The sequence below is a fragment of the Phodopus roborovskii genome, unplaced genomic scaffold (assembly GCF_943737965.1).
Source record: "Phodopus roborovskii unplaced genomic scaffold, PHOROB, whole genome shotgun sequence".
NCBI classification, from domain to species: domain Eukaryota; kingdom Metazoa; phylum Chordata; class Mammalia; order Rodentia; family Cricetidae; genus Phodopus; species Phodopus roborovskii.
In genome coordinates this window covers 20,198,151-20,269,816 of record NW_026126409.1, presented here as the reverse complement: position 1 = coordinate 20,269,816, position 71,666 = coordinate 20,198,151, and the positions used below count along the sequence as shown (strand labels likewise).

Below are 71,666 nucleotides of genomic sequence, written 5' to 3'. Positions count from 1 at the left end.
AGAGAGAGCCACCACAATGCCAAAACTTAAGTAGAAAAGAAAAATAGGCTCTAGCCAGTCTTGTGTGTGTGTGTGTGTGTGTGTGTGTGTGCAATGGGAGTGGGGGAGGGGCTAGGTGGGCAGGGTTTATTGGGAATAGAACTCAGCGCTTTGAGCATATATTTATGACAATATGCATGCCTGTACAAATTATGGAAACAGACCTATTATGGGGTTTCTAGGTCCATGTTCTGGAATTACATTCCAAGTGTGAGCATGACCTTAATTACATATGATCTTTAGACAATGTACTCAATATACCTGACTGTTGGTACCCTCAAATGTGCAGTAGAGAGAGAGCAGGACATGACCTACCACTCTGGCACAATTCTTTTTGAAATGAAAAAGTGTAAAGATGCTGGAAAGTATGTTGCTCTACAAATGTGCCATTGATTTTCCTGAATTGTTTGCCAACCGTGACTGGTTTTCTCAGGAACATGGACATTCTGTTTTCGTTTCCCGGTGGGGACTGCGGTAAAGGCTTCTTCCTTGTCTCTCTATTGGTGGAAATTGCAGCTTCTCCTGCCATCCAAGTATGTCTGCCCTTTCTTAGCTGTTTCCTTCCCATTCACGTAAGCAGAGCAACCACTCAGCAACTCAATTACAATAGCATGGTTGACTTTACCCTGATCATAAAATTAGAGGAAATACATCCTTTACTAAAAAAGAAATATTTAGCTCTTTTCATACATCTCCCTGAAATATAAGATCTAAGGGCCATGCATTTAGAATCAAGTTTGAGATTTCAGCAAGAAATAAAAATCTACAAAAGGATTTGTCATTAATATGCAGTGATGTAAATTCAATCATTCTGGCTGGGAAGAGAAATGCAGAGGACTGGGGAGATGGCTTAGTGGGTAGTGTGCTTGGTGTGTAAGCATGAAACCTGAGTCTGATGTCCTGAATCCCTATGAAAAACCTGGGCATGTTGGGATTCACTTGCAAGTCTGGAGGTGACAGGCAGATCCCTGGGCTCTGTGGCCAGCCAGCCAGCCTAGTTAGTAAGCTCCAGGCCAATAAGAGGTCCTGTATACAAATTCATGTACATTCGTGTACACACAAGACATAGAAATGGAAACTTAAACTTGATTTGCCTATGCCTATGTTTGCTGCTAGATCTTACATAGTATCTCTAATTTTTAAACCTTACTTTTAAGGCAATCCCCACTGTATCCAGCGCAGTGCAGCATCAAGACCAGAAAGTGTTGACAAACGCATTGTGTGATATATCTACTAGTCTGAGGTGTGCCAAGGAATATTTTATGAGGATGCATGGTAAGTATTATTGGCAGTACATATTCTGGGCTCATGGCCATATGTGTCCAGTATCTGAAGCAAAGAGGTGTTTTAAAAAGGAAGTGCAAGGCACCAATTACTGAGCGCCTGTCCATCTCAATGCATCATTACATTTTTGGCGAGCAGATCTCATTATTTCCTTTTTCATGAAAGGAAACCTCAGGTCAAAGAGATAAGGGTACACCACTGGTAGCAAACAAAGAACCCAAAATTCCAAGCAGGGTCTTTTTAACACAGAGGAACTTTTCTTGCCTGCCACTAAAATCCATAAAGAAACCTGTTGAATGCAAAGTTAATTTAAGTGTTGAAAAACCTACACTCTGGTCTGGATTAACTCTGCTTCCTTACAAATTCACTGTGGGGTAACAGAGAAAAGAATTGCTTCAAAACTGAAGTAGAAACAGGAGAAACGTTATAAAGCCCACAAGTGCAGAAGAGTACTTTGGCAAGGAAATCTGCCTTCCTGGCTCAGTTTAACAAGTGAGGTTTTGGTTTTAAGTTTGAAACTGCTGCTGCTGGCCTATTGAAGGAGAAAACCCTTCTAATCAAATGTTAGTAAGCTGTAGGAAGACCCATGTTTGGATCCCATGGGGCTACTGTGTATGTGCATGCGTGCAGGCATGTACATGTGTGTTTGCATACGTGTGTGCATGTATGTGCATGTGCGTGTGCGTGTGCGTGTGCGTGTGCGTGTGTGTGTGTGTGTGTGTGTGTGTGTGCTGCTCATTTGAGCCTAGAGCTCACAGATGCTAAGAAAGCACACTCCGGCTGAGTTACATGTCCAGTCCTGGTTTGTCTTTGTAAGCATTGCACACAGGAAACACACAAAGTGATGTTGTGCAATGCTGACAACTAGTGCCTTATAGGTGAGGCTAGTTGATCCCTTAGCAGACCCAATGCAGGTGAGGTGATGAGTAGGCTACTTCGGGAGAGAAGAGAGGAAAGAGGTGCTTGCCCACAGACACTCTGTGGGTGGTACCTTTATTGTAGCCTGATAGCTATTTACAGTTTGTTTGAATTTGCTGTAGACCTCTGAGTTACTTAGTAAACACCTCCATCTTTTTCTTCACAGAGTTTGTGGATCCAGACCAGTTCTTCAATGTTCTGCGCATTTATTTGTCTGGGTATGTGGTCTGAGGCTTGAGCTTATTTTCTCAGTTCATGTAAAGAACAGACCGGATCCTAATTTCTGGCCTCCACTATTCTTTGGATTGAAATAATAATTTGTATGCTCACATCCACGTCCATAGTGCATAGAAAGCAGTCTGTGTTCTCTGGTGACTATTGGCCAGGGAGTCCCTGGAACATGGGTGGGAAAATGACTCAGAGCAAAGAGAAAGTGTGACAAACTTGCTCAGAACTCTGCTATTTATTATTTTCATGCATGAAAATGAGTGGAAGAATCATCTCTAATGTAAGGTTTTCTATCCAATAATTAATTCCAGATGATTTTCCCTCTCTTTTTGGTCTAGTTGGAAAGGCAACCCCAAGATGTCAGAGGGCTTGCTGTATGAGGGGGTCTGGGACACCCCAAAAAAGTTTTCAGGGGGCAGCGCCGGCCAGAGCAGCATCTTTCAGTGCCTTGATATCCTTCTGGGAATAGAGCACAAGACTGGTAAAGGTAGGTTGAAATGACATTCTGTATTTTCTTTGCTACTAACAGGACTATATCTTAATGCAGGCTAAGGGTTCTCCCCAACAGCCTCTCTCCTGAAAGTATCTGGTACATCAGGGGCTCTCGCCTTATTTCACAGATGATCCCAAGCTCAAACCCAGGTTCATCATTCTCTGTACTGAAGGTTGACACACAACCATAGCCAGTGTCAGACACTCTGAAAATGAGACATGTCTGTGAACAGGAGCTGGGATGCAGTGACTTCAGTGACAGAAAAGAGCTGACACTGCCGTGGTGTGCAACATCATACAGCCTGACTTGCACCCAACCACTGCATGTATCACATGTTTTCTAGGGGCTTCAAGGGAGAGAAAGAAAAATCCTCCCACTTTTGTATTTTCTTAAGCTTAGCAAACAGAGGAACAAACTGTGCTAGGTGAAACTTAAGATACATGTTTTAAAAAGATAGATTAAACCCTGTGGCATTATGATAGACTAAGGGCAGATTATACAGTTCCTTTTTGTACTGTCCGTCTCTCGGAGGCATTCAATATAACACAAAAGCAAGAAGGCAAAAGCCAGGTGTGATGCTTCACATCTGTAATCTCAGCACTCTGAATGTTGAAGCAGAAGTGTTGCAAATTTAAAGGTGTCCTGAGCTACCTAGTGAGATCCTGTCCAGTAGAACCAAATAATACAAGGAGAGGGGAAGTCCTAGAGGGGAGAGGAAAGAAGGGGAGCAAAAGAGAAGGAAGGCAAAGCAAACACAGGGGAAATAGCTTATTAGGAATGTTTTGCTTGTTCTATCTTCATTAATAGCCAGTGCTAGCAGCAAGTAGCAAGCTGTTTGGGGTGGCCTTCCTTTAAATCCTCCACAGTGGATGTAAATAAGGATCACACGGCCTGCCTTTCTCTCCTTTCTCCTCCACCGCCTTACCTGTCTTCATTTTGCTGTAGGATCTCCTGCAGAATTCCTCCTGGAAATGAGAGAGTATATGCCTCCAGCCCACCGCGACTTCCTTCACTCATTAGAGTCCGCTCCCTCAGTCCGTGAATTTGTCATTTCAAGAGGCGATGCAGACCTGCAGAATGCATATAATGAGTGTGTGAGTGGGCTGGTCTCTCTGAGAAAATTCCACCTCAACATAGTGGAGAAATACATTGTGATTCCTTCGAGGAAGCAGCTCAAGGGTGGCTCCGGGTCAGAGAAGCCCTCAAATGTGGAAAACAGAGGGACTGGGGGTACTGATGTAATGAATTTCCTGAAGAGTGTGAAGGATACAACTGAGAAAGCCCTTCTGAGTAGTGCCTAGTGTAGCGAGATTGCATTTGCTAGTGCACAGAGATCTGCATACATCCTGCCATAGCTTGTTAAATCAGACCCACAGAGTAAGACTATGGAATGAGTTACCAGTAAGGCATTATAAATTCCAAAATCATCTGTAGGAGAATAACAAAAGAGAACTATTTAGTAATATTTATAAATGATATAAGAAATATTACAAATTATATTGTTGATTGGACTATGACAATGAAGCTCAGTAAATAAAAATTACTGTAAGGTTGAGTAAATCTTGTGTCCTTTGTAGCTGTAATTCAAGATCCCTCCAAATGACTTTTACTTACAAGGGCTGAGTTTTATACTTTTCAAATGTTACTACTGCACTTTTCCAGCATCGCATTGTCATTAGTCTGTATTCTCATTACACAGGAATCTTAGGATGCCAGAGGACTATTGAATGTGTGGATGCATTTATCAGAGCTAAGGTGAGATCACCTTTTGTGATGGTTTAGATGAGGAATGCTCTCGGCCGCATAGGTTCACACTGAGTGAGCTGGACACTAGCTCCCTGTTTGGTGGCACAGTTTGGGGTGCGTATGGCCTTTAGGAGGTGCAGCCTTGGTGTCTAAAGTGGACTTGGAAGGTTTACAGCCGTGTCCCACTTGCAGTTCGAATTCTCCGCTATCATGTGCTTTAGTATGTGACCAGCTAGCTTCCTGCTCCCATTACCTGCTGCAATGCTTTCACATCTCGTGTGGACACCCTTTCTGGGACCACAGCCCACAATGAACTATTTTTTCCATAAGTGACTTCAGGTCATGGTATTTCATCACAGGAAAGTTGCTAATAAATCTTCATAATACAATTTCTACTGAAAGTCTAGGTCACTGGCTTTTATACTCTGACTTGAATTAATTTAATAATGGGATCTTTGGTGAGTTAAAAGGAATTGAGATGGTGGCACAGTGCCTGTAATCCCAGCATTCAGGTGGCTGACACAGGAAGGCAATGGAAGTTCAAGGGAATGTGACACTACATACTAAGTTCTAGGCCAGCCTGTGTCAGAAAACATAAAAGTAAATAAGTAAATAAATACAAATTAAAAGTCACTTGAGCCAAATGTAATAGCATATACCTGCAATCCCAGCATATTCCTGGAAGGCCAAGGCCAGCTGATTTACACAGTGAGTTTCGGGCCAGCCTGGGCTATACAGTGATACCTTGTTTCAAAAACAAAACTAAAACTACAATGAGCAAAACCTTTAAATTCTGAGTCAAACTTTTCTTTTAAGGATGACAAAGTCAATGCCCAGAGGGATGCCATTACCCACTCAGGGCCACACAATTACAAACGGGTAGACATTTAGTTTCTCAGCTACACTCATTGTTGGTTTTTCTTTACTTGGAATATGTAAGAAGAAAAGTAACTTGGGAAGGGGGAAATGAAGGAATTTCAGTGATCTGAAATCATAGGAGAGGCAAATGGGGAAGCCGAAATTAACAAAGGATGGCAAGCCCAGCAATGGTCCCACTGGCAAAGACTTAGCAACCTGTGTGAATGTATGAAGACTATCTCTGACGAAATAGGACATGACACACAATTACAAATGAGTGCAGAGGGGTAGGTGCCAACAAGGCAATGCAATCATGAACTTCAGTGACATTCCTCTAATATAGCAGGTCATGGTGGCATCAAGTGGAATCTGTCTCACAGCAAAGGTTTACAAGTACAATAACCTGTCCCTATGTGATGGCATGTGCTTTCTTTTTCCTCTTGCTGATCTTTCCACAATAAACACATGTGAATTTATAAAGAGAAGAGTTGGTATGTCTGTAGAACTACATCATAAGCACCTGTGTGTCTCTATGTCTGTATGTAAATTTTAAGATAGAAACAAAAAGATTATCTTTAGACCTTAACATGCTACAGAAATTTCAAAACTAAGGTCCGTGATTGAGTTATAAGTTCCCTCCTAAATACTGAATGGCACTGAGATCCTAAGTGTGTCACTTCATATTTCTGCCATAAGAATACAATTAAGTAGCTTGGAGGTGGTAATGCATGTCTTTAATTCCAGCATTACCACCTCCAAGCTACTTAATATTTTAATTACACATCATTCCTACCCTCAATGAGTCCCAGTCTCTAGACCCATCAAAAAGCTGTGTGGGGCATCAGTACACAATAGGAAGCCTTTTGCTTTGTTTGGAAGTTAGGACAAGTTTCCTGGGGTAGACAACATTGGTAGAATTAATGGTTATAGCTAATCTGCAAGATTTCTATCTTGAAATACATAAGTCCTCACATGACATCAACACAGAAGTACGGTGGTCAGATTGCTTGGCATGTGGAATCTTTCGGTACAACAACTCTTCTACAGAATGTGTTCACAGTGACAGTTCATACTCAGTCCTTCCCTATGCCTGTCCCCGCTAAATGCTTCACCCGCATCAGCCCCCAACTCCCTACAATGAGCTATAAAGGGACTTTCCCAGCTGCCTTTTCCTTTAAGGAAAACAACACTTCAGAGAGTCCAGTACTTCCAAAATCTACATAGCTATGGCAAAGCCAAAGTCAGAATCTAGAATTTTCATACCATTGTGCTGCAAGAGGCTCATAAGGAAACTGATCCTTTGGCTTCTCCAATACTAGGGCTGGTTATGTAGCTCCATAGTTTTGTGCTTGTGTGCCATGTGCAAAGCACTGGGGTAGTCTCCAATATGTCCTAAAGGGTAATCAAGTATGGATCCTTAGTTGTAAGAGACCCCCCCAAGTTTCTAACTCATACGTATATCCTAGTAATAGAATAGTAAATGCTAGGGATTAAGGCCTATTTTTGTCTCCAAGTGAGTAACTATGGCTCAGCAGTTCCAAAATGGGGATTCAGAGGCAAGTTCCTGACCTTTCAAGGTTCCCTGTACTTTCTGCAGCCATACTTTTGTTGTCAGGACTGCACCTAGGGAGCTAAGACTACAGAATGCAGAGATCAGGGCCTGGGAATGTGGTGATGAGCATCACACAAGACATGAAGGATTTCAAAGCTGGAAACATGCTAAATCAGGAATTGTTGCTGGTGTCTACAGAATTTTAAATAATCCTGTCAGTGGGATAGATAGGCAAACTGTAGCAGCACAGACAGTCCAACCTAAGGTGAAGATACATTGTCAATTAGAGCATGCTTCTATCTTAGAATTGTGTAACTATTTAGAAAAAAAACAGTAGCTACCAACCAAATGATGGACAAGGCATTCTCTTGTTAAGGGAACACCCAATGGCCTGCTGCATCAGCAGACACAGGTGTGACAACCAGAAAATTCTCCAGAGGAAATAGGAACATGTTCAGCTTTGGAAGACCTAGCCTCCCCCCCCCCCAATTTACAAAGTACTTGAAATGCAGTTGTTGGAAAAATCAGTTTGGTATTCATTTTGAAATTTTATTTTATGATAGAATAAAAAGAGAAAATTTATTGTAAAGGGTGATGTTTCTCTGATTTCTTTCTCAGCCTCTTTGTCGTCTGAATAAAGTAGGGCTACTGATTTTTTTTGAGTTTATCTTGTATCATGCTAGTTTGCTGAAGGTGTTTATCAGCTGTAGGAGTTCCCTGGTAGAGTTTATTGGGTCGCTTATGTAAACTATCATATCATCTGCAAATAGAGACAGTTTGACTTCTTCCTTTCCAGTTTGGATTCCCTTGATCTCCTTTTGTTCTTATAGCTTTAGCAACTGTTGGAAACAGAAGCAAACACCCATAACTAAACACTAGAAACAAGATGCAGAGAGAGAGGACAAGACCAGGTTGCAGAACACATAGAGACAGCTGATCTGAACCAGGAGGAGCTAATCCCCCCACTCAGACTGATAGCTGGGAATCCAGCATGGGACTGACTCAGGCCCCCTGAATATGGGTCTCAGCTAGAAGGTCTGAGCAGTCTAAGGGACCTCAGACAGTGGTACCAGGATGCATTCCTGGTGCACAAAAGGACCTTGTGGACACATCCCCCATGGAGGGATACTCCCTTAACCTAGAGACAGGAGAGAAGTGCTAGTCCCTACTTCAAATGACTTGACAGATCTACATGACCCCACCTGGATGGCATAGCCCTACATGTGGAATGGGGGTGGGGGTGGGAGGGGAGGGTAGTCAGGGTGCATGTGAGGGGGACCACAGGGTAAGAGGGAGGGAGGGAAAGGGAACTGGGATGGACATGTAAAATAAAAAAAAATAAAGATATATATATATATATATATATATATATATATATATATATATATATGAAAACATGAGTTCAGTCCCCCAGAACTATGTAAAGGTAAAACAAAACAACAACAAAAAAGTAATATAAATAAATAAATAACAAAAAAAGAGAAAATTTATTTTAATCCCAGCACTTGAGAGGCAGAGGCAAGAGGATCTCTGAATTTGAGGCCAGCCTGGTCTACAGACAGAGCTCCGAGACAATCAGGGGTACACAAATAAACCCTGTCTCAAAAAAAAAAAAAAGATTAAAAATAAAATAAGAGAGTGAGAAATCTTTCACCTTAAAATGAGAAAGTCAGAGTATCAGCTAGGGTAAGGAGATGAAGATGTGTGTGGCCAGGCAATTGTTGAGTCACAGACTGTCTGATTTCAGTGACAGAAACAGAAGTCAGTTAGTACATTTGTCTTCCTGACCATTATACGACAGATTGCTCCATTTCCAACAGCATGGAGCAAGAGAAACAAATAGAATGGTCATGAGTGGTCTGCTTTTCCTCAGTGGACCTCCGTTCCTGATCTTTTGTCCTAATGTGGGGGCCTGGCTGCACAGCAGCATTGGGGCACACCCCCTTCAGCCATACAGAAGATTGTCATCCAAAGTCAGCCCAACAACTATTTATGTTAAATAAAAAAAAATTGTGTTTGGGTCTCACATTAAAGAGTAGATCTCAGCTGACGCTGAAGGGGGCATTTTCTTCCATCAGGTATAAATCCCACAAAAGGGTGAAATAACCGGATACAGAGAAAAACAGATCTTCCAAGTTCACACCAAACAAGAGCTACAGTATTTTTCTGTGACCCCTTTGACATTTTCTAATTCATACCTGGCATTCATTGATTTAAAATCTGCATTTAGGTAGTCAGGGCTCAACAGGCAACTTTATGCTGCCTTAAATTTTATCTGACACATCTTTCCTATCTCAGGAAAGTTCCTAAAAGGTAATTTTAACATCCACATTTTAATTTTGGAACAAAGCACAGGAAATCTCAGCCCTTGTAATATTCAGAAAGAAGTGAGAAAAAAAAAAAAAACAAAAAAAAACAAAAAAAAAAAAACCCTTCCCTCTTAAACTTCACTACAAAAGCATCGTGTACACACAGCTGCACAGCTGTGGCAAAAAGCCTTATAGGTGAAAACCAATTATGTGTTACATTTGTGTTTTTATCCTGTCCCTACTTTTCAGTCACATTGAACGTTGGGTAATTTTTCTTGTCATGGTGACCAAAAGGCTCAAAAGAAGCAGTTAAACCGAGGGACTTATTTTTCCCATGAGGATGGCTTGGTGGCAGGAGTGTCTGGTTTTGTCCCTGAGCAGTCAGAGAGCAGAGAGAGTAACACAGATCCAGGAACAGACTATGACCAACCATTCACATCAACTTTCCTAGTGTCCTACTACCTCCATTGAGCCCTGTCATCCAGTCCAAAGCTTCCATAAGGGTATACCTGGGGCCACTGGAGGCTATCTCCTACCTATATTGTAATACTCTGCCTCAGACCTCATAGGCTCATCCTGTCTCATAACCCAAAACCCATTCAGTTACAGTAGTAACATTATTTGAAAGTCCAAATTCTCTTCTGATACTCAAAGAAACCTCTTATCTAGTAGCCCCTGTAACATCAAAAACCAAGGTACACACAATGGCACACGGCAAACCCTGGAGCTCCGTAGCCTGCATCTGCCTGATGTTCTGAAACAGAAAACACACAATTATCTTTATTTCCTTAATCTATATAATAATCTGTTTTGTGCATCAGAAATCATTAGCAATCAGGTGTCTTCCTACTTTGTGATCAAACATACAGCAGATCTTTAATTTGTATTTGTTAAAACAGATAGGTTAGATTCATTATGTTAGAAGTCCTGTCAATAACAAGCTAGTATTTGGTCAAGGGTGGGTGAGTCACCAGCAAAATGGCTTCTGTGTCACAAGTGCTTTTGGGTTTCCATGCTTTAAAAACATGAAGTAATTATACTCCATCCGTTAGTTCTCCAGTCCCTTCCATTTGAGTAGGAGAGGAACTCATTTTGTTTGACTTTACATTGTAGACAGTGCAATCTAAGGAAAGACAGATGCCAGACTGATACGTCTTTTGAAGAAAATACCCTTTGGGGGATACTACATTCTGGACTCCTCAAGGGTGGGTGGTGCCTGGGGTTTGATCATAGCCACATAATCCCCTCCCACCTGCTTAAGGGCCATGTGAGGAAGTCATTTTGAGAAAACAAAGGGGGGGCACAATCTTACCAGCAAAATGTCTTTGTTACAGTAAAGTATCTGAATAAAAGCTAAATGATCAACTTCAAAATATAAGCGATAAGTAATCTAGACTTACGTGATTCTTCAGTAGTTAGAAATAAAGCTTGGAAGGGATGGTTAACAGTAGTCTAATAATACTTCAGAGTGAAGTATTATTAGGGTGAGAGCAGCTCTGTGCAAGGAACCCAAGTAGGAAGACATGGGGAGATGGTACAATTGATTCGAGGCAGAGCCCAGGTGGGCAGAGTTATTAGGTGGCTACTGCAATGTAAGCAATGCCCAGGTAGTAAAGCATGACAGCATGGAAACAGCAGGGTTAGTATTAGTATCAAGACTGATACTCTCTTGCACGTAGCTCTGGTGGTGGCTTTGGGGTCAGCTCCAGGTAATGAGTAGGCGCTGGCACGTGCAGGCTCTCACACTCCACTTTAGGCTGTTTTGTCTTTATGTTCTACTTCAGAGCAAGAGATGCCATCTACCAAGATCTGAAGTATGGAAGGTAACAGTTCTGTTTGTGATACCAAGAAGAAGGGGGTCACTTCAGCTTTGATGTGTCACTAAATGCCAAGCCTTCTGAGCCAGGACTTCAGCTTGTGGCTGAGGGGTTTATGTATTGCCCCTGCTTACTTACTTCCTAGAAAATATCTAGTAAATAGCACATGTGCTGAGATGTTCTTTGTGAAACCTCTAGAGCGGTGGTTTTCAACCTTACTAATGCTGCAACCTTTAATACAGTTCCTCATGCTGTGGTGACCCCCCTCAACCATAAAATTATTTTCATTGCTACTTCATACATAACTGTAGTTTTGCTACAGTTATGAATCATAATGTAAACATCTGATTGCAGGATAGCTGATATGTGACCTCCAATGGGCCTGCAACCCACAGGTTGAGAACTACTACTCTAGAGACTCGAAGGGAAAATGTCCAGTGGATGGGAGGTACGTGGGCCTGCCTGGAGAAAGAGGGACGCAAATGAAGGTCAGCAGGCTACCAGGCTAAGAGGACTGCAGAAGTCTCTGATGAGACCAGGGAGGGGAAGGTCAAAGCTCAACTGTGGAGCTCACAGAAAGTGGCTGGGGATGCCGGTCACGTTTTCTGTTCTGGTTTTATCCCTTACAGAAAACATGACTCTTGTCTTTAGTGGGACACATCTGAGCTCCATGTCCTCATCTGAATTAGAGGACTGACAGCTGTGACTAACTCAGCTGTGGTGAGATTTCAGCAGGTGAGATTTCTCTGTGGGTCATGCTGACCATAGGACTTAGCAAAAGACAAGCCAGTGCTTGTTAAATGTTATTTATCAAGAAGGTTAACAGAAAACCAGAAGGAATAGATAAGAAGTAGAAAGTAGCAACAGTGCCAGATGCCTGAACAGCTAGCTAGTCAAGGGAAGGTCTACAGAGACCCACTGAACATAAGAACAAAGAAGCAATTAATAAGATGGCCGAGAACATTCAGTGCTGTTTGGGCAGTTGGTCTCAGGCCATTTCAATTCAGATGTCATCCAATTAGAAAGTGAAAGTACATGTGTCTGATGTTTTACAAGTAAAGTTAGGGATGACGCCCTACAATATTCTTTATGAATGTGTTTTCTTCCCTTTTTAATTTTTCATTAGCCCATTTCCCAAAGATTCAAATTTGTGCTCTCCATGGCATGAAAGCGGTGTTTATATATAGTACTACTATGATTCATAAGGACACAGGCTACAGAACCTAGGAGGGTTATTTCTACATATAACCGACTAGCTTCTAGGAGGTAAACCAAAAGAGACTGCAGGCAGTGCTTATATACAGTATGGCTCTGGGTTCCCTACTGCTGAGGACGTGTCTGGGGCTGGGTCTAAAGTGTTTTTTTTTTTTTTTTTTTTAACCAAGGCAGGGGGTAGAAATCAATGATAATCATCTGTCTAGCCCACCTGAGGCCTTGGATTTGCTCCACAGCTTTATGTAGTTAACTAAATTTAAAAATAAATGTAAATATGTAAACAAATAAATGAAATGGCTTGTCATGGATGAGCACAATGTTCTTCATTCTAGGTATTCATTATAAAAATGTGACCTCCACGGTGAGGATGAGAAATTGCTCAGCTAGAAAGTGTCTCTTCAGAGCCAAGCACTGGGCTTACTGGTAACTTCAAACGAAAGGCTGGAGTAGGTGTCCTGAAGAGGGCTGAAGGGAAAGACCAGGTGAGCACATTAGTAATACTCAAACCGGGAGGAGCCTGACAGGTGGGAATACAGATAAGCTGGTTATAATATGTTGACAGGAGAGAACAATTCTGCACAGAAAAACATATCATAGAAGCATCTGCTTTGGGATGCTTCTGAGGAGAGAAGTAGAATTTGGGTATGAAGCCAACCAGGAAGTATCTGAGACAGGATCTGCTGTGGAAAAAAAAAAAACAAAAACAAAAACAAACAAACAAAAAAAAGACAGTGGGAAGGAGCCGTGTTCTGGTTGTTTGTGGCCAGTGTATTGCAGTGTATTGTATGTCAATGGCCTTGAGCACAGCTAGAAATGGACACCTTGGACACCACATCCAGTAAGCTTGGGCTTTATTTCACTGAGCGAAATATTCACAGAGCTCTAAACGACATGGATCTGGACCTCAGAGCAACAAAGTCAAGACTGGAGATCAGAAGCTGAGGGTAAAATTGGTGGTTACAGTGAGAGGAAAATGCCTAATGACACCAAGGCAGAGGATGGCCAAAGAGTGCAGCTAGCACAGTGGGAGAGAAACCTGAAGCGGTCAGGAAGAGAGCAAGAGGAAAAGTGGCATCGGCCACTCATGCTGCTGTTCTCTTGTGTGCTCAGCACAACGTCTCTGGCATAAACGTTGCTCCTCCTGGAGATGTGAAAACAGATGTTTGGAATTTTAATTCTCCTGTCAAAAGGCCACACAGGCGACAGAACAGATTCCTGCCTGAGTTTACAGTAGGCAGGTCCCCAGCCAGGAGACTAGGGTGAGCCGTGACACCAGCTCCCCAGACACCATGTGATAAATCATCTCACTCAATAAATCTTGGGTCACTCCTATAATGCTTTTTAATTTGGTCATCTATTCTATATTGTCTCTTTTAGCTCTTGTATTTTATGATTTGATGGCTTTATAATGTTCAAGACAATTCTCAGAGGGCACAGGGAGGACTAGATGAAAATGACATGGCAGGAACTATAAAATGATGGTGAATTAAAACAAAAAAAAGGGGAATTTTAAAAAAAGGCAAGGACATGACTGCTCCTAGGTATGGTGGAGAAGGTTTATTGTAGTTATGAAGAAGCACACAGTCAGAAGCAGGGACATCTGGGAGAGTTCAGAGTGATCAGGACCCTGAGCTGGGTGGGCCATGTGAGGGAGGGGAGAGAGGGGAGAGCCCTGAGAGTAAAGGGTAGACAAAAAAGTCAGGTAACCAAAATGGCTGGATTGAATAGGGAAGGGCAGAGGGCAGAAGGGCAGCCTAGCCTCTGGACTGGAGAAGTTTAGAGTAGGGGTCGGGTATGCCAGCCATCCCCTGTAACGGGTGGGGACTGAGAGATGCTGGGAGAATCTGGCAGCCAGGTTCACTTTTATACAGACAGGCTGTTTGAGGCATATAGCCTCCATGAGAGAAACCTCCAAGGGAACTTCTACATGAGTTAGCCCACCACTGTTTGTTATTTTGTACATGTTTTATAGAAAGGGAGGCAGATAGCTATGCATTGAAAGCTTAGCTTCTAGATGAATTCATTGACAACCTTCCAATTTAAGTTCAGAGTCCGCTGAGCGAAAGGCCATTAGACATTCCCAGGGCAGGTCTAGGATATGGAAATCACTATCCTAGGCTCTAATTCAAAGTGAACTCAGTGCCAATGCTCCTGTGACAGCCAGCCTGGTTCCCTGATCCAGTGAACGGAGCAACCGTTTGCAAGTAGATGCTCCCTAGGCATAGCCATCCCAGATCACCGACAACGTTGTGCAGGCGAGGGGGCCACACATGGCTCAGTTGCTGATCTGTGAAATCAAAGAGGTAGAATTAACTTCAGAAGTAAAGTCACCAATCTTTCTTTTTCTCTTTCCATTTTTCTCTCATATGTAAGGTCTGCCTGTGTGTGTGTGTGTGTGTGTGTGTGTGTGTGTGTGTTTATGCATGCCAGAACATGTGTCCATGCTCACCTGATCATGTGGAGGCCCAAGCTTAATGTTAGGAATGATCCCTTGCTGCTTTTCCATTTTAGTCCCTGACGCGGAGTCTTCCAGTTAAACCCAGAGTTTGCCGATATGGCTAATTTTTCTAAGCAGCTTACACTGGAGGTCCTCTATCTCTGGATTCCAGGCAGGCCGGCACACAGACCCCACATTTATGTGAGTTTCTGGAGATCTGAACTCTGGTCCTCATGTTTACAGCAATGTTATAACCACTTAGAAATCTTCTCAGCCCCCATCATGTTTTTTTTTTGTTGTTGTTGTTTGTTTTTGTCTTTTTTTTTTTTAATTAAGAATTGTATTAGACAGAGCTGTCAAGATGGCTTAGTGGCTGGAAATGCTATCAGACTTGAAGCTTGAGTTCAGTTCCCAGAACCCACACTGTAGAAGTATGCCAACTTTTGCAATTTATCTTCCTGTAACCTGTAACCAACCTGCTGGAAATAAATATTTTGTAAAGAGACATTTGTGTCTGTCACCAAGCTGTAAGGTGACTGAATTTATGAATCTCAGGAAACTAGAAATGCCTCCAACACCCCCAGGAATCTCCTGCTGCAAGAAGAAAAATGCTGAAGCCTGGTGTCCACGGGAGGGGACCTTCTCTCCCAGGAATAGATTTTACACAGTGATGAAACTTTGTCAGACCTCCTTACAGCCAAACTGAAGCCCAGACAATGACGGGTCAAGGGTGGGCAGGACCAGACCTTGACCAGGACTGCTCACATGTGCATATCTCTACCTTTTCATTTGAACTTTGATCTCATTTCAGGACCTTAATAATGGGCTTGAGGGGAGTCACTGAATTTCTTTATCCATCTGCCCAGGGTGGCCACATTGAATGCATCTCCTTCTTTTTGTTTCCTTACTGTTAATTTGTTATATAATTGGCCTCTTCATTTTTAGTGGCTGGACCTGAGGGCAGAGATTGTGGCCACAGTGTGTGAACATGAGGCGTGTGTGCTATGGTGTGCGGGTGTGCATGTGTGCGTCTGTACTCGCACAAACACACATTAAAATTTTAAATTATATCAGAACATATTAGTTATAGAAAATAACAGGTTTCATGACAAGATGTAAAATGCCTGCTCTTAATGGTGTTCTATACTAAATTACAACTCAGCACAATGGTAGGTTCTGGAAAGTTAACTAGCACAATGAAGTTAGGTACAATTACTATGTGCCAGGTGAAAATGAAAATATAGTAAGTACAGGGTGTGCTGGCTGGCCTCATGTCAACTTGATAAACATCCTGGAGTCATCTGAAAGGAGGGACTCTCAATTGAGAAGGTGCCTCCATAACATCCAGCTGTATGGCATTTTCTTAATTAGTGATTCATGGGGGAGGGCCCAGCCCCAGGTAGGTGGTGCTATCCTTGGGCTGGTGGTCCTGAGTTCTGTAAGAAATCAAGCTAAACAAGCCATGAGGAGCAAGCCAATTCACAACACCTCTCCATGGCCTCTGTATCAGCTCCTGGCTCGAAGCAATAGAAACCCAAAGACAAAAGGGCATTAAATCTAGTTATCTGTTTAGGCTATTTCAAATTTTTTGGTATTGTTGGGAATATATGAATCCTAGTTTGTTTTGTCCTTTTGTTGTTGTTGCTTGCTTTTTTGTTTGTGTTTTTTTTTTTTTGTTTGTTTGTTTTTTGCTTTTTTTTTTTTTCTTTTTAACAGAGTTTCTCTGTGTAAGTCCTGGCTGTCCTGGAACTTGCTTTGTAGACCAGGCTGGCCTCAAACTCATTGAGATCCACCTGCCTCTGCCTCCCGAATGCTTGGGTTAAAGGTGTGCGTCACCAGTCTGTTTTGTCCTATTCTTGTGTTAGGGAACATGAAGAGAAAAATTCCCAAAAGGCTTGAGTAAGTTGAATGGAATCTTTATTAATTGTTTCAAGTAGGTTAAGAAGAAGCAGCTTCTGATCACCAGTTTGTTCCAGATTTTAAGAACAAATATTTCTATATAAACAAATAAAAATAAATAATAAAAATGTGACTGTCAGGTCCCAAAGAAACTCAGCACAAATGGCTAATTGTAATGACTATTAGTATATATAAATATGCTAACTGTGGTGCTTATTAGCATATAGGAATTCTCAAGTACCTGAGACACAGCATCCTGGCTCCTCTCAGCTGTCTCATCCAACCCCACCCCTACCCTAAACCTCTCCACTCAGGGCCTTTGCTTCCCTTCCTCCAGCTTCTGATTTCTATAAAAACCTGCCATTTTGGCTATGGCCTTCTTGTCCTCTTGGTCCTAGGCTCCTCTCAGTCTTCTCTCCTCTCTCTCTCTCTCTTTCTCTCTCTCTTTTCTTTCTCTCTTATCTCCTCCCACCCCCCATGGTCTGATTCAGTCTGGATCCTTCCAGATGCTTCTGGCTGTTCTCTCCCTCTTATCTACAATAAACACCTCCTCCTCAGCCTTACCTTGGAGGAGTCATGTTCTCATTTGTGTCCAGTGACACATACAGAAGGCATCTTCAACAAAGTGTTTGCAGAAGTGGAGAGATAACAGTTAAGTAGCAGGCAGTTAACCTTCAGCTCAGAGTCATGCTCTATAGGAGTTTGTGGCTGGTCCAGAGAACAGCTCACCAAAGCCATTTAGGGCTGGGCTAAGAGAACAGAGGCTGGTTTTTACCCAAGATAGCTTTAGTGCTTAAAGTATTCTGAGGCACACTTTCATGAGATGGCATAACTTTAATGCAGTAGCTCCCTACATATTTTTTTGCTTATTCTAGTTATTATTATTATTTTAGATGCCTATTTGTTTTCTAATGAGAAAGAGAGGGTGTGGATTTAGGTGGGTGGAGAAGTGGGGAGGATTTGGGAGGGGTTAGGAGACAGGAAATTGTAATCAGAATATTACTATCTATACATAAAAAACAATTTTCTAGGTTTTTAAAAAAATAAACAGAATTTAAAAAACAAATTTTAAAACACATGAATTGTCCTTTAATAAGATCAAAAATGTTGAGCAGTACTCAGAGCCACCTGTGCAAGGTGGAGCAGGATCCGGGCTGCTCTTCCAAACCAAGGCTTTCCTAAGGTTCCGATCCAATGTTGGACTCTTCCTCCAGCCTCTACCCTCCACCAGTGAAATTTCTACTTTTAAAAGTTTACTCTGGAACAAGAGAAATGGTCTGCCCTGGAACGAGCCTCCTGATTGGTTATCCAATGTTTTCAGGTCCAAAGGAAACTCCAGTCCCCCAAACTCCAAAAGGCAGTCCAAATATCCAAAATTAGTTTAACCTGGACCACAGGAGGATTTCTTGCCGTTCAATAAAAGCCAGCATTCCTCTGGAACTTGTGAAACTGGTTCCCCACTACCAAGAGGGGTCATTTCCCTTTCCTCTGGCAGAAGGAACAAATGGCTACCTGTGAGTGCATATGAAAGCCCATGCAAGCCTCTGGCCCCTGCATATCACAAGGACTTGGTTCATATTGCAATGTCCTTGCTGGCATCTTAGCCCTTCTCATCCTCTCCTCTACCTAAACTCCCTCCCGTTCATGCCCCTCCCCCCAAGCCAGCTGCTCATCCTTCTTATACCTGGGCTATTTTCACTAGTCTCTGCTCCTGCTATCCATACACTGCTCTTCCTACTCTCTATTCCCTGCTCTTCTCTCCTCTTTCCCAGATAGCCCTGGCCATGTCCAGTCTGTTGGCCACTTTCAGTCTACTTCTTTCTCTCTCTGATCTGGATTCTTCCAGATGCCTCTGGATGGTCTCTCTCTCATATCCAAACAAACACTTTCCTTTAACTATACATCTTAGCAATTTCTTTACTATACCTCCCTTTTGTACACACAAGTGGTCAGCCCTGAAATCTTAATTACTGAGCCATCTCTCCAGGCCCAGCCCTGAAATCTTACACATACAAGTAACCCTAAACAGACTGAGAAGGTTGTATTTGTATGTTTATGAATAAATAAGTAATGACAACAAAGAAAAAAGAGGCCATGGATTTGAGAGGGAGCAAGGGAGGGACCTGGAAAGGGTTGGAGGAAGGAAAGGGAAGGGAGAGATGATGTAATTATCTCTTCATTTCAATAAATGAATCAATTTTTAAAAGAAAAATGTAGTGACTGCAAATCAATATAAATAAAGGTAAAAAGCCAATAAAACAGACTCCTTATTTAGTAATTTTGGTAAGTTGTCCCAATTCCTCAGAAACTCTTGGGTGTTGGGTTTGGATCTGAGCAGTCACACTGAGAGTCAAGTTCATCTTTCCCTTTCCGGAGATGTTATTTGTCCCTAGGATTAAACGCAACTTTCGCACATTTTATGAATAAGAAAGGTAAGTGGAGAGGTCCTTAGAGTCAGTTTGTGTGCTTTAATTCCTAATCTTCACTGTTTACTTGGCTTTGTCTCAGAATAGAGCTGTGACCATCCTGGAATTCAACCTCTGGGCAAGGTTCTTCCTGCTGCTACAGCTCTACACGACTGAACTCACTCAAAAGACAGCAGCTGGGAAGCTCCCTAAACCTGGGCATTTCTTCTACACACTCATTTTCTTCAGTGCAGATACCTCAAGCAAACATATGGAGACTCAGAGGCAGAGCTGGAAGCCGGCGACGTGGTTGTCTTTGGGAAGATACCACATTTCTGAGGAGTATGGCTTCCTTCTTCACAGTCCTCTGGTAAGGGTCATTGCATCCCAGCTGGCACGGTGTCTTGATTGCTTGATTTTACTTCGTGGGGGTTATTGTAAGGGTCAGTATAATACAAAATCACTATCGAGAGGAAGATGTTAGAAATGCCATCCTGTGATTCCCAGTAAACAGCATTGGCTGCTGCTGGGGATAGCACAAACAGCAATGTTTCCCCCGACGACTCCTTAAATACATCATAGTGAAGCCTGAAACATCAGAAGCAAAGATGCTGTCAGAGAGGAGTAACTACCAGGACGTGATGTAAGGGCATCATTCTACTGCAGGTGTAACACTGAATAATGGAATTGCCCCACTGTAGATCCACTTGGTTTTGAAACATTTGCCTGGCATCCCAGAGACTCCTAAGCAGTTAATGTGCTGAGCTCTGTGTTGGTACAAATTGTTTATCTTACTTGCAGGCCACACCAGAGACAATGGGAGACCTTCGGTGTTTTCAGAGCTGATAAAAAGATTAGACGGTATCGGGAATTTCTGAGATGAGGAAGGAACATTGGAAAACAAGCAGTCTCAACTTTCAACCCTACTGTGTTTGTTCCTTTTTGTCAGACGGTCTTTATCAGACCTGCTCCCATTAAATGTAGTCTGAGCTTAGAAGATGTGATCAGGCAAAGGGCTAGCGGCAAAGCCAAGCTCTTGGCATCTTTTAAAAATTGTTCATAAGTAACAAAGCCTGCTCAGTTAAAAGTCTAGGAATCCGAGGTAGCAACCTTTGTAACTGCTTATCAGCACCAACATCCTGCCTCCACCTAGTTCCTCTCTTACTCTTGTATAAAAAATATCAGGAACTCAAATACTTATTGCAAGGAGACTTCGTTTGCTCTGATTTGGACAGTGTATCGCTATGCAGCCTGGGCTGGCAACTTTCCTCAGCTTCCTTGGTTCTGGGATCTTTGCTGAGCTTTCACGCTCGATCTTTTACTGTTTCCAGAGGGATCAAACTGACAGGAGAACTAAGTTCTCTACAGAAAGCTGTCAGCTGTGACATCAGTCCCACCTCTGCAGTTTGGGATGGGGGTGGGGGGTGGGTGTGGGGTGTGGGGGGGTGGGGAGGTGAGGTATTTATTTGAACAGGGGTCTGTACTTTCAGGGCAAATCTCACAGCCTCCCTGCAGCTCTTTTTGGACAAAAAGCTAAAAAGAAGTCTGTACTCTGACAGGACAGCCTTCAACTTAGGGCTCCTGGCTCCTCCAAGCTCCATGTCACATAGGCCGTGCTAAACTAAAGCACCTGACAAGGCTTCCACATGCCCCACCAAGGTATTAAAAGTCAGATTTCTTTTTTGTTCTGGGAATTGATTTGAGAGTCCTTAGGGGATTTCCTGAGGGAGGGGCTCTGAAGGTTGTTTCACTAAAAGACTTCTCTTTGTGTCTGTGCTCTCTCTCTCTCTCTCTCTCTCTCTCTCTCTCTCCTTGGAAGGCAGGAGGATCACAAGCTCCAGGCCAGCCTGAGCTATGTAGCTAGACCCTGTGACCCTGTCTCAAAACAGAGACAACACCAAAAGTTCAACCAACCAAAGTGCCACAAAGCACTCTCCATTGTGTGTGCAAGGCTTCATTCCAGAACATCCCCATCCTTCCAAGCTCACAGGAGAGGAAGACACAGAGACACGCCCTTGGCATCACTAAGCATGTGGATGGAGTTTGGAAAGATAACACTGCATTCAGGGAAGCATCAGGTCAGGGTTTTCTGTCTCTTTCCTCTTTATAAATATTGGGACCAGAGAAAACACGATAACAACATCAAGTTCTCCTCCCATTGTTAGAAAGGATCTTTGTTGTTGCTTGGGGGATGGATAACTCTTAAAAGGAATCCCCAGTCTTGCTCACACCGAAAAGAAAAATTCCAGGATCCACCCCAGAAATGGCTTATATCCCAGTACTTTCAGTATGATTCTTTGTTTTTGTTTTAATTTTCTTTCATTCATGTGAGGGTTTTCTGGTAAAGGAGGAGGAAGGGACTTTGATTAGAATCAGGCCCTGGCTGACCCAAAGTGCAATACAGACTCAGCTCACCTGCACTGGACAAATAGTGTCACAACACACTGATCACTGGTTGGGCAGGAGTAGTGGGTGTGACCCAGTCCACTGCTCTAGGACCTTTTCTTCTCAGGCGGAGGGCTAATGTGAGGAGGGCTGCCTTTCACCAATATCTTCCAGGTGGTCCTTAGGGTCCTTAAAATAAGTATCTACCAGAAAATCTCACTAAAGAAACCATAGCTGGATAAGGAATGAGAGGGTACTCTGGCTTTGGGGAGGTAGACTGGCTAAGTTTTACATATCCTAACAGGATTTTTCTATAAATCAAAAATTTCCACTTTTCAGTGTCCCTGTGGAGAATCACTCCTCACATCTGTAAAAAAAAATACCACGAGAATTCTTTGATAAGACATCTGTCTTCTCTGTGTGCGCTGTTCTCAGGGAGAAGAGCAAAATCTATCTCTGCAGACAAAGACCATAAGGAAGTCAGTCTGCAGGAGAGGAGTCCCAGAGAGGAGGCAGCAAGTGGCTGGACTGCAGCAGAGCTCAGACCAACAATGCCAGGCTCTGGAAATTGATTTAACAGCCTTTGTAAACACAATGTGACTGCTCTCTGAGACATTTTCTCACACAGCATCGAGGGCTGGGCGAGTTAGAGCAGTGGTTCCTGAGTGAAGCCATTAGGAGAGTTTTAACAAATAACCCAAACGTTGAGTCCCATCCTGTTTATGCAGACTCTAGACTCTGGACTCTACCAGTAGATGGCTGCCTGAGAGGACAGGCTAGCCAAGCCAGCTATGAAGGAGTCCCCACCCAACAGGACCTCCTAGAAGGGCTGGGAAGTAGTTTTAAGTGCTAAAATAAAGGAAAGTAGATAAACTGATATGACTGCTCCATGGCATGGTTCAGGGGGAAGATTTGTATTGCAGATATGAGACAGAGAGCAGCCACAGGCATTGGAAGAGACGTGGCCAGCAAACTGGCATGGCTGGGGCTATCTGGAGAGATGGGAGAACAGCAGGGTATAGAGAGTAGGGAAAGAATAGGGAGAGGAACAGAACAGAACTGGGATTGAGGAGAATACAGCAAGAATAGCAGGGTCACAGGGAGAATGAGTAGTTGTGAGCTGGGGGCTGGAGTTAGGGTAGGGTAGGGGGTAAGAAGAGCTAGGATGCTAGCTAGCATGGACTTTGAAATGTATAAAAGGTACTTGTGATTCTGTAAAAAGAGGCTTTTCTGTCCCATCTGGTCCTATAGCCTCATTTAAAATAATCACTCAGAGGCTTAATGTTAATTACAAACCATTGTCTATTGTTCAGGCTTATTACTAACTAGCTCTTACAACTCAAGTCAACCCATTTCTATTAATCTATATTTTGCCACTTGGCTTCATGAAGTTACCTGTTAGTACATCTCATTGCTTCTGGCCCATGGCATCTGCCAGCAACTCCATCCTTCTCCTTGTATCTCTTGGATTTCCTGCCTGGCTCTATCCTGCCTTGCTAAAGGCCAAAGTGGCTTCTTTATTAACCAATGGTAATAAAACATAATTACAGCATACAGAATGGTTATACCATAGCAGGTACTAAAGGGGCCTGGCACCTCAGGGAGCCATTTGTTCCTTCTGCCAGAGGTAAGGGAAAGACTCCATTTGTCCATTTTGTAGAAGGGAACCAGTTTCACAAGTCCCTGAGGAATGCTGGCTTTTATCTAATCACCAGAAATTCTTCTGTAGACTATGTTGAGACCATCTTTGGACATTTGGACTGCCTTTTGGAGTCTGGGGACTTGGAGTTTCCTTTGGACTTGACAGAGAGGAGACATTGTACATGCTCCACTGGGGTAGACAGAAGGACTGACATAATGGCCATGAGGATGCCCTCCAGGAAAACAAATTTGTACCTTCTTCTTCAGAAGGAATTCTAAGCAGTTGGTTGAAGTATTGGGCCACACCTGGTTAGAAGAGAGGGTAGAAAATTAATTGCCACAGAAGGCTATACTTTTCACACAAGACAGAAAGGAAGAATTCTAACATTGCCTTGAAATGCAAGGTTATCATGTCTGGGGCACAGGTGACTAGGCAGACTGGGGATATGAAACACAATGAATATCCAGAGTAGATATAGAGACAAAGGGAGCAGACTGCATACTGGTTAACATTGGCCAAGATTGGAAAATGCACACGGAAATAAAGGAGAATGTAATGACTATGGGGTTTTTGTGCCAGTATTAAGGATCCAAAAAGATTGGAAAGACAGTGTGAAAACAGGCAGTTAACCATGAATGAAAACAAAGGAGAAAGAAAGAGGAAAAAAGGAAGGAAGGAAGAGAAGAAATGAAATAAAAAAGAAAGAACACAACTGGTCCTAGTTTTCAGTACCAGATGAATGGAAAAAAGATATAAAAAGAGAAGGACATGACAGCTTCTAGAGGTGTAGTGGAGGAGAAAGCTTGTTGTAGATAGAAGGGAGCTCACAGGGAGTGGCAGAGACATCTAGGAGAGTCCAGAGTAAGCCATGTGAGGAGAGGAGGAGGGGAAAGGAGGGGAGAGGAGGGGAGAGGAGGGGAGAGGAGGGAAGAGGAGGGGAGAGGAGGGGAGAGGAGGGGAGAGGAGGGGAGAGGAGGGGAGAGGAGGGGAGAGGAGGGGAGAGGAGGGGAGAATAGGGAAGCCAGGTGCAGCAGCCAGGAAACCCAAAAGGGAGTACTGGTAGCCAAAATGCTGGATTATATAGGAAAGGGAATCTAGGGAAAGGGCAGCCCAACTCCTGGGCTGGAGAATTTAGGGTAGGGGTGGGGTGTGCCAACTAGGAGGGCCTTTTAACAGGTAGGGACTGAGGGCTGCCAGGAAAACCTGGCAGCCAGGTCTGCTTTGATGTGTTAAATAGGCACCTCAGCCATTTATCCCAGGTTTGAAACCTAACAGTATTATGCTTTCTTATAGTTTATAAAATATCATGGTAACAAGATCACATGGTCCTAGGCCTGGAACCAACTTTCCTTCCTTTTACAATTGAACTTACTGACACTACATACTGTTAACCCTCTGGAAACAGCCATTGGCAATCATTGCCCTGAACAGTTGGTTGTTCCCAGCCCATTTCATTTTTCCCACCTTTGCCAGCTATAAAACGCTCTGGGTACCATCAGAGTGACTCACTAAGAGGGTGTTCTAGTTCGTTTTCTGGTTTCTGTGATAAAACACTAACTAAAGCAACTTTGGGAGGAATAGGTTTATTTGGGTTACAAGCCCCTATCACAATAGATGACCAAAGGACATCAGGCCAGAAGCTCAAGCAGGGCTCTGGATGCAAGAACTGAAGCAGAACTTGAAAGAGTGTCTCTCATTAGCTACTCTCCTGTTCAGCTATCCTGTTATACCTTCCAGGACCACCTGCCTAGGGGGTGACACTGCCCATTCCAATCACTAACAAAAAATGCCCCAAAGATTTGCTTAGCAGCCACTCTGATAGGAGCAAATCCTCTGTAGGTTTCCCTCTGACTTGTTTCAAATTGGCAAAAACTAATCAGCACAGATGGCATGCATAGTAGCAGATGCATTTAATCCCAGCACTCAGGAGACAAAGGCAGGTAGGTCTTTGTAAGTTTAAGGCCAGCTTGGTCTACAGAGTGAGTTCCAGGCCAGCCAGGGCTACATAGTAAAACCTTGTCTCAAAAAATAGAATAACAATAATAAATAAAATAAAAAAAAGAAATTAAGAAAATATAACATCGTGCCTGTGGATAAAATGCTTTATAAGACATTTGATTGTGTGTTAGCCTGGCAAACACATATGTCAACATCTTTTCTCAAAACAATAACACTCATGGGCTCTTTGAATTAAGTCCACTGTCTTGATTATTCAACACTAATGATTTAAGTATATTCTTGGCACACATTAAATATCATATGCAGCGCTTTGTAAAGGTTTGTGTTTTTTTTAAGTTTAATTTGAAAGATAAATAAACATAAGTCAGGGCATTTACTAAGAAAAGAAATGTGAGACTGTGTGTCATGGTTTGCACCTGAAATCCCAGCATTCCGGGTAAGAGTCTCCCTCTTGACTCTTCCTGCTGCTTATTGATCCAGATGTTGAACTATTGGCTCTTTCTCCAGCAACATGTCTGTGTGTATGTCACCGTGATTTCTGTTGTGATGATAATGGACTAAACCTCGGAATTTGTAAGCCAGCCCCAATTAAATGTTTTCCTTTGTAAGAGTTACTTTGGGCAGGATGTCTCTTCACAGCAATAGAACACTGACTAAGACAGTGTATGTAACTTATACTTTGTTCTAATCACCTTCAGGAAAAATAAAACTGGAAAATATATATATGAGCAGTGCGAGTCTCCAAAACCAAAAATGAAAGAGAAAGAGGCGTGAAGAGAGAGCAAGAAAGGCTAAAGAGTTAATTATCTCTGCTCATGGAATGAAAGATAACTTCCACCCACTCTTTAATTCATACCCCTTCCCTCTCCTGTGTGTTTATTCTGGACAAATACTGGAAAGTTTCCGTGAACTTTGTATTAGAAGAGGTTTGACCTGACCACCAAACACATGTACCACACAGGGAGAGGTAACCTCTCTGAGCCTTAGCCTCCTGTTCAGTTACTTTTCCTGATGCTGTGATAAAATGTCCTGAAAAAAGGAACAGAATGGAGAAAGAGTTCCTTTTGGTTCACAGTTCAAAAGTACAGTTCATTATGAGGGGAAGCCATGGGTGGCTGAGCTTGAGGCATCGGACCTTGTTGGGTCCACGGCAAAGAAGCAGAGAGAGGTAAAGGCTATCCTAGTTGGCTCTCTCTGTGTGGTTAAGTCTAGGATCCCAGCCTGTGGAATGGTGCCACCTACTCTTGAGGCAGGTCTTCACCTCATTTAATCTAGATGACCCTCTCACAACTGTGCCCGAGGCTTGTCTTCCCTGTGATTCCAGACTCTGTCAAACTGACAATCGCTGCTTTACATCCGTGTTTCATTGTGGGAATCATGAAGTAGGAGTCCCATAACACAAACACAGATGGATTAAAGGCAAGCATCAGTAGGAAGATTAGAAATACTTCAAAGAAATGGCTTTGGGAAGAGAGAAACTCACCGAGCCTAACTTTAGACTAGGAAAATAAATGAAATATAGGTAAGTTTGACTATTACATTAGGAATATCTATTTAAAATGCACACAAAATCCACTGACTGACTGGGCATGACAGTGCAGGGCTGTAACCACAGGCTAGGAGGCTAAGGCAGGGAGAATTCCCCTGAGTGTATCCCCTGGCTAGTACACATACAGGGTTTCAGTCTAGCCTGGACTACATGGTGAAGTTTTGTTTCAAAACAAAAGAAAGAAAGAAGAAATTCCATAGACAAAAAGCTTGTGAAAAGAGTTTTGAACTTGCAGATAACTAAAATTTTAAAACTAGAATAGTAACAAATTGATAATGATCTGGGTGTTGCATAGGTCATATAACATACTAGGAAAAACACAAAGCAAACTGGAACCTTCCAAGTGTTGTCATTCCAGATTGGAGAGTAAGAACGGGATTGCTCTTATTGTCCACTTTAGAGAGTAGCAATTTTGACCCAAAAGACCATATCCTTTTTTCCTCTAGCAATTGGGAAGCCACTAGCAAAGCAGAATAGCAGCTGAGTACCAAAAACTTGTGTTCTTGGCAGAGAATGGGAGACGTGGGAGGTAAACCCACAAGTTAACTTCATGATCTGTTATGGTTACAGGCATAGGATCAAAGAGGTTGGGGGGTCATGGATAGGCTAATAACTGGAGGCATATTCAAGTATTTTATGAGACTAGATTGGAGATTTCCCAGGAATTTCACAAACATCTTTTATCTCTTTTTCAATTCTTTTTTTAAAAATTCACTTATTTATTTTAGTGTGTGTGTGTGTGTGTGTGTGTGTGTGTGTGTGTGTGTGAGAGAGAGAGAGAGAGAGAGAGAGAGAGAGAGAGAGAGAGAGAGAGGGAAACCAGCAGGCAGGGAGACAGATGGACACACACACAAACACACCCCCCACAGAATGAATACAGAAGCCACAGTAGACTTCTGAAGGTCCATAAACAACCAGCTCAGTAATTGGTTCTCTCCTGTCACCTTGTGGGATCTGGGATGAACTCAGGTCTTCAATCCTACCTGTGGAGGCCTCTATCTTGCCTTTTTGGTACATTTTATGGCTCTTTCTGGCCATCCCTATAGCAACTGTTAGCTGTGTGATACCAAAGTGTCATGGAACACTCAATGTAGAATTTACTATAATGAAGTTAGAGGTGTTGTTTAGTAGCCACTCTGGCCCTTTATCTGAGACCCAGCTAGTTTTGACCAATCTACCTGAAGAGCCACCTCTGGCTTGCAGCTTTCTTATTATAAAAAAGAAGCCAAGTAAGAGCTGGGCAGAAGTCCTCTAGGTCAGCTAGATAGCACCGATGATTCTCTTCTGTCCTCCGCTCTCAAAGCAGTCTTCTTCTGTTTGTTTGTCTTTTTAATTAATTATTTATTTGTTGCTGTTGTTCTACATGCTAGGCAGGTGCTTTCCAATGAGCTAACTCTTCCCACGATGCCCAGTCTCATATAGATGTTAGGTTTGAGTCAGGGGCTAAGCAGACCACATTCGACGTTATCTTAAAAGGTACTAGTATGCCCCACCACGGGGAATTTGTAGGTCTCTGACAAGCTTCCAGGGCCCCTGTGAACTTCAGAAAATGCCAAGTCCCAGAGGCCCCAAAGCTCTCTATTATCACCTGCCCATAGCCCTCACAGTTGATTCTGGGCTCCCTCATGCTACGTGGAGGAGTAAAACAGTCTGTCTGAGTTTGTAAGACAAATTCCCTAGACAACCAGACTTGAGAGGAGTGACTGGTGTCTAAGAACGGAGAGACCTCAGACCTCAGACATCAAAGAGCCAAGGCACATCCCTCAGGGAGGAAAAAGATTAGTCAATTAACTAAACGAATGCAACTGGTATGGTATGAACGGACATCAAAGAAGAAGCCTGCTGCCTATGAGACTTTCGCCTGCCGCCATTGCCTCCAGCACTGAAGCATGAAATCTCACAATGAAGAGTAACTAACACAATTCTATGCTTTTTTTCAGTCTCTAGTGGAGAGCTGGAGGACAGTGTGCACTTTAAGTGAGTTGTAGCGCTGTACAAGAGCAATCTCCTGGGTAAGGGTTGATGAAACCCAGGAGCCTAGCGATGTAGAAAAATCTTTCAAACCTGTCTTCCCCATCTGGATAACTTGCAAGGCTTGGTCCCTGACAATGGCTGTCAAACTCAGGCTGTGTCAGCATTACCTGGCGGGTAGCTGTCTTCAGGGTTCTACCAGAGTGCTGGCTTCACTATGTCTGGGGTGAGGGCCAAGAGTCTGTGAATTGAACAGTTCCCAAGGAGTACATGTGGACATTGACCACACTTGGATGGCTCTGTGGCTGTGTTTGTTTGTGAGTTTTACAGGAGTCCAAACATGAGGCACTGGAAATCAATAAGGACAATATTCCTCTGGGATCTAATGGGAAAAAATAAACTAAGATTTCTCACATAAACAAGGAAAACAGAATCCAGTCAGTCTTAATTTAACTCAGAGTGGGGGACTCCTTATTTAGGTACCAAAGAAGGAAAGGGACAGATGCCAGTTAGTGACAGCTTTTCTTCAATCCTGCCTACTCTAGGGGCATCTGAGTCCTCATGACCTCACATGTTTGTTTTTCTATTTCAAAGTAAACAGGAGATATGCTAGTCTGTTTTAAAATATACAATCACACAGGTGAGATGAAATAAGTTGCCATTCACAGATACATCAGGATAAATCTGTCTGTCTGTCTATCTATCTATCTATCTATCTATCTATCTATCTATCTATCTATCCATCCATCCATCCATCTCTATACACCATCTATAGCTCATCTATCTCCCTCCCATTGCTCCTCTTACAGCAGCAGACTATGAACTGCTCACTGCACTTACTTTAGACCTCTGTGAAAGCAGGTTCCCTTTCACTAATATTGCTCCTAAAAAGTCCATCCACTGTTCCCACAGTTCCCTAGCACAGGAGCAACTGAGCCCAGCTTCTAAGATCCTAACCTCAACAACAACAGCATCAACAAAAATCAGAGAAACTAGCATGTACTTCCCTGTGTTGCTGTTGGGTAGCCTTACACTTAACTCTATAATGATGACTTTGACCTTCTGATTACCTCCTTTCAAAAAATTCTCTTAAGTTTTGACTTCCACATGTGGTCTTTCTCTATGGCTCACTGAACTTCTAGAACTTTCTTTTTTATCTGTGCCAATGGAGTCAATTACTGTACCTGCCTTGTAAATATTCCCCAGTGTGCTAATCTAGACTTTCTTCTTGTTTCAGTTTGCATAAGCTTCAGAAACTCTAGCCACACAATCTGATTTCCCTTTTTAGTGACTTTCCTTCTGAACCTTACACTTCTTGGCACATAGCTTTAATTTCAGCAGATGTGTATGTGTAGGCTCAACCCATTCCATTGAGAACTAGCCTTTTTTTTTTTTTTTTTGCCTACTCTGCCTTCTACTTGCATTTCTTATTTCTTATTTGTGTTTTCACCCATCATACAATCACTCGAGTCATAACACAGCTGTGGGCTTCATTCCATTTCTTGGTAACCACGCATTGACTTGGATAACCTGTTCACTAAGAAGCCACGGGCTCCATCCAGGTTTGGCAAACATTTTCTGAAAGGCCAAATAAACTTTGTTTGCATCGCATGCAGCTTTTTGCTGCAATCTCCCAGCTCTACTGCTTCCATTCAAAAGCTGCCATAGACAAATGGGAGTGGGTGGATTTCAGTACAAATTCATAGAAATAGGATGCTCAAGCCTGTAATTGCAGCTGTGTTTGCGGCTGAAGCAGGAGGATCACAAGCTCAATGGCAACTCACAGAGACAGTCTCAAAATAAAAGATGAAACTATAGCCTTGGAGACTTATGTCTACAGCCCAGTACCTGGGAGGCAGAGGCAGAGGATTGTGAGTTCAAAGTCAGCCTGTGCTACCTAGCAAAACTCTGTCTCAAAAGACTAAAAATACAAGAAGAAAAATGAAGGAATGAAGAAGTCACTTTTGGACTTCAAAGCCAGGCCCTATTTTTGTGTGTATCTGACTATTCCTTTCTCATTCCCATAGCAGGTGAGAGAATTAACCACTTCCCTTCTCAGAGGAGCCGAAAGTTCATACAACAACACATGAAGCATGTGGTTTTACATCAGGACCTGTTTGCCTGTACTTCCTTCCCCCTTACTATATGATACGAGCACAAGTTCTGTATTCTAGTCATCTGCATGTAGGTGTAGCAAGTCTAGCCTAAGGCCAGGCTTGTAGGGAGCTCTGTTTGCACCCCTGGGCTGACTTGAATTCCCCTGAAGAGTATTCCAAAGCTGCTTTCCAGAGAGATCTAAAATACTGACTCTTTCTATTTGAAATGCAGAAAGAACTTCCTGATCAGTACAGACCTTGGATGGAGATTGCCAACAAACTTGCTCACTTAATTGAGAGCCACCAGCTCCGGGACCATGTGTACAAGGTACATTGTTTTGTTCTCTTTACGCCACTCCCCTTGCCTCCCTCCATCCATCTTCATAGCCCTTCCTTCTCAGCTTTGTGGGGGTGGGAAGTTGACCTGGCAAGAGGAACTGATCACTGCCACGGAGACTGTCATCTTTGTCAGAGTGAGCAAATACTGGAGATGATGACTTCTTGGTCCTGGGAAAATTGGAGCCACCTCCAATTTTTAGTAAGGCATACTAGAAAAATATATTTTGATTCAGGAATTTCGTAGTAAGCATGAGGGCGCCTCATAATCTCACTTCCTTCTTTGATGAATGGAGGAAGTTCTCATCTCATAGCTGTGAGCATTAATGGCTTTCACAAGGACCCTTTCACAGTTCCTGCCACATAACAACATCCACTATCTGGGTATGACTTCCCATTTTCATCTCTGTCTGTCAGAAAAAGCTACAGGATTTCAGGGTTACAAGAAGGCCTTTCAGGACTTTCTTTGCTGTTGTTTAATGTCTAATTATGAATTGATTAAAAAATATTCATCGAGTGGCCTTCACAAGATATTCAGAGATCAGGACAGGCAGCTGGCCCCAGTAACACCCTATATAAATAGTCCCCCTTCAAAAACACCCATTGAGGCTGAAGACTGAAACTGACCCATGTAAGAAAGTACAACCCAAAGAGTTATTTTATTTTATTTTTGCACAAAATACATGCACAGCCTGCCAAGGAAGGGCTCACAGAAGTGATTTGTGCCCACTGTTGATACATCACACTAACAAAAACATCAAAGGGAGAAAATAAGATGGAGAACAATCTAAGAAAAGAACTAATGCTGACCAATCACATTCCATTATGCATAAAAACAAATGTCCTGTCTTATGCATATCCATCTTCCTAGACTTTGTATCAGTAAGCTCAAGAAGTGTTACACACAAGTACCCAATGTGTGTCAGAAACACGCAGCACCTCAGTGTTGAAGTCAGCAGGGTAGCAGGGCTGGTTTGAAGAGCCCTAGAATATTTACTGAGTTATGAGAAAAGAATATTGAGGTTAAATTTTCCAGGTTAAATACATAATCAAATAGTGTCCTATAATATTTGGTTAAATACACAATCCAATAATGTCCTTAGGAGTCAGTGTACTCACAAACATCAGTGTTATAATTTCCACTCAATAGAAATAATTGGCAGCTCAAAAGTGTAATTAACACACCATCACAGACAGTGGGCCAGCACACTAAATTGCTGATGTCAGTTCTAATCCATAGGTGGTATGGATGCCAAAGACCATTTCCTGATTTTAAAGTACACACACACACTTGGTATGCACAGATATACATGTGCCTGACATTTTACAGCCAATTTTAATGACTGTAAGTTTAACAGGTGCTTTTGAAAGAGACACCATTATCGAGAATCCAGCTGGACAGTGAGAACTGTAAATAAGGCAACTGAATGGTAGACTTTCTTTAACATCAGCAAACCAATGTGGAACAGCCTTTCCAAGAAACAAATGCTAGGAAAAGGAATAATGAAAATAAACGTGTGTGTGTGTGTGTGTGTGTGTGTGTGTGAAGCAACCTGTGGTTTCTCCCCCCTCAAAACACACACACACACACACACACATACACACACGAAAATGTCACAGTAAAACTCATTTCTTTGTGCTCTAAACAAATCTGAAACAAGAGCAGAGCTGAACTTGAAAAAGAAAACGAACTATGGAAAATTCCAGCATGTGTGGCCACTACATTCATCCCCGGAGGATAAGGAATGTGTGGCATTCTCCCTAACCACCTGAAGCCTTTTGTAAAGCAAAGGGATTAACTACAAAGTCCTTTCCGGTCCTTATGGTGGATTTTTGAGTCATATGTATGTTTAGAAGGTGAGGCTAGCAACCCTGACATGTTCAGAAAACACCCCCCCCCCCCAGTGGACCTTGTTCCTTTTATATCTAGGTGTCCTTCCTGTAGGTGACCTTCCTCAACACCTGAGATGTGGCCAAGGACAAAGTGAGAAGACAAGGAATAGATTTTCAAGAGTCTGAAAGACTTCTATAGTGATTACATGTTAAAATACATTTTATTTATTGACCCAGCAAAGCACATCATCAGAACTAATTTTACTTCTTTGTTGCTTGGAAAAACTATGGCTACTGGGAAATTTCAAACAAAACCTGTGACTCATGATTCAAGTGAGCATAGCTGTGGCCAGCCCTCAGGATCGCTTCATTCCTTCCCGACTCTGTGACCGAAGCAAATGCCCTGCGACAGTTTTGTCCTTTGGCTTCTGCTTGGGTCTTCAGCATCAAATTTCAGACTCTCTATTAAATTAAAGGTCTTGTAGCAAGTACCAGGTAACTACTGTCATCATGGGCTGCGCCATCACAGCCACAGGCAGATCCTGCCCCCTAGCGACACGAGGAGGGAGGAAGGGCTCTGCGCCCCATCTGCTAGTATGCTCCAGCTCACCCCTAGGAAGCCAGTGTCCCCAGGAGCTTCAAATGGCGCCTCCCCTCTGAGACGCCTGTGGAGCAAAGGGAGTGAAGCCCGGAGTGCCAAAGCCATGAACTGACGTCAGCTGGGCAGGACAGGGAAGCTGGTGTGGCTAGGCTGCCTACTGGCGCTGTTTTGCAGGGTGACCTTTCGGTGCCACCAGAAGCTGTGGTTTCCCACAGGACAAGGTGGGGACGGAGCTGGGTGGAAAGCCCCGTGACCTCATTTGTCTGGGCTGTGGGTGATTTACTAGGGCCCCAGGAAGCCTTACACCCAGTTGACCCATGGTTTTGCAGAGAGTTTACATCCCTGAGCCCATGGGATTTTACTCTTTTCATAGCTATTACAAGATTAAATGGTTGGAGAAGCTGGGCTCCAGCAGGTATGATGGGGCCAGTATGGAGGTCCTCTTATCTCAACCTCTATGCTTACTCTGGGACTCTCAATGCAATAGATGGAAACCAGGGCCTGGCCAAAACTGGACACAACCTCGGTGCTGGACCACATGGCATCTCCCACGCTGCTTCACTCTAAGAGCTGGGCTAAGTGGGTATGCATGAAGACACTTAGATGTCTGCTGAAAGCCAAGCAGGGTCCTGGTATCTGCGGGACACCCAAGGCATGGGCCCCCTGTCTTAGTCCCCACCCCCTTTAGATTTTAAACTGCTGATCTTAACTTCTCTTCAGTAGATGCCCCTCCTGGACTGCAGGTTCCTAACAGGTCACCGCGAGCAACGCCTGGCACACCTGGTGCTGGCCGCTATCACCATGGGATTCGTCTGGCAAGAAGGGGAGACCCAACCACAAAAGGTGAAGGGCTAGGAAAGGCCTATCAGATGATCCTGGGGTCCCTGCACCAAGAATCAAGTCACCAGCCACAGGTTCCACTGCCCAGTCTCCAAAAATCAGAAGGCCAGGAAAGGGTTAGGATTTTTTTCCCCTTGCTTGCAGAGCTGATTTTCTTTTAAACTAATGGCCAATTCCAAAGGCTCTCAATACTCCCATTCCAATAATGTGTGACAGCTTCCTTAGATCTGGGAACTCATAAAACATCCCGAAGAATTTTATAATTCTAAATACGTCAGTTACCTTGATTTTCATAATCACTCTGTTGCACAGACACCTGGGGAGCTGTCCCAAGTTCAAGGTCAACAGTGGGAAGGCCAGAGTATCTTGATTGTATGGAAGTATCTGGCTTTCCCCCAGTGACACATAGAGATGTGAACACTGCTTTTTCCCTTAATACAGCTTTCTGCCAAGCCTGCTGTTCATCAACCCTCTATCTAACTCTGTGTGACTTTCACGTTTCACTCTGTACCTGTTCTCAACCCATGAAGGAAACTAATATTGTTGTAAAAAAAAAATAAAAAAGCAGCACTCGAGAGACAGATGCCACAAGCCACAAGATAGGATTCAAGCAGAGGGTTTTTTATTTTTATTCTTTTTTTCAATTAGGGAAAGGGATCATAAAAGGGGAAAGGGGAGAGGAAAGTCCAGCCTTCAGAGATAGGAGGATAGGAGTAGCAGGAGAGAAGAGAGAGGAAAGAGGGGGAGAAAGAGAGAGAGAGAGAGAGAGAGAGAGAGAGAGAGAGAGAGAGAGAGAGAGCAGAACATAGAGAGGGAGAGGAAGAAAGAGAGAAGGATGGGAGGTAAAGGACCCTCTAAAAGGGAACACAGTGAATGTGCACAGGTGGTGCTCCTAGTGGCTGCAGCTGAGGGTGTGTCCTGTCAGAACCCCAAGGACAGGCCAGACAGATGCCTGAATGCTACAAATATCACCTTTCATTTCTTTCTTTTTTTTTAACAATCTTTTAATTTTATTTAATTATTTTCTTTCTTTGAGTCAAGGTCTTACAAAGTGGCCCCAAACAGTCTCCAGTCCAAGGTGTTCTTAAATTAATGATCTTCTTGCCTCTACCTTCCAAGTGCTGGGATTCCGGGCATGGGTTGCCCTGCCAGCCATGAGTTCCTTCTTTTTGTTATGCTTGTTGAGAGTGCTGGGATGGAGTCCAGGACCTGTGCGTGCTAGGTTAATACTCCGTCATTCAACAGGATCTCCAGCTATTTCCTTTTCCCCTTTTCTAAGTTTCTCTTTCCCAGAAAGCAAGGTCTTGCTTATCCCAGAACTACCCAGTTGCATGAGAAACCTGAGCTATGCTTTCCCAGGCTCATTGTCCCATGTGTAAATACCAGAGACGGGGAAGAAAGGACACCACAATGCTCTTTCAGATTCCAACACCATAGCATATTGTATCTCACCTTCAAAACTCAAGTGTCTAATGTTTGATGTTGGAAAGTTTAAATAAAACCTTGGCCAGTGACAACATCTTAACGAGTTCCCTTGCTGTATATACCCTAAACAACTCTCCTGAATTATGAGGAGGGCTAGAGAAGGGTGAGGGAAGCAATGTCCAGCCCCCAAGACCACTCCGAACTCATCACCCCTTTCTCTTGTAAGCCTTCCCTGACCCCCAGCTACCAGTCACCTCCCCATCCTTCTACCTTCCCCAGCCCCTGCCTTTCACAGAGGCTTGCCGCAGAGTCCCATGCTCTGCAGTGGCTCCCTACCTAACACACATGCTATCCCAGCTCCGAGGAAGAGGAATGGCAGATGCATGTCTTTAAAATGTTTTCAGTCCCAGGCTGGGGAGATGCTCAGTGGGCAAATCGCTTCTAAGCAGGCCTGGCACTGGAGCCAAGGTTCCCCAAAACCTACAAGAAAGCTGGTGTAGGCAGCAGTAAACAGGAGGTCACCTTGTCTCAAACAAGGTGGAAGGTAAGGTCAGCACTTGAAGTTATCCACTGACTCCCACACACTCAGCTTGGCAAGAATGTGCCTACATTCCCCTCTCTCTGTCTCTCTGTCTGCCTACCCCCCTCCACACCTCTCTAGTTCTCTATTTCTACATCTCCGTTTCTATAACTATGCCTGCTCTCTCTCTCTCTCTCTCTCTCTCTCTCTCTCTCTCTCTCTCTCTCTCTCTCTGTATGTGTGTGTATACATATATTAGTTATAATCTATAGTCTCTCTAGAGAACAATTTACACTTAGTCCTCAGTTTGCATTAAACGTTTTGGTGACACTCTACTTTGTACAGTTTTCAGAGGTTCTGTGCATTGTGTGTACATTTCCGATTTTTGCACCTCTTGCAAAATGTGTTCTCATAAACAGTATTCCCATTGGGTATCTCTCGGGAAGCGTGTGCAGGGTACAGGTGTGGACCACTCTGGGAACTCAAGCTTGGTCTCTGGGTCACTTATCACAGGCAATCATGGTGATTTTCCTCAGCCAACAGAATATTGTCTGGATTCCTGTCCTAAAGGTGCTGCCCAGAAGTCTTGCCATTCCTTTTGTTGAAGTCTCCAGAAAGTTGGGGCTCCCTCCTATCCTGGTCCACTCTGATCTGGTGCTGACAAACTGGACCAAAAGGAACCCAGAAGGGTAAGGAGAGAAAGGATTCTTCAGATATCAACAGATGAAGAGGCAGGAATGGGAGGACCCAGAACTTCACTTCACCTGTCTCCAAACACACACACACACACACACACACACACACACACACACACACACACACACAGGCTTAGGGCTGTTTTATAATGAGCTGTGTGTTCACATTCACCCTTTGCTTTACAGTGGGAGTGAATACACACATTTAAGCTGACGACATTTCTTCTTTGTGACCTCTAAGCACATTGGCCTCAGACATTTTTCCTTGTTGCTTCCACTTCACATCTGGATTTCTGAGTTTCAGCCTCCTGCGCTGTTTCTTATCAGCATGTGGGGTCCTCCCCTTTTTGCCCTCCATTCAAGTCAGGTTTAGGACTGGGTGTCGGGGAGTGTTCAATATGGTTATGAATGAATGACTCTAGGTATGTGGGATTCTGATGTACGCGCTAATTCCTCCTAGTTGACACCATTTCACAGTTGAGCCAGGCATAGAAGCATTTGTCTACTGACTTAAACAAACAAGGAATCCATGGAAACTTCATTTTCCCAGCCAAACTTGTTTCAGGTTGTAGACACAAGGCAGCATTTGCTTTTGTGATAAATTAAAACCACAAAGGGCAAGCTGAGGCTGCATATAAAGAGACCTTCCTTGGCATGATGGCTGTAGGTAGCAGTGGCTCAATCTTTGACCAGTTATACAGTGATAAAAAGTTGGTATGCATTGAAGGCTATTGAATCCAGCTTAGAGTTGGAATGGGTGAGATAATAAATACGTGTGCATGGATTATTGTGATGACTGCACTGTGATGACTAAGCTGGGTTTATGGTTCAAGGGAAAAGGAGAAAGGAAGTTTAAAAGGGAATGTGTCTGCTCTGGGGTGAGAAAGTGGAAAACAACCACGAGAAGTTAGTGTCCCAGCAAGTGAGGTGCAGGGCCCAGAGATGGAGGTACAGGCCCCAGGGCTCCCCAAGCATTTTTTGGGTGAATGTACTCCTGACATCTTTTAAGATGCCTACACAGAGCTTAGTGCTTTGCAGAAATGAAAGAAATAGAAGCAAAACACTCCCAAAGCAACTCAGTATTGAGACAAATTAGCACATGATGGATGTCAAAGAGCAACAGCATCTTTAGAATTCCAGGACAGCAGCAGGGAAAGTCCTAACAAGTGAGCAGGATTACAGTAACTAAGGTGGGTCTTGGGGTGAATGGCAGATGAAGAGCAGCAAGAATGAGTGTGTTCCTACACACAGACTTTGGGCTGTGAACTGAGACCTGGTTCTCACTGTCACTCAGTGGCTCATTGTCCAATCACAACCCAAGGTGTTCTAGGCCTCTGTGTGTGTGTGTGTGTGTGTGTGTGTGTGTGTGTACTAACATGTATGCATGCTTGGCCATTGTAAATGAGTGTGTGAGCCTGGGTACCAGGGACCCTAGAAATCATTTCTGGTTACCAACTGAGTTGTTCTTTTCTTTTTTATCTTTGTCTTTGCCAATCACTGACATGTGACCAGACCATGGGAAATCAGGTAAGATGTCCTTTTAGAGTCACTGCTACCTTTGTAGGCTTTTGATAGAACAAGAGGGGAAGTGTGTCAAGTTCTGTGGATAGCATAAATTCCCAAAACTCAAAAGTCCCAGCATTAGCAACCTTGTAGGAGTGAGGGAACTGATCTTTCTTAACCACATGCCCCTGTCAGTTTACAATAAAAAGTGCAGCATAAGAAAACAATAAACTGTAACTCTGTCACGGAGCCTAACAGTCTCACGGGGCTTTCTAATCACTGTATAACATCTTCGAAAGGCCAGGGGCAGGCAGGCCACAGTGACAGGAGAGTCACCTTGAAATCCCTTGTCATCTGGCAGACTGGGGCCCTTTTGAGTAGGTCTAGCCTACAGTCAAAGGCTCCGGCTTCCTCGTGGAGCAAAGCTGTCAGGGAAGCCACTTTTGTACCCTGTGCACATCCCCCTCCACCCTGTGAAGGGAGCAGGTGGGAGGGGTAAAGGCATCATTCCCCAGGCTAACACATATCTACTGGGCCAATGGCGCCTCATGACTCCCGTCTGTCCAGCTGTTGTGAAGTTTGAGTCTTGGATTTGCTTATTCTTGTGGAAGATGAAGCAGATGCATGGGTGGGGTTAGCTTTGGGTTTTGTAGATCAGATCAGATTTGAATCAGATGGGACAATGTCAGGTTGATTAGAAATGACCTCTCCTGATAGTCCTCAAGCCCAGCTCTGTGACAACATTTCATGCTAGGTTGGGACTTTAGCCAGTTATGGAGACAAACACTCGTAATCTTTACATTTGACAGGCAGGTGCAGGAGGATTATGAATTTGAGAATGATATGTAATAAATGGTGAGACCCTGCCTGACAAACAAACAAACAAACAAATAAAACCCAAGGGGAAAAATGGGGTGGTGGTTGTGATGGAGAGAAGGGCTAGGTTAAATTCTTAAGGTGTGCTGGGTCAGCTGGCCATGAACAATCATTTATGTGTCCCAGGATAAGAAGATAAGCTGTCTCACTTCTCTGAGCTGCAGTTTCAGTTCCATAAAAGGGAACATGGGATTCACTTGGAACCTTCTAGCTCCAAGACCCCTTAGTTTTAGACAAGAATGATGGGATCCTGAAGGACCAGAAACCTCTTGCTAATAATGTCCCAATATGGCTGCTTCCATTGGGGCAAAGGTTGTGGATCATCAAGACCATGGTAAACATCCAGAGTCCTCGGCTCAGGGGAACTTGGCTCTGACTGACATGGTCATCCTCTTTCCTGGTGGCTTCTTTCTCTCAGGAACCTTGAAACCATCATCTCCTTTCCCGGGGGAGAGAGCCTACGGGCCTTCATACTGGTGACTGTTTTGGTGGAGAAGGCAGCGGCGCCTGGCATAAAGGTATCCCCTTGCTTCATAGCCCCCTCATCTTCAGCCACATGCTCACACTGTCCTCTCCTCGTGGTGGTTTTCTCCCCATGGACAGACACAGGCTTTCTCCTGCTTGGTCCAATATGGAGGAAGAGATCTGAGTCCTTTCCTGTGGTGTCAGCATCCTGTTAGTATGGTGTGAACCATTCCTCCATCTACACATAGGCATCATAGGCAGGGTAGGATGGACACCCACTGTTCATGGTTTTGTAGAAGCTAGAGTCACACGGGTTAAAAAGAAAAAAATTAGGTGTTTTACAAAGAGATGGATAAAAGCAAATCCATGTTTGAAGAATCAGGCAAAGTTCCCCCAGAACTGGCAGCTCAGTTAAGACCCGAGGGATGTGTGTGTGTGTATGTGTATGTGTGTGTGTGTATGTTGTGTGCACATGTGTATGTGTGCTGTGCACATGTGTGTTTGAGTGTGTGCGTGTTTGTGTGTGAGTGCATGTGTGTGTGAGTGTGTATATGTGTGTGTGAGTGTGTGTGTATGGTGTGTATATGTGTGTGAATTTCTTACAAGAGCAATTCTGCACTCTCAGAAATGGGCTCTTTCAGACAGCAGGCATCACCAAGGTCACCCAGGTGACCTAGCCCTGGGGTTGCAAAATTCATCCCCCCCCTCCATTCAAATCCCATGGGTTCTGACAGGGCTGGGTATAAGATAATAGACAATGAAGTGGGAACATTCATATCTCACTTTTATCTCTAGATTTAGCTGGATTTATGGCTTTACTGACCGCCTGCTGTTCAGCAGAGTGTCCAGTCCTGGCATAATTCCTGCAGAACTTATTTGCTCTTAAAAGTGAAAGTAGGACCCCGTGTGTAGCTCCATAGTCAAGCAGGAACATAGCCTGTGTCAGCCCTGGGTTCCAGCCACATGCACACACTGTAGTGAAATCCTGTGGCTACTCGAGTCCTCATCCATTTGTCTTGTCCAATGAAAGATTCAGCATCTGCCAGTAGTAGGGAAAGTAGTGGGACTGAGGAAGTGGATCTCATTCCTAGGCCCTGGTTCAGGGAGTGGAGGCCCTTCTGCAACAAAGTCAGGACACCCTGCTCCAGGCCCTGAAGCAACTGAGACTCTCCATCCAGGACGTCACCAGAGCCTTGGCCCAAATGCATGGTAAGAAGGAACGGAACTGGGCAGGGCCCTACAGGGATGACAGTAGAGCTCTCCACAAGGTGGTGCTAGTGTTCCACCTTAGTTTAGCATAAACCAAATTGCTCAGAGAACAATTTTTCAGGTGATAGAAAGAAAAATTGTTCTGTGTATATTTTCCTGTGATTGTGGTCATTTGCCTTCTTCAGGGTCTAAATACGCTGAGCTTTTGCAGTAGCCTGGCAGATTGGGTGGGTCACAAGGGCGATGTTGCTTGGGTGAACTTCAGTCTCCCTGGTTAGGCTGCTGAGAGCAAGGCTGTTGGGTAGAGGTGTCTGCAAGTCCCTCTCTGTGGGTTCTGAGACACCTGAACCTGGTTTTAGGCTTCTGTGACCTAAACTAGTGCTGGCAGGAGCTACAGAAGGAAGGCGTAACTGGTGCCTCCTGATGGACACAAGGAAATAGAATTGAATTCTTATCTCATAATATATGCAGATAACAATAGATAAAAACTTAAGTATGAAGGATAACGATTTCAGAAGAAAATATGGGAGACCATATTTCCAATCTGCTCTTACTGAATCATTTCTTATGTAAGAGTTCATGAACAGTTCATGGACAGTCCTGTGACAATATTTCAGTTAAGGATTTTTGCTTGCAAAAGGCATTACGCAAATCTTACTTGGACCACATGTAGTTAGCAGCCATCCTACCATATGTAAGGTGTCCACATGTCTCCTGAGATGAGAGGTCACTGTGGAAGGTTGGCCGGCACCTGCTAAGAATCTAAGAAAGGGTTTCAGTCTGACTCGGCTGTCAATCTTTACTTGTGCCACTCTGTGGTCCATGAATCAGAGCAGGTGACACAGGGGAGGGAGAAGGTTTTGGAAGGGATGCTATTGAGGCTCGGGAAAGAGACATGAAGGTGTCAACCAAAGGAGCTGATGTAAACAGTACTCAAGAAAGCAACTCCAGTTAAGTGTGGTGATGAAGTGCTGCCACCCACAGCCACTGGAAAGCAATGCAGGGCTCCTGCTAAAGCAAAGCGAAGTGAAGCAAAACAAACAGACAAAACAACAACAAAAAACCCACAAGAAAATCGTGAAGGAGTCAAGGAACTACCAGGAAAATACAAAGCCAAGCAGGAAAGCAGTTCTGTCGGGAAACACATTTGCTAATCCTGAAGCACTTTGGCTCTGGGTGACTAGGGCAGAGGAAAGGCCTTGAGTAATAGCATCCCTTGTGTAGTGGCATCTTGCCAGTGAATTTGTGTTAGTGGCCACACCTCTTCGGGCGTGGCTTCAGGTGCAGATACGCCCCCTGGAAGGTAGAGAAGGCGGGAAAGGCTCTCTCCTGTTGTGGAGAGCATCGGAAGGGCAGAGATGCATCTTCTGGAGCAGGAATGCTGGGGCTGTTCTTTACTATTATCTGTGTAAGTTGTTCCCCAATAAAACACCCATTTAACATTTATCTTGGTCTAGTGAACTCATTAATACCCCACCTTCAGCCTTGGACTTACTTTAGGGGTAAAATTCACCCCATAGCCTTCTGGCATGAACTCGGCATCTGCCAATGCTGATTTGTCTACCTTCAGTGTGAGGCAGCCCCACCCTGCCCAGCTCACCGCAGGCAACAAAGTGGTCTTGATACATGACAAAGCAAAATTAAAAAATTAAAGTAATCTGTCCCAGAAGTTGGGGTTGTATGATGCCATGATGGCATGCTTCCTTAGGTAGGAGTCCATAAAGAGTGGAATCCACCCTCTCCAAGCATGGCTGCCCATGCTGGTCAACGCAGTTTGCAGCTAACAGCTCTGTTGACAAGTGACAACCCACGGGAAGCCCTAGGTTGACACAGGAACTTCTGGACATTGGTCATTGCTCTTACTTCGCCTGTTGATAGGGGGTGCTCTCTGCTTTTCTTTCCTCTCTCACATTGTGTCTATTAAAATATTACTTTTTAAAAAAGATAGTCTTAATCTCTTAGTGGTGTTGGTGAAGTAAACCAAAGTATTCCAAACAGAGGAGGCAAGCATACGGACTGGATTAACAGCCCCGCGAGGGCCCATGCCCTTGGCAAGGGAACATTCCATCTGTTGCTTCCATTCTGGGCTCTGCATAGTTCAGATAGAGGTGGGGGAGCCTCAGGAAAGCAGCAGGGTCCAGGCACATGTGGCCAATTGCTTTTTGCCCGTGGTAAGGTTCACATTTGATTGTTTTCCAGATTATGTAGACCCAGACATATTTTACACGGTCATCCGGATCTTCCTATCCGGGTAAGTAGGGTTCAGTTGGCTTCCTGCTTGAGACCTCCACACACTTTCCCAAATTTGTATGAGGATAGACAGACAGACAGACACTTCCTACAGTAAGAAATAGAGCAAGGGACCGAAGCTGGCAAAGTCACCACTTGTGTCTGCTCTAGGGGGATGGAGACCTTGGGTCTGGGGTTCTCTAAGGAAAGGTCTCTAAGCCTGGGTACTTATAGGCAAGGGGTTGTCATTAGCTGCCAGCCTGGAGCCATGGATCCTCTTAGGAGCCCAACTTGATGACAGGGGAAAAACAAAGGAGTGGAGAGAGGGGTATGGAGGGGAAAAGAGGAGGAGGAGAAGGAGGAGAATGGAAGGGGATAGAGGGAGAGGAAGGTCAGAAAGCAATAGTCATGGTTTTCCCTTTGCCCTTTGCCCTTATGAGGGCATAGCATCCAGTGACTCATCTGTAAACCAGAGTCCAGGTCTGTACCAGACCAAACCATTGTTTCCTTGCTCTTAGACTGCCTGGCCTTCAAAGTTGTGGGGAATACAGTCTGGTCATTTTGCTATGTGGTAGCAGGAATAATCTCAGGCCCTTGCTAAGCCATTCTTCACTGATTCTGGGTACCTTTGTTTTGTCTCATTGCTATACGATTCCTCCCATATGCCCATGTTTCTCCTTCCCTCCCTCCCTCTCTCCCCACCTCTCTCTCTCTCTCTCTCCTCTCCCCCCCCCCCACACACCATTCTTCTCCCAGTTATCCCTACCTTGATATTCCTTAGTCAGATTGTCATCCAGTTCACCAACTCCCAGAGTCAAGTCAAGTCACTTTGGAATGTCTGTGTCTTGTTGACTTGGAGGTGCATGGGATGCTGTCAAGAGAAAGAATCTAAGCAGTGTCTGGACACAGCAGGAGACAGAACAAATGCTTAATCTATAGTGCCATGCCCCATTGTTGAGAATTTTCAATAGACTTGTCTTTAAAATGTCAGTTTCCTCACTCAGCATCTGCCTTGCTTTTGGTCTGTGATTTCTCATTTGCTTCTTAAAATATACTTTTATTTATAAGATGATTCCATGTGGAAGTGAGATGTGCTCCCTTCAGTTCCCAGACCATCACAGTTCCCAGGAAGGCCAGGAGCTCCTCTGGGGGGAAATGCCACTTCACTTTGTTGTCTCCTTCTACTTCCCCTTTCCTTGGGATTGCTAGAAATAATACCAGAAAGGCTAAAAATAGCCTTATCATAGAGACCAGAAATGAAAACAGCCCCATCCCTTCACAAACAGCAGCCCAGCCTGTGGGTGATGCTCACCTCCTTGGTCTCCTCAGCATCTCTCACACAGATGGTGAGTCTCACACAGCTGCAGCGTGTGGTGTGTGAAAGCACACCCATCCTTTGTCATCTTCCCTCTGCTGGTATTTCCTGCATCACCTCCAACATGGCTGGCTACAGAAAAACCACTCCTGTGTGTGGTCAAAGGGCCATATCCGATAGTTCCCTTAGCCTAGTTGGGCATTTTCAAGCACTTGGTTTGAGTCATGCTTGATGGGGATTCTGGAACAGTGGGGGCTCCCTCCTGGATCCCGGTTAAACACAAACCACACCCAAACACCTGCTTCCAGAGAGACCAACCCTTTATTAAGTAGGGAAGAAAAATGGCTGCTTTTTGACTCAAGCAGAAAATAGCAGCAAATGACCCTGCAGGTGTTATTTTTAAGAGAAGTCTGTGTCAGAATGGGCTTGGATGCGGTGCTAAATAAGATAGAGGAGAAGGAAAGGGGACAGGATATTTGTCCCAGAGTGACAAAGGACTGCCTCTCCATAGAGAGGAGACAGACTGGCTCATAGGAAAATGACAGTTCACAAGGGTAAATGGGGGGAACCCTGTGTTAGGATGAGGTGTTTAATTCTGACTGGATATGTTAATTAGGTGAGCCAAAGGGGGCTTTTGATTGCCAGATTTCAACAATTTGATAGCTAGATCTTGGTAGTCAGTCTCAAGAAGAGAAATTGGTCAAAGAAGAGAATGGACCTTGGGGGCTAGCTTTAGGAATGTAATCTAAAGGTTTTTAAGCAGAGGGAATGGGAGAGAAGGGCAAGGCCTGCCAGAGCCTACTTATCACACCCAAGCTGGCCAGAGTCCCTTCAGTACTGACTTGTGGAATGCTCATATTTCATTCATTCCTTCATTCATCAAATAAATTTATGGTGAGGGCTTACTACATTCCAGACACTGTTGTACTTGCTGGAAACAGCAGGGAAAAGAGCAATCACGTGGCCCTTGTGGAGCTTATGACTTCAAGATGGCGAGAAGATGCTAAGCAAACAGATGTAATCAAAGCAAACATCCTACAGTATATGTTACCACTTGAGGCTGCTTGGGGCAATGCTGGGGGGGGGGATGAAGGATACTAGGGAGGGACAGCTAGGTGTGGTGGCTCAGGTATCTTGTCTATTGGGATCTAGGAATACCACATTCCAGGTGATGTGTGAACAGATGTGCACAGGCAATGGAGCAGGCCATGTGGATTCCTGTCCAAGCAAAGGGAATGATGGTTATGACCTTGAGGAGGGAGAAGGTGTGAGGAGCAGGGTCAGGTGTACAGGAGAATGAGGAGGCCAGCCATTGTGAAAGCCAGACAGCATGGGCCGTCCTGGCTTCCTTTCAGGGTGGCACAGTCAGAGGATAACTAGTAAGCTTCAGGATTGAGTGGGGGTAGAATGGTGGAGGACAAGGTTGGAAAGAAGGTGTTCAGGGTTGGACCAAGGGGAAGCAGCTGAGCTGGAAATGGTTGTCAATCAACTTGAAGGTGAGGGAGGAGTTGGAGGGTATGAATCCTGTGGGTCCTCACGCAGACCACAGAGAAGCGGGAGCATACATGTGCACATGCCTTCTCTTCACAGATCCCAGCACAGGTGCTGGTGTGGACCAGGTCCATTATCCCCACAGCAGTTATGTCTATAACATTCTCCAGTTTCACTAGCCCTGAACTCTGATTCTTTGAGCTGTTCACAGACCACTCAACTCCTGGAATGGGTTCAGGAAGCAGGTTTCCCTACAAACCAGGGAAATGGAGGCTCAGAAAGGCCATTGTGACAGAGATGAGAGCATCAGCAGGCATTCTTACTTCCTGGGGTTGCTAGACAATAAATGGCTGGGGCTTGCTAGATGTTTCGTAGGTTTCAGGCAAATAGTATTTGAGTTAGTTCTTACAGTGACCAGCAAGATAAGTATGAATGTCAATGCAAAACACAGCTCTTAACAGAAAGGAATAAGACTCAGTTTAATTTGTGGCCAAACGTTAGTGCCCAGAAACACAGATTCAAGTTGTTCCAAAATAACATAGTCCAATGTGGAAATGAATGGAAGAGATCTTGTACTTCAAAGACAAAAAGTTACCAACAAAGGGATTGATTGTGTGGGTATACTGATGGGACCTTAAGTAGGCAAGCTATAGGAAAACTCTGTCCATAGGTCACATATAGATGGTGTTTGATGGTACTCTCAGCTTTGGGGTGGTAGAAACTTGTTGATACTAAGTCAATACATTCCCAAGAGTCATAGAGATAGAAGGTTAACAGGAGGGAGTCAAAGCTAGCCCAGTGCCATTTGGCTGTAGGTCTTCACCATTCCAACTCTCCATGACCAGCCAGCCAGTCAATTAGCCTTGTAGATCTTTAACACAGGCATGCCCCCCCCCCAGGATCTTCAGTTCATACTAATAATACTCAGATGAGGGTGCCAAGAGCTTAAATGTGATAGGTTAGGCCTAACAACTAACCCAGCAAATTTGAGCTTAAATTCTGTGTCTTCCTAGAATAGAGGCCTTGTCTTATAGTCTGTGAGAACACCCTTCCTGTGTATCCTTCCTGAATGTGACTGCCAAAGTTGATAACCATGGACATTCATGAGGCAGTTGACCCCAAGCAGCCACCAAATATGGCAACCTGTTTCCTTGCTGACTTTGCAAGAAACGGTCCAAGTCCAGGATGTGGCAGTGGGGGGGCTAGAGGGTGCAAGGGGAGGGGGCTGTGGGTGTTGAATACATGGGGTCCACGTGTCCCTTCTCTGAACACAATGACTTAGAATAACAGAGACACTGGTACAAACCTGATACTTACCCTGTCACCCAGATGCTTTGTTCATCGGAAAACAGAAAAATATGCTTCTTGGTGAAGGTAGAAGTCTATATGGTAAAGTTCTCAAGGAAAGGGACTCCAGACTTGCAACTTTGGAATGCAAGTTGAGTGTGTCAAGTCCTGTTATGCTGACAGTCTGGGAACTTAGTTCAAGTCTTTGTTACTTTAGGAAGGAAGGTAAAGCTTGCCTAGCTTCATCTACTACCAAGTGGCCAGGGTGAGAGAGTGAGTATGTGTTTGTCAATTGTAGGCACCACAGGTGCCAGGGTATTGGGCCAAGAATAGGAAAAGTCATGGGGGTATAAGATAGAGAGAGAGGTGGAAAGAGAGGGACATGGAAAGGACAGAAGGGAAAGGAGGGACATTTGAGGATGGGCCCCAGGCTTTTCCTTGAAGCTATCTGTAGGCTCTGGTGCCCACACCTTGGTTATATTCCTGTTTTTTTGTTAGTCATGCTTGCCACCAATGCCTGCTGTGACAAACCCAACCCGTTTGATAATATTTATTTCTCAAGGAGCAATCAAAGCCAAGCCATCGGTTTAATGCTATGAACATTTCAAAGTGTTTCAGGGGATAACAGTTAAGTGTCTGGGTGTGCTTGTGTGTAATTGAGTTGCTGTATTTGTGGGAGCTGTTTGACACACTGATGTGAGATTTGTCTCTCTGGAAGAATCCTTTAAATGGGGCAGAGTAGGGCTCCAATACCTTGCATGGCATGGTGTGAAGCTGAAGTCAAGCTAACACCTCCTTGGATACTCCCGCAAGATCACTATTCCTTCCTCAAACCACCTTTAATGCCACACTCTCTTCCTCAATGGCCCAGTGTCCACAGCAGAGAAGGCACTGTCCCCTGGGGGCATTCCTCTCATTCTTTTCTTTTCTGGTCTTGCCTAGGTGGAAGGACAACCCAGCCATGCCTGTGGGGCTGGTCTATGAGGGTGTGGCCCCAGAGCCTCTGAGGTACTCCGGAGGAAGCGCAGCCCAGAGCTCTGTGCTTCAGGCCTTTGACGAGTTCCTGGGCATTGAGCATTGCAAGGAGAGTGGTAAGCAGCACTCTGATCTCACCTAGTCCCTCAAGAGAAGAATTAGGCAGAATAGGGAGGTGCTTTTTACTATCTTATAAAACCAGGTGTAATTGAAAGCGTCCTGAAATTTGTATTTGCATAAATCACCAGGCAGCTGTGTGCCTGTTAGTCAATGCAGGGCCTCAGATATCATCAGGATCTTGAGTTTGTTTCCAAGTCTTAAAAGATAGCTAGGATCTCAGCTGTTCACTGCTATGTGGGCTTGGGTTGTTAGTCTGTAAATTCCAAGTCTAGGACCTTGTGTGGCCTAGTCTGCAGCAGCCAGTAATGGGTCTGAACTTGTCTGTTGATGTCCTTCCCATGAAATGGCCCAGCCTCCCACTGAATCCATGTGAGCCAGAAGAGGGAGCCCATCACTTTGAAGCTTTTAAAAATAGTTATCACTTTGCTTGCCAGCATAGAGCTATGCCCTTAACAGCTACAAAAAAGTATTTCATGCTACCAAACTTTAACTTGGACCAGAACCAAATTGAGACTCTTGTCTCATCTGCACTGTTTTCTGGAACGTTCAGGGTTGTTCCTGGATTTCAGTAATCGATGTCAGCCACTGACTCTCTATAGACAAAACAATAAAAAGCAAAAACAAATGAAAGAGAAAACCACATTAATTAAAGTTGTAATCAGTATTTTGGTCTCTCTGGGTTTTTACTAAAATAACCATTTCCCAATATCTTTTCTTTGTTCTTGGTAACCTGTATTACTCTGGCTCCATACCCCCCCCCCCCAGTCTCCCTATAAGAAGCATCTAGCAAACAGAATCACTAGGGCATTCCCCCAGTCAGTGCAAGGGTTTGTGCGCATGCTTGTAGACATTGCTCATAGCCCTTAGCAGAAAACGCTATGTCATTTATGTTTGGTTTGGGATACGTACACCCTGGCTAGTAGATTCCTGCGCAACTTTATTATCTGAGAGATGCTTGCTTCTGTTTCTTGTCTGCATCTCCTGTCAACAAGCAGAAATGTACATCCGAGCATTTGACAGCTATAACAAAAGCCCAACTAGACTGAGTGAGATGACTATCAAACATTTCTGGTACCTGTGTGTCTGGAGCAGCAGGCAAAGGCCCTGTATCATCAGCCTTGAGCTAAGGTGTTATTCTGGGCTATTTCTTTTAGTGGGTTTTCTGCAAAGAATGAGAGACTACATGCCTCCTTCCCACAAGGCCTTCCTGGAGGACCTCCATTCATCTCCTTCGCTGAGGGACTACGTATTGACCTCTGGTGCTGGGTGCTGCCTGATGGCCTATAACCAGTGTGTGGAGGCACTGGTAGAGCTACGCAGTTACCACATCAACATGGTGGCACGCTACATCATCTCTGCCGCTGCCAAGGCCAGGAACAGGGTGCTGAGCCATCTCTCATCCCATGCCTTGGAGGAAAGGGGAACTGGGGGCACTTCAATGATGAGCTTCCTGAAAAGCATCAGGGAGAAGACGGTGGAGGCCATCCTGCATCCTTGTGCTTAGCAGTTTACATCCTGCATCCTTGTGCTCAGCAGCTTACATCCTGCATCCTTGTGCTTAGCAGTTCACATACTGCATCCTTGTGTTTAGAACCAGAGTTCTGCCTGAGCTCAAGCATACTTTTGCTCCAAAGAACACCATGTTCTTTGTTCATAAGCTGTGATTCCCACTCTGACCCCAGCCCCAGCCACTTCGCTTGCTAGAAACTTTTCTGCCTTGCCCAATCCCTCTGCCTCACAGCAGAGAGCTAAAACCATGTCTCCATTCAGTGGGCAAGTCAGATACCCAAGCTCAATTTAAAAAGAATCAGGTTGCCTTTGGGCACGTTACCTCATCTTTTCCCAGGCTGGACCGCTTTCCTGCTCCTCTCCTTGTTCCCTTCTTCTATCACCCCCATTCCCTCCTTTTATTGTCCTCCAGGGTTACTCCCCTTTCACCTTCCTCCCTTGCTCCTCATCCACCTCCCCTTCTTCTCTCCATTTTGGCTTTGAAACAGGATCTAACTATGTGCAGATCCACTCTCAACTAGAACCTGTGATCCTCTGCCTCAGCCTTCTGAGGTTATACATATGTGTCCACTGCTATGGACTTGTTCATTTCTTCCCTTTTGCCTACTGGAGATTACGAGTAAGGTTTTGTATATCCCAGGCAAATGTTTCACTATAGAGCTACAATCCCAGCTCTCTCTGTTTCTGCTTTTGTCTTATGAGTGACTTGGGCTGATGTTGAGCTGTTTAGTCCAGGCGAGCCTTAGTCTTTGTACAGCTGGGTTGTATAGGAATGAGTCACTGAGCTATGCTGCTGCTGCTGACTTTGATGACAGTGATGACAGCAATAACAATGATGGTTGCATTCCCTCTTCCTCTTTGTCTATTTTTGGCTTTTGTTTTGAGACTGGGTCTTACTATGTTTTAACTCAGATTGCCCCCCATCGAAGCCTCCCCAATGCTGGAACTCTAAGCAGGAGCCACCACAGCTGACTGTAGATCTGCTTATTTCTCCAAGTTCCTACTGTGCTCTACTACAGAGAATTTGGAGAGCCCTCTGTGACCTGGGAGAGCCTTCTCCTTCCTGTCCATGCTGAATTCAATGTGGGGGTTTAGGTGGTCCTGTGAAGGTGTGTGGGGTGGGGTCCCTGAGTATTCAAACCTAAAAGTTGCCAGCACTGGGGACTCTCAGCTATGGATTTGGAACTGATGTGTCTTCCCCAAACGGTGTAGTCATTGTGAACTCTATTTTAACTCCCTGCTCTATTTTTAGGACAGTGTTTTTCTTTTTCCTAGTGACACTGGAATTTGTATTTGAAAAATGTTTTAATTGACCCTTTGAAAGCAAGCAAGCCAAATAGGAATAAATAGTAAGTCCACATGTTTCAAATAAAAATAAATGTAGCTTTTATTTTTGAAGTTTCTAGCTCAACATCTTCCTCTACCTGGCTGCAGAAAACTGGGGACCACACAAGTTTGAAGTCAATTCCATTGGTTAGGGTTCCTCCACTTTTCAAGGGTGTCTGTGTGCACACACACCTGCATCTATCAGACTTTTGTTCCATGGTTCTGTGGAGGAAGGGGACATCAGTGAAGACCATCTGATCATCGTCCAGCCTCTTCCAAATTTTGTCCCCTGTATGGATCTGGGTCAGGTGGACTTAGCAATCCAGTTCATCCTATCTGATAAACCTTTCAGCCCCCATAGCTCTGTTGTTACATAATCACTTTGACCATAAGGACCCATGCCTAGGGTCTCTGCTTTCCAGTGCCTAGAGGGAGAGAGAAGGCTAGCTCCAAAAGAGGACTCAAGCCAGGTCCTACATCAAGACATTGGGGCTCTTCCTGCCTCACATCCTCTGGCTCCGTCTGGCAAAGACTGGGAGGTACACATGATTAGGCTAAGGGCTTCTCAGAGACCCAGTGCCATGCTCCTCTGCTACTGCTGTTGCTGCTCCTATTTCTGGTGTAGGGCTTAGCAGTGCCCTCAACTCTTGTGCCCTTCAGAGATTCAGCCCTGACGGCTGAGCTTATGATGGCTCAAAAAACAAACAAACAAACAAAAGCCATTTCTCTCCACCAACACCCTTGTCTCCTGCGGACATCTCTTGCGGTTTCACATAAGGGCCACATGTACCTATTTATCTGGAGTTTTCTCTGGGATGAACCATCTGTGCTGTGGGTCCAGGAAGTACTGGGATAGAAAATAGTTACCTTCACACTCAAGCTCCTTGCTGTTCTCAAAGAGTGGGAACTTCAAGATTGGACCTAACTTGCAAGTCTATGGTTCTCATTTTTGTGGTTTTCAATCAGTCCCAATAAATAAACCAATCCTCCGTTTCTTATTTTTTATGAAACAAAGATATCAAGTCTCAGGGTAGATATAAAGGAATGTACAGAGTCTGGGTCAAAGTGTGTTGTGAAGTGGGGGGGGCTCAGGTGTGTTTCTCAGATGTGTTCTTCATTTGGGAGTGCTGGGGGTAGAAAATAGTAAGGGTGTGGTTTGAAAAAAGCCTGGATTCACTTCAGCCTGTGCTACTTGCTACACTGGTAGACGCACTGCTTGTGCGCATGTCCATGTACCTCCTTGTCTGTATGTGAGCCATACTAGTGCAAGTGACCACAGAAGCCAAGAGAGGACACTAGGTCCGCTGGAACTTGAGTTTCAGGTGATTGAGAGCCACCTGCTGTGGGTGTTGGGAACCAAACTGGGTTTTCTGCAAAAGCAGCAAGTGCTCTTAATTTTGGAGCCATCTCCCCACCTTTGCTTTTATTTGTTATTTTTAAAAAATCTCTTGTAGTTGTGTGGTCAACACTAGGACACTGAGCATGCTAGAAAATGCTGAGCTGGGTCCCAGCCCTGAGTACAGAGTCTCCTAACAAATGTCTAAACTTTTGTTCTGAGGATGTTGTTGAAGGGTGAACCCTCATCTGTGGAGACAGGGCTAGGCCTCAAAGGCCAAAACTGTGTGCATGTAACCCTCATAGCCTATGTACTAGTGCAAAAGACAGGAAGACCCTGGTTCCTTAGAAAGCTGTGTCCCTCACAGCTTTGGTTATCGTTAAGAAGAGGACTAAAGGCTCAATGCAATTTTAAGAGCCAGACAACAAAACCATGAAAGCAATAAAGTTAAGGTATCAAGATGGTGCTTTCAGCTCTAGTCTGCCTTGACTCCTGAGCTAGCTCTGAGTCAGCCTTCAAAAGGGACCCAGCTCTCTTGGCTTTCAAAGTGCAAAGTCAAGACAGCAAGTCCAAGTCCCATGGACTCTGTCTTCTCTGGCTCATTTGAAAGTTGTCATTCATTGTTTCCAAGTAAGTGTTAAAGTAAAGCCCATCCAGACAGAAAAAGGAGAAGAGAAGAGAGAAAAGAATGAAAGCTAACTCCAGCTGTGCATGGGACACAACTTTCTAAGAAACCAGGGTCTTCCTGTCTCCTGCATTGCTCACTGGGGCAATGGGCTAAGAAGGTCTTGTGCACACAGTTTTGACCTTCGAGGACTAGCCCTGTCTCCATAGATGCCTTCACTGGCATCCTCAGGAAGGAGGGGAAGAGTGAGGGAAGGAGAAAGAGAAAAGGAGTTTCAAGATTATATTCCAGATGTGATTTAATTTTTAGATAGGGGATAAACTGTTCTGTACCTGCTAGTCAGTCATTGCTTCCAGAACAATGAACCCGCACCGAATGCAGCCCTGCCCATTCTTGCACACAGATGTTGTGTTTGCTTTGTTAATGGAGAAGATGCTTGTCTTCCTCTGCTCATTTAACAGTAAACTTAATAAAGAAGTCGGATTTCACTGCTTTCTGAGACGCAATTGCTAGTTACTTGCTGCAGTTTAGCATCTGCTTCCTACAAACATTTAAAAACTGATTTCTTGAGTGTAAGCATCATCAAAAAATAAATGAAATTTTCTGCAAAGTCATTTGCTTTATAAACTTACAAATCTTTGGGGGCCTCGTGCCTCTGCAGAGCTGGCATGCCAAGCCCATTGCACCTTTACTTTTAATCGCTCAATGGCTTTGTCCCCTCTTGCAGATAGGTACCTGTGGGAATTTTTCTGCACTCTGTAGGAAAGCATGTGCAGAATCCAGAATCACCATGATTGCCCTTGGGGCAGCAATCCTATTACTGGACTACACTGCTTTATAACTGTGAAGTGTGTATAGAATTTACATGTCAATGTCCCCTTGCACTCTGACCCCAAGCCTAGCCAATATTAGAGATGGGAAGGGCTTTTGATTGCACCAGGAGTATTGGGCCAGAGACTTTCCCTTAGAACTGGTGACATTTTAGAGCCAAACGGGCACACAGCTTTTCTAGCCAAAATATTCAGATTATTTATTAAGTATGCGATACCTGTTACTTTATCATCTATTAATATTATTTCTAAAACACAAATACTTTTATTTTAATCTCACCTGTCAATTAACAGTAGTAATTAATAGTGTGACTAATCAAATATACAAATAAAATACATATGTACACACTTGTTGGCATTGTAGTTATCTAAACATATAGGAAGAATTTAGAAAATGTAACCAGGCCAATCACAATGTGAATGATGAAACTTACTGTGTCTCAGATTGAAACTCATTCTTAGAGTGAAAGGCTGAGCATGCTGGGTCACCACTCACAGAGGTGGCAAGCTTTAATCACTTCCCTCAGAGAACAAGGCATGGTCCACTGCATGGACCCACCTGTGATGGTCATTGCTGCCAACACCAATGCTCAGGTGGGGAAGGTGACAAGGACCATGCAGGTGGATAATGTATGCCAGATCCACTGGTCACTTTTAGCCCTCAATTTGGGGTCATAGACTCTTTAATTCTTTGCTGCAAAAAATTTAGGACTTTAGTATGCTGACAAATTGAAACCTCTGTTGCTCAAACCGAGACAGGCGCAACCAACCAGCTTAGACACCTTAATCGTCTGAAGAGCCCATGTTACCCCACATCTAGCAGCCTCTAGATTGTGCTCCAGAGCATCTAAGATCACAATTCTTAGAATGCTCTCAAGACAGCTCCTGGAGTTGACAGTCTACTTCCTGGCTTTGTTCCTGATTGTGCAATTAGTATTGATCCAGCGAGTGTGGCAGGAGATGCTCTTTTCAAGAGTGAGGATGGAGCTTAGCCAATGATGGAAGATGGCCACATAGTCAATGAGGCAGTCCCTGTATGTATGCCGCAGAACAGAGCTGTGTGGTGAAGGATGCTGAGCCAGAGAAGGACTGAATCTGCATCTCCTGCTCTGCACCAAATCCTAGGAAGTTGGAGAAATATAATACAGTGCAGAGGTGAGTGTTCTGCCACAGGGCCACACAGTCTTGCCCAGAGATCGTCTTTTATCTTATATCTTATTCCAGTAGCACCTTTCCTGACAGTTTGTGTTGATGAAGATCAAGAAACCAGAGAAAGATGACTTGGTGGATAAGAGTGCTTGCCCTGCAAGCATGAGGACCTGGGTTCAAGTCAAAAGCACTCAAAGAAATGCTGGCTATGGATGGGACGTGCATGTGTGTGTGAGTGTGTGTGTGTGTGTGTGTGTGTGTGTGTGAGAGAGAGAGAGAGAGAGAGAGAGAGAGAGAGAGAGAGAGAGAGAGAGAGAGAGAGAGATCCAGAATGGCAGGGTGGAGATATGAAGGTCCCCTGAGCTCACTGGCCATTGACAATCTGGTCACTAGCATCAGGGCAGAAAGTGACAAAGGAGGGTACCCATGGTCTTCCCATGTTCTTTTCATGGGTACATGAACATATGCACCCATCTGTCTCACATAAGACTTAATAAAGACAAACTCAGAACCTCAAGCATCTAGGCAGCAATTTCATGACTGAGTTCAACTCCCAGTATATGGTCTCAAAATTTTAATTCGATTGTGAACTTTTGGGTCACGGTGAAAGTAATTTGACTTACTGAATAATTTGCCACATTGCTTTGTAACTGTGACGTGTGTGTACAACATATATTCCAACATCCCTTTGCACCCTGATCCCAAGCCTAACCAACTTAGAGACAGGAATGGCTGTTGAGTGTTTACTGTTTGATTACAGATCTGGCTGTTTTCCACAAGAGGGCAGTAGCAACCTGTAAATCTTTATGGCACTCTCAAGGGCACTAAATCCTGTGCAAAATACTCATATTTTTAGAAGTCTTTTCTTCCCTCCACAGGAGCACTGGGAAGACCTTGAGAAGTTATTTCACCCCAGGTGCTGCCTTCAGCCAGAGCCACATTAAATCAGCACAGATGGCTCTCTCTGGGCCCCAAAACGAACGATAGTCTATTTGTAAAAGCTAAACTTAATAATGATAATGACATACAATAGATATGATAAAGGAAAACAACAACAGATTTATTTTAACTGGAAAGAAGTCTCGCATCTCCATGATCAGTATTATATGGATGTCCAAGAAGCTTTAATGAAGACAAATTGGGAAGAGATCAGTAACAGGACGAAGTGTTGGAGAAAAGATCCATCACACAGGAAAAGCCATGTGGTTGCCTGGCTTAGGGAGCAATTAGTTGGGGTTTTGTCTACAAAATAAATAAATAAATAAATAAATAAATAAATAGGCAGCTAGAATCATGGAAATAAAGGCTTTGTCCTTGTTCTCCTTCACGCCAACTGTGTTTCCCTTAGTGGGATATGCGATCCACATGGGCTACCTACTGTGTAAAGGCCAGGTATGCCAAGCCTTTCCCCCAAACATGTCCTGAACCCCTCTCCAGCTCAGGATGGGCCCAAGACACTGATAGGCAAACAGTGAGTTGTTATCCTGATTGTTCATGAGCACAAGGCCCGTGATTCTTCTAAAATAGCAAGTAAGCATAAAAGAATACAGACCGTGTGTGTGTGTGTGTGTGTGTGTGTGTGTGTGTGTGTGTGTGGTGAGCCCATGCTACTTCCTTTGTCTATTCATACCCAGTGATTAATGAGGACAGTGGCCAGGAATTTCAAAATTCTTCTATAAAATAGTACATGTAGACTATGCCTGGCCGGAGTCATGTGGCCACAGTATAGCAAGCCAATTTGAGATTCATGTCGGCAGGTGACGGTATAAAGCCCACGTGAATACACTAACGCCAGCTTTCCTATAGATGTCACTGTGATGAGAGTCCCAGTTCCTCCACTGGACACAGTTGGAGCACTCTGAGGGTCACCCTCAGGGTAAGAACCATGGTGACACATGACACAGCAGGATACGCCATCTGTGAATGATACCTGCCATTAACTCATATCAGACTATGTGTGAGAAATCTGTGTAACCAGTTGCTGTTTTGGGGTGGTTGCTAGGGGTTCTTATACTCGCTGTTGAGGGCTTGTTGGGGCAGCTCATATTTTACACTTAATGTGTGAAGTGGAGGTGTCCCCCTGCGTTTCCACCCTCTGAGGCTTGTTGGCAAGAAAGTCTGTGAAGTCTGCAGTCTAGGAGAGCTGCAGTCTAGGAAAGGATAGCTGCTTTCCCTTCTGCTACCTCGCTTGTAGGGAGGTGTCTTTCGGACACTGATTACTGTCCTGCCACCAAGGAAGGCTGTTCACCCCATGTCAAATTTCAGATTACATGAATTACATGCGTGTGGGGGGTGCACAGTGTTCATGGAGGTCAGAGGACAACCTCAGGCATCCTTCCTGAGGGTCACCCGCTTTCTGCCTTTAGACAGGGGCTCATCTGGGGCTCACCAATTAGACTACACTGGCTGGCCAGTGATTTCCACCTCTCCAGCACCAGTGAATGCCACCACGCCCAGCTGTTGGATCATTTTTCACAGGTGTTTTGTGGTGTGTGTAGTACATGGATATGTTCGTGTGAGTGTATGCACATTCATATGTGTGGAGACTAGGTGGTCATGGGGTGTTTCCTTCAACGACTCCCACCATGATTTTTGAGACAAGGTCTCTCACCAAACATTGTTCTGCTAGGTTAGCCGGCCAATGGACTCTGGGGCTACACATCTATGCTCTCGCTTCCTACCTCCTTCCCTTTCTCCTCACCTTGGATGGGGGTGATAGCCAGGTGTGTAGTTACACGTGGCTTTTCATGTGGGTGTTGGACTCTGAACTCCGGTTCTCATACTGTAAGTCAGGCACATTTAGGACTGAGCCATTTCTCTATCCCAAACTCTCTACTTCTAAAATCTAACCCAAATCATCTATTTTGGAGAAGTATTATTTGAAAGAACTGTAGCTATTGGGGTGTGGCTCAGCCCTGGCTGCCTATGAGTGGACCCTGATCTACTCTCCCAATGGCAAAATGCACAACAAAACAACAGTAACAGTTCTGGTACCACAGAGCCTGACAACCAGAACTGGGGTTCCAGAGATAGGCTCCCAAGGCCACTGACCCAGAGCTACTTTTCTGGGTGAGGACATATAGCACCTTGGTGCCCATCAGGACTGGCTAAACAGTGCAGTAGGAGAAGCCTCACATCTCTCTTCTAACCTCCTGGTCCTGGTGCTTCTCCCTCTCTTCTACAGAACAGCATCTGTTTTTGTAGAATGAAAACAAACCCTGTTTCTCTCTCCTATTCAGAGCCACCCAGGGATGTCATTAGCTACCCATGGTGTCATTAACCCAGTTTAGGAGGACTCCTCTGCTTCATGGCTCAGGGCCCCTCTCCAGGCAGAAAATTAGGGGGAAGGCCATCATCTCTGTTTTGAAGAGACTTCCAAGAAGTCCTCTTCATTATCTTTTTTTTTTTTTTTTTTTTTGCTTTGCTATCTCTTACTCTTGTGGACTTCATGGTCACAAGGGAAACTTCTAAGTGTGATCATTTAAGAGAATAGCCATGCACTAGGCAAAATGGTATGACTTTTTGAAACGTGTGTGCATGTGTTTGTGTATGAATATTGAATGACAAATTCTATTTATTATAACTTATTTAGTTTTTATTTTAAATTATAGATGCTGGGGGGAGGGATGTGCACATGAGTGCAAGTAGCCGCTGCTGCAGGAGGTGTCAAATCCTTCTGCATCTGGGGTCACAGGCAGTTGTGGGCTGCTGGGAACTGAACTCCCATCCTCTGGGAGCAGGACTGATTCTCAAGCCCTGAGCCGTCTCTCCAGCCCTCCATTGAATCCATCTTCCCATCCTCTTTCTCCTCTTCCTCCTTTTCCCTTTGCTTTATAAAACAGGGTCTCAATAGCTTAGCCTAGCCTCAAGCTCACACTTTTGCCTTGGCCTCATGAGAGCACACAGTTGCTATGCTCTACATAGTTCTTATGTGGTCCAGTTTCTTGATACCCTTCACATTCTTCAATGCCTTTCCTCAGACGGGGAGTCTAAAGCACGCTGTGTTACATAAGAGACTGGCAATGGATGAAGGCATTAGCATTAGCCACTGGATTTGCATTTTTATAGGACTGAAAACTAAGGGTAGTTGTTACTCTCTGCTAATGGAATTTCAAGGCTGTACTTGGCCTTGTGAAGTTCATTTCCTCTCTCTGGCTGGCCAGTGAATGTTCAGGGTTGTGAGCCAGTCTCCAACCTGCAGCTGTGCCTGTGTGGAGCCCCATCCTACAGAATGGCTGCTGTCAAAATGGACAGGTGCCTGCCAATCCTCACAGTGTCAATGACTTCTTTAAGGGGTTTTGTTAGTTTTTGTATCACACTGGCAACATTCTGACAGAGACACAGAGAAACTATTTTAGCTCATAGTTTAGGAGGGTCATAGCCTATGGTGGTAAGGAAGGCTTGGCAGAGTTCATGGCAGCTGGTAGCCTTGTCAGAGGCTTGAACACAGAACTAGAGTCAGGCTGGTCCTTCAGAGGCTTACCCTTAGTGACATACTTTAACCAACCAGGCCCCACCTCCTAAAGGTTCCAAAAGCCTCATACCAGCATCCCAGGTGGGGGACATGAAAAACCCAAGCCTGCAGACCACAGGCAAGCAGTCCTCAGACTGACCTCACAGGAAGACACAGGAGACATGGGTACTGTGGCCCCTCCCAGGGTTCCTGATCCAGGGAGCTCAGCCTGAAGAACACTTTTCCACTTAGTTCCCACATAATCCTCACAATCTGGGAATCTGTGGCTGATGGGCCTCTTTTGTTTCACCTGTTTGCCGGACACCTAGGATTCCTCTCAGCGAGCAGGGTTTGGTTTCTGAAGGGGAAGACTCCAGTCATGTTTTATCATGGAAATCCCAGGCATTGGTTGTTTAATGGCTGATTTCTCTCTTTGTCTGAAAATGCATAGAAATGCTTATGCAAATAAAGAGAAGGTCAGAGGTCAACCCTGAGCATCAGTCTTCAAGTATCATCCACTTTGGTTTGGAAACAGGGTCTCTCATTTGACCTGGAAATTGTCATTTAGAAAATGAGGTCTCTCGCTTGGCCTGGAAACTGCCATTTGGACTAGGATGGCTGGTCAGAGAACACTAGGGACCTGCTGGGCTCTACTTACAAGTGAGTGCCTTCCATGCCTGTCTCTTTGCACATGGATTCTAGCATAGAACTCAGGTTCGAGTGTCTGTGTGATAGGCACTTTAGTCACTGAGCTGGCCTCCCTAGCCCTGACTTTGACACTGTAATTAAGATGTAGAAAAACTCATGAACTGGGAATATTGCTCAATGGTAATTTATCAAGCATGAAAAATGTTCCAGGATCTATCTCTAACACTGAAGAAAAAAAAAAAAAAAAAAAAAGACAGCATTTTCAGTTTTAGAATTAAAGGCAATGCTATTGATAAGTGAAGAACATTGTAAAAATTCAAGAAATTAAAGAAAGAACCAGAAGATACAGGAAGTGGTAATTTTCTCAAAATGGGAATGTCTAAAGCAGTGGTTCTCAACCTGTGGGTCATGACTCCCTTTGGGAGTCAAACAATCCTTTCCCAGGGGCTACCTGTGATCATCCTGAATATCAGATTCATACTAGTAACTAAATTACAGTTACAAAGTAGTAGTGAAATAATTTTATGGTCGGAGGCCATCACAGCATTAGGAACTGTATTAAAGAGACACAGCATTAAGAAGGTTGAAGACCACTGCTCTAAACTCAATGCTGACTCTATTGATGAGAGACTTTCTGGAACATCAAAGTAAATTGGTTTGGTGCATCCAACAAGCAATATCTTTCAAATATCAAAAGTTAATGAGAAAAGACAGGCTTGGAGATGTTTCATAAAACGCAGGGTTCTCCTACAAATAAGTAGAAATTGTACAACGGAATTTCCATGTTGCCACTGCCTATCCAGGGGGCGCCCTGTCATGTCTTATCAAGCCTTGGCTTCTTCATCTGTGAGGTGACCCCCATTCCAATTAAGCCCAACCTTAACCCCAGGTATTTGCTGGCTCAATGAATGAGTGCAGCGCCATGGGGCATTCAGAGATTAACATCAACACAGGGTCATTGTAAGCCTGGCCAGTCCTTGACCATGCAGACTTGCCTTTGTCTATTTGTATTAAACATAGGCAATAGCTGTGACAAATAGAATAATAAAGGCTAGAGCAATTAATCATGCCATAACAAGGACAGTTACCACAAAACATGCCCTCTCTCTAGAACCCTAAAAACCTACATCTCCTGAACCAAGCTGTTGCTGAGCCAGCTCACCTCTTCCCAGAGGATTTGGGACAGCCTCCCAGTTCAGGACCCCAATGTGGGGTGAGTCCAGGGCACCCCCAGATCCCTCCCATCTCTTTCTGATGAACTTCCACAGATGAGGGGACTTAACCCCACCTCCACCCCACCCCGCCTGTATCGTCTGCATTGTCTCCCAGCTGCACTGTCCCCTCCTACTGTCCTCATGTCCTAGTTACCTGTTCATTTGTGCCTCCTCCTAAGCTGTGAGAGCCATGATGTCACTGCAGATTGCAGGGGCGGTTTCCTGTTTTTGGAGTGAGTAAGCCTAGAGGTTCTTGGGGATTGGGTCAAACTGACTAAAAGTCTAGTAAGGACTAAATACAACTCAGACTTCTGACATAAATACAGGATGGCAAGGACCACTTACAAAGAAAAATAAAAACAAGAACCTGCTTGTTTACAGTGATCTACAAAGTCTGTAGCAAATTGCCAGGAACAAAGGACTTCCTGAGTCTATGCTGTAACCCTGTTTCCTACCTGGAACATCCTATTTAAATTTAAACCGAGCAAGCTTTGAACACAGAAACCTGAGGCTGAATGAGCATCCTGCCCAGCTGAGAGAGGGACAGGGCAGGGCCAGCAGGTACGTAGAACTGATTAAATGGTTTCGAACATGTTACCTCTACCGTTGCCACCACAAACCTGTTAGGCAAACACCATTCTTAGCTCAGTTTAGCTCAGTAAAAGATCAGAGGAGATGGGTGACCAGCATGTGCCCAGCAGTGCAGAGAGGCTGGAACCCAAATCAGCCTGGAGTATTCTGTCTGATGCAGTGTTCTCTGTTGTTCCGTCAAGACACAATCATCAAAGAAGGAAAATTCCATAGGGCGAGGAGAGAGCAAGGGTGTCACAAGCCAGCTTGAGTTGTTTCTCATCAGTAGGGGTCTACAATCCTGCAGTACCAGCTTACTGGAACTTTCACTGCTGCCCACTGTTCAGCCTCTCAGCCTCTGTGCCATGACGGCAGCAGAAACCCAAGACACAGGAAGCTAAAGCAGGCCTTAATTGGCCACTACAATAAGGACTTAGGTTAGAGATTTCCTTCAGTGAATCACCCTCAGGTGGCCGGTGAGTCAGGCTACTTAACTGTAATCTTTAATTCAGTTCTCACTCATAAACAGTTCCCTTTACTTCAGAAGTCTTTCATTTAAAAGTCATGACAGTAGGAGCAGTCATTTCCGAAGTCCCCTCACGGCAGGAGAGGATCCCGAGAAATTAAAGCCAGTGTCCTCCTCACCAACTCACAAGTGTCCCACCAACACCGAGCACCTGTGAGGTCACCAGCAGGGCTCCCCCATGGTGGGAAAGGAGCAACTGCAAAGGACATTTATGACCCCTGGTCACAGACCCAGAGGTGGGGTTGGAACCTTTCTGCTGCGATGACAGAGGAGTGGAATTTTTTAAAAAAACAATTTAATTCATTTTCCATACCAACCATAGTTCCCCCCTCTTCCCTTCCCCCACCACCTCTTTCCTACTTGACCCATCCACTTCCCAGAGAGGGTAAGACCTCGAATAGGAAGTCAACTAAGCCTGGCTTATCAAGTTGGGCAGGGCCAAGTCCCTCCCCTTTGCATGAGGGTTGAGCAAGGCATCCCACCATAGGGAATGGGCTCCAAAAAGCCATCTCATGCTTTCATTCTTTATTTATGTGTGTATGTCTGTGTGAGTGATTGTCAAGTGTGTGTGGGTTCCTGTGGAGGAGGCTGGGAGGTAGAGTTGGATGCCCTAGAGCACAAGTCACAGGTGATTGTGAGCTCATGGTGTGGGTGTTGGGGACCGAACTCAGGTCCTCTGGACCAGGGGCAAGTGCTCTTAACCAATGTGCCGCCTCTCCAGCCCCAGAGGAGTTGAGTTTAAAGGTTTCTCCTATGCTTTCAGAAGGGTCTCTGTAGCTGAGAAAGCAGTAGGAATTTGGTTTGTGGTTTCTTTAGCACCCACCTCTAAGGACTTAACAAAGTCAGATGCCACTGAGCCACACACCTGCGTTGTCCGTTTGTCCAAAGAGGAAGGAAGGACTTGACTTACTGATTACTCAAGACATAAAGGAGTAGATCCTAAACTGAAATTGTTCATAAGACTGGAAAGGGATGCCTAATATGGGTGCTCCTGGACTTAGTAGCTGTGGGAGCTGCCTGGGTAGCTGAGCAAATGCCAGCATCTAACCCTTTCTATGCACCTGCATAGTGTAAGAATTTAATGGTTTCCACAAAGAGGAGAAAACAATGCAGGCAGAATTCTGTGATTCCTGACCACAGACATTCTTCCAACCCCTAGAGCATTCTTCTGCAGACCCTCAAGTAATCTTTGGAGCAGGCACAGACAAGTGACATGCATATCCATATGCTCATAGCTACACACATGTGCATGTATGTATAACTACACAACAATAGACCATCTTCCCAAATGGGAAGTACATTCACACTCGAATTTGTTGCAAGTTAAAAACTTTCACAACTCTCACAGAAATAAAAATAAATTTTAAAAGTTTCAAAATGTCATTCACTGTCATATAGGCCAGGTTCCTGAACTGTTCCTATTGTACACCAGTCTTGGTTTTAGGGGTAAACACAAGCCATTCCATTGCTGAGAGTCTACACTTGGCTTTATGTACACCAACCACAGCTCACATGTTAAATAATACTGCAATAGTGTTAATAGACATTTATTTTCTAAAGGTTTTATTTATTTAATTTTGTGTATAGAGGTTTATTCTGCATGTCTGTCTGTGTGCCATGTACAGGCCTGGCCCACAGGGTGTATCAGATCCCCTGAGACTTGAGTTGTGAGATGGTTGTGAGTCACCACGTGGGTGCTGGGAACTGAACCTGGGCCCTCTGGAAGAGCAGCCAGTGCTCTTAACCACTGAGCCATCTCTCTCTCCTGCTCATGTTCTATTTTTAAAGAGAAGGAAAAATGTCAGACTACAAACCCCTCCATCCCAGAACAAACTTAGTCACTTTTACAAGAGGGGCAATGTGACAAATGTGTTCAGTGACTTGTTACATCTCCTTCCTACTTACTGATGGCCTGTGGCTCGGAAAAGAAGCCCGACTCTGACTCTCATCATCCAAAGGAAGAACACATGCCGGGTTATTTGGCAAACATGATTCTTGCTACTTCAATAGCAGAAAGTTGAATTCATACATCATCATAAAACAAACAAACAAAAACAAAAACAAAAAATACCCAAAACTGTCACAAAGTTGAAATTAGAAAAAATTAAGTTTATGTATTATTTCTTGTGTCCTTTTACTGACTTTTTTACATTCCCCATCAGCTGTCACCTTCTCTTGGCCTCCTTTTAAATGTTTTATACCTTACCTGAACTTGTGATATTTGTTAACTTCTGGATATGAGCTCCTGGTCTGAGGCATACCTAGTAAAGATTACCTCCCCTTCCATGGACGGTCTGTTAGCTTTGCTAATAGTTCTTTTGCTGTGTAGAAACTCTAATTTCACATAGTCACATCAGTTGATCGTCGGACTATACCTCTAGGGTTCTGTTCAGGAAGTTCTTGCCTGCCCCAGGTGTCTTGAACAGTATATTTTCCTCTAGCATTTCAGCATCATAGGTCTTACATTAAGATCTTTGATCCACTTTGAATTGATTTTTGTCCAGGGTGAAAGATGTGGATCTATTTTATTCTTCTGCATGTGGCACTCATTTCGCCAGTTCCATTTATTGAACAGGCTATCTTTGTCCTTGGTCACTGCATATTTGAGCCACTTTTACCAAAACTCCAGTGACCACGCTGTGTTGGTTTCTCTCTGTTCCTCTGTTCCATGCCTTTGGTCTGTCTATTTTTAGGCAGGTACCTAACTATCTTTATTATGGTGCTGTGCTCATGTATGGGTACCTCTACCTGTGTTCTTTCTCCAGAGTGCACCAAACTGAATGCCTATTTTGTTTTAGCCACATTTCTTATACAGAGTGATAAGTTTCACTATGTTTTTTTTTTATGTGAATACCATGAACTTTGCTCACATCCTTTATTCCATTACAAATAGGTTTTCCCATGTTCCTTCATTAGTCCCCTTTATTTTTCCAATATTCCCCTTATGCTTCCAAGCCATACATATGTGGGTGTGATTACACACACACACACACAAACACACACGTATACACACAAACACACTCACACACATATTCACTTACATATATAAATCAAGATTTTGCATATGAAGGAAAACATGCAATATTTACATTTCTGAGTCTGGTTCTGTCCAAGTGAAAGGATTTTGTCTTTGTAGATGAGTAAGACTCCACTTGTATATTTACCACACCTTTGTCCACTTGTCTCTTGCTGGACATCTCTGATGAGTTCATTTCCTGGGTGTTGTAAGTAGTGCAGCTAGAAGCAAGGGTGCTCATGAGTCTCTGGTGTGTTGATTCAGAGTCTTTTGTGGATCTGCCCAGGAGTGCTTTAACTTCACCATAGCGTAAATCTAATTTTAGGGTTTATTTATTTATTTATTTTAGTCATTGTTGGTTTGGTTTTTTGAGGCAGGATTTCCTTTTGTAGCCATGGCTGTTCTGGAACTCACTAGACAGGACTGGCCTCAAACTCACAGATCTGCCTGCCTCTGTCTCCTGAGTGCTGGAGTTAAAGGTGTGTGCACAACCTCCACACTAATTTCCATAGACCCTCAGCAGTTTACAGCCCAGTAGCAATGAACACAGCTGCTTCACCCCTCACACCCTTACCAGCATCTGCTGTGGAGTGAGGAAATGGTCCAGATGGTTTCTCCATCCTGGCCTTCTCTTCCTGGGCAATAGAACTTCCCACTCCTAGTAAGCAAACTCTCAGGGCAACCGTGAAGTGTGGAGACTTCACAGTGCCTAGTGTAGACCTCCGGAAATGCAGCCTTCCCATTTCACTCTTGACCTGTGCTGCTATGTGGATTTCCTTTCTGGATGTCCAGTTGTTTCTTTGTGTGCCACCTGCCCACACTCCCTTTCTAACAAATTGCTGAAGCATGTAGGCTTGCCTTTAGTTCCCTCTGGAACATTCCATTGTGTGCCCAGCTTCTGGTTACCATATGCCAGCTCCTACCTTTGCTGCAGGGTGCCCACCCACCACATCAGCGTTTCAGAGTCAGTCTGAGGATGGATTTGCCTGCTTCATGTATTTCAGGTATGGGGATAACCCAGTTCTCCTGAGTGTTCCTGTGGCCCCGAACCTTGGTCCCTTTGAATAGAGTGCTCCATTTGAATCCATACCACAGTGAGCATCATGGAGTTAGGTATGAAAATCTTCCTCACTCAGGGCATTTGGTGCCCGAGAGCTTCAGGATGATGAGGGTTTGAACTCACATAGAAAAGGAGCATATCTGAGAACAAAGCTGAGAGATAAGGAAAATGAGTCAACAGAGTGTCATGGAGGATTGGGGAGAGACAAAGACAGCTTAGAGGTTGCTTTCCAAATCATGGTTTCCAAAACCAGCTCTGTTTCTGGACTCACCAGTTATAAAAGCCAGTAGGCCACAGTGGACTGCTATCTGCATTTGTCCCGACTGTGTACCTGCTCAACTGCCCAATGTGACATCGGAGTTATTAAGTCTTCTATGCTCAGAGTTTCCTGGCTTTTATAACTCCCCAAGGCAAAGTGGATTTCTCCTGCTAGTCATACCCTTGGTTCTCTGTTTTGCATGGTTAATGAACTTGAGAGTCTTGCTTCTGATTGGTCATTGAGGTGTTCCACTCCCACTTGCTCTCAAAGCTCAGGGAAGTTCCTTGTGGTGAGCAGCAGAGACTGGACACCCAGGCACACATAGGTGGCTCTTGGAAGTCTTCAGTGCGGGCTGGGCCGCTTGGGTCTTTGACCTTCATTAGACACAGAACCTATGGTGTGCTGGCTGAAGAGCAATGAAGACTGGCTTTCATGCAGTAGGACACCTCAGGGACTTTGAAGCCTTCTTGGTGTTCCCAAAGTAAGGCTATATTTATGGTTTCCAGTTCCAGCTTTGGTAGGGTTTCTAAGGAAAATGAGTCTCTGTTGCCCTCACTGTATAATGGGTCATGGTTCATACTGCTTGACTCATCTCTCTTAGGCTATAAGGCCACTTAGAAGCAAGAGCACTAGAGGATGACAAAGCCAATTAAGTAAACTTTTAAAGTTAAAAAAAAAAAAAAGTGTGATGATGCACAGGAAGTTTACTTTCTAAATGAGACTGGTCTGAAAGAGATAAAATATTCCCAGGGATTTACCCAGTTAAATGACGTCCTTCTCCCAGAAACCAACACAGTAAAACCACACAGCCTGTGACTGTAGGAGATTGGCATTTGTACTCAGCATAATGCCTTGGAGATACCACAGTCTTGCTGACGTATATCAATAGTTCACTCTTTTGGACTGCTGACTGGTATTTTGTGCAACTGGGGAGGCTGTTGGCTTTAATCATCTACCTGCTGTGGGTATGTCAATCATTCCCACCTCGGGCTGTTACAAATGGAAAATTGCTGTATGGATTTCTGCGCGAACATGATTTTCAGCTTTCTGGGATAATGCCCAGGAGCACAGTGGGTAGGGCAGGCAAATGTGTGTTTACTCTTTGAAGAAGCTGTAGCCACCTTTCATAATGATTCTACCACACCACTTGTGCATCAGTGATGGATAAGATGTTTAGACCAGCTTTGCAGCTGTTCTGGCCAGCATTTAATAGTGAAAAAGGATTTAATTTTAGCCACTGTGATAGGCTTGCTCTGATAGTCCATGGCGACTTGAGGTTACTAATATTTGATGATGCCGAACATACTTTGCTGTGTTGGTTTGCCACCCATATATCCTGTCTGACAAAACTCTTTCCATGTCTCATTGAACTGTTTCACTTCTACTGCTGAGTTTAGAGAATCTGTTGTATGTCCAACATGAATGCATTCTTGGTGTGAGTTATAAATTATTTTTAGCCTTGTGGTAGCTTCACTCTTCATGTCACAAGTTTTCATAGAAGTTTTTTTTTTTTTTTTTTTAAATCTTGATGGCAATCAATTTATTTATTTTTTCCTCTTATGCATTATGTTTTGGTTTCATGTGTAAGAATATCCAGCCCTAGTTTTAAAATCTTGACATGTATTTTTAATAGGTTATAATTTCTGAAAAGGAGTATTGCCTAGCACAGTGTACCTCAGAGAGTAAGGTGGACTACCAGAAACTCTACCAGAGTCACAGGGAAAAGCCACCAGGTTCTTTAGCTGCTTGGGCCCCACCCATTTCCTTCAGAAATACAGAGCAGCATGCAAGGGAGATGTTCCCAGTACCATGCAGAGTTCGATTAACTAGGTAGGCTTTATGAAGCCAGACAAATGATATTTCTTGACTAGATTGTCCAGCCATGGAGACTATGATGACTCTTTGTACATAAAAATCATAAAACCTTAAAAAAGATAATTTCTGGATTTCACATTTAAATTAACCATCCATTTTAAGTTAATTTTGCATGAGGTATGAGGTTCGGATAGAAGCTATTTCTCTCTTTTTCTTTTATAATCCCCCCTATACCACCTCTTACTTCCTGTGGTGAACTGCATGAGAGTGGCCCCCATAGGCTCAGATACTTGAATGCTTATACAAGGGAGTGGAAGCTTTTGGGAAGGATTGAGGTGTGGTCTTGCTAGAGGAGGTATGCCACTGGGGATGGGATTTGAGGTTTCAAAAAACTAGGACATGCCCAGTCTGTCTGTCTGTCTGACTGACTGTCTGTCTATCTATCTATCTATCTATCTATCTATCTATCTATCTATCTATCTATCTATCATCTTTCTGTTGCCTGTTGATCAGGATGCAAATCTCTCAGCTACTTCCCTAGCCCATCCTGCCATGATGATCATGGACTCACCCTGTAAAACTGTAAGCCTGCCCCCAATTACATGCTTTATTTGGTCATGGTGTCTTTTCACAGCAGTAGCACAGTAACTAAGAAACAAGTTGGTACTAGGGACTAAGGTATTGCTGTGACAACCTGACTAGACTGCCGTTTTGAGGAATATAGAAGACTTTGGACTTTGGCTTATGAGAACAGTTGAATTCTTATTCAGGGCTTAATGGACCATCCTAGTATAGAAAACAGTAGTGCTGAGGGAGATGTGTGCTGTAGGACCCAACTCAAGAGAGGGAAAGAATATTATCACCTGGCTTAAAGGCCATTATTGGAATATTCTAGCAAGGAATGACTGCTTTTTGTCCTTGTCCTCAAAATCTGCCTGAGGATACAGTGGAGAGTTTTGATTGAATGGTGTTGGCAGAAGAGATTTCAAGACAACCTAGTATTGATTGTGTCACATGGTTATGATCCATCATTTTCAAGCAGGGCAAGGAGAAAAAAAAATGTCCAGTTTGAGGATAAAAAGAGCACCAGGAAATGTAATGATGGGAAGCTTAAAGAGAAGCCTAACACTAAATGGCATAAAGAGAGTGGTAACCTTAGGTCAAGATCACACCCAGTAATCTTACAAAGGAAAAAGCCTAAGAGATTTTCTAGGCCTAAACACCAGTGGAAAGCTTATACAATGTAATTAAAGGAGGGGCCAGATTCCAGATCCAGCAGGCAGAACAACATGGCACTTTTGGTCACATGGTTCTTAATTTAGTGTCAAGAAGGATACATAAAAGAGGTCATGGAGTCCTCCTCTATGGTTAAGGAAAGCTGCTGGGGCCATGCACGAGGAAGGGAAGTGCCTGCACGGAGACCCAGAGAGACCATTGCACGAAGCTCCGAATTAGAAACCTGGATTGCATTGGAGACCCCAAGATGTTGGCAATGCTGGAGCCATGGGATACTGGCCAAGGAGAGCTCCTAAAGGAAATGCAGCCAGCCCAAATGACTTACAGAAGCATGCTGTAAGCAGTCAACAAAGCTGGAAGAGAAAAAGCCATCTAATAAACCATTCAGTGACAGAATCCCAGAGTGTGGAGTCTGCCCCACTGGGTTTCATTCTTGCTTTGGCCCAGTATTTCCTCACTATGTCCCGTACTCTGCCCATTGTATGTTGGTAGTATGTGATTTACTTTTTGTGGATTTACAGTTAAGAGATTGCCATGAGTCTCAAAAGAAACTCTGGACTTTGGACGTTAATAATAAATAGAGTTGAGACTGGAAGACTATGGGGACTTTTGAGCTTGGCTTGAATGCATTCTTGCAATCTGAACTGGCTACAAGCCTTTGGGGGCCAGGGATGGAATGTGGTGGTTTGAATGAAAATGACCCCTATGGGCTAATAATTTTGAATGGTTAAGGTTTTTGTTTGTTTGGTTGGTTTTTTTGAGATAAGGTTTCTCTCTGTATCTCTGGTTGTCCTGGAACTCACTCTGTAGACCAAGCTGGACACAAACTCACAGAGATCCACCTGTCTCTGTGTCCTGAGTACTAGAACTAAAGCCATGCATCACAATTGCCTGGCTAGTTTTTCTTTTTATGTTTTGTAAGAGTTGCCTTGGTCATGGTGTTTCTTCACAGCAATAGAACAGTAGCTAAGACATTTCCTTGTCTTTCTTCCTTCACTGTCCCAGGACTGTATGTTAGGAGGACTATTTTTCCATTGCATAGTTTTCATAGCTTTGTGAAGGTCAGTTGGTTCCCCTGGTATGAGGCTACTTCTAGATTCCCTATTCTATTACTCTCTCCAGTTGGGTCGACCTATGACATGATCTCTGTTAAGAAAGAAAACATTGCATTTTTGCGTGTGATACATGCTTGTTTTGGTGTGTTTGAATGTGTGTGTGTGTGTGTGTGTGTGTGTGTGTATGTGTGTGTGCAGGCACATGAGCACGTGTGTGTGTGTGTGTGTGTGTGTGTGTGTGTGTGTGTGTGTGTGTGTGTGTGAATGTGTGGAGGCCAGAGGACAACAGTGAGAATCATCTTCAGGAAAACAACTTCTACCTCCTTGACACAAGATCTCTCATTAGCCTGCAGCTGACACGATGAGGGTGGCTGGCCAATGAGACCTAGAGATCTTCCTGACTCTGCTTTCCCATTGCTAGGGTTATAATTGCACCACAAGCACACCTGACCTTTGTACACATGCTATCTTCCCATCCTGTACTGTGCAGTCTTGATGATAACTAAGTGATAACTCT

The 71,666-nt window shown here is 44.1% G+C and overlaps 2 protein-coding genes across 2 annotated transcripts in view; both read left to right on the top strand.

Moving 5' to 3' along the window:
* Positions 1-4,522, top strand: part of Ido1 (indoleamine 2,3-dioxygenase 1) — a 13,317-nt gene extending 8,795 nt beyond the window's left edge. The window contains exons 6-10 of the mRNA XM_051182170.1: positions 473-572; positions 1,197-1,314; positions 2,408-2,459; positions 2,808-2,956; positions 3,908-4,522. Of these exons, the coding sequence (XP_051038127.1) occupies positions 473-572; positions 1,197-1,314; positions 2,408-2,459; positions 2,808-2,956; positions 3,908-4,263 (775 nt within the window). The 3' untranslated portion in view covers positions 4,264-4,522. The remainder of the gene's footprint in view (positions 1-472; positions 573-1,196; positions 1,315-2,407; positions 2,460-2,807; positions 2,957-3,907) is intronic.
* A 14,932-nt stretch (positions 4,523-19,454) lies between these two features.
* On the top strand, positions 19,455-51,867 carry Ido2 (indoleamine 2,3-dioxygenase 2). Its single transcript, XM_051182177.1, has 10 exons — positions 19,455-19,570; positions 31,035-31,130; positions 34,296-34,415; positions 36,928-37,046; positions 38,565-38,579; positions 39,850-39,949; positions 40,988-41,105; positions 43,305-43,356; positions 48,370-48,518; positions 49,677-51,867. Exons 1-10 carry the CDS (start codon positions 19,472-19,474, stop codon positions 50,024-50,026), a joined length of 1,218 nt encoding a protein of 405 aa, XP_051038134.1. The 5' UTR covers positions 19,455-19,471; the 3' UTR covers positions 50,027-51,867.
* The last annotated feature ends 19,799 nt before the right edge of the window (positions 51,868-71,666 follow it).

What these genes read in the sequence shown, in the direction of transcription:
- Ido2 (XM_051182177.1), top strand. Translation starts at nt 19,472, where the DNA reads ATGGAGACTCAGAGGCAGAGCTGGAAGCCGGCGACGTGGTTGTCTTTG. An exon ending in TCCTTCTTCACAGTCCTCTG is followed by an intron (nt 19,571 to 31,034) that starts GTAAGGGTCATT and finishes TTTGAAATGCAG; the next exon opens with AAAGAACTTCCTGATCAGTA. An exon ending in CAGCGGCGCCTGGCATAAAG is followed by an intron (nt 39,950 to 40,987) that starts GTATCCCCTTGC and finishes TCTCATTCCTAG; the next exon opens with GCCCTGGTTCAGGGAGTGGA.